The sequence below is a fragment of the Lissotriton helveticus genome, chromosome 12 (genome assembly GCF_964261635.1).
Source record: "Lissotriton helveticus chromosome 12, aLisHel1.1, whole genome shotgun sequence".
In the NCBI taxonomy this organism is placed as follows: Eukaryota; Metazoa; Chordata; class Amphibia; order Caudata; family Salamandridae; genus Lissotriton; species Lissotriton helveticus.
The window spans coordinates 642658444-642730532 of NC_136073.1; positions in this window are offsets into that span (position 1 = coordinate 642658444).

Genomic DNA, 72089 nt, shown 5'->3' on the forward strand with positions numbered 1-72089 from the left:
TGACCCAGGGGTAGTGACTTGTTTTAGTGTTGGGAAGTTGTGCCGAGAATGGCTAAACACCTCAATGCTACAATAGGTGATACAACACTTGTCCCTTCTAGCTGACAACATGGATCTTAGAGATTTCTTCTATGTCTCAAGAAACCGAGTAAGAAACGCTTCTTATATGCCATCTACAATGAACTGTGGAAAGTCTACCAACAGGATTACATGAAATTGATAGAATTAACGTAGAAAAGGCCTTGGCTGTGGTAGACAATGCTATGACCACACTTTTTTCACGTATTTATTCACTGGGCAACATTGTGTCCTCGGCAATCGACATAATGGAACAAGATTTGTCTATTCTACAGCATGGGCAATTGCAATTGCGCTTCAATATGCTTTTAAGCTGAACGCTGCAATCATTGTGTTCAGGCACGTTCCATGGTGATACATTAACAGCACAAGTTTTTCTCGGTTTATAATCTGACCGACAGACAGTTGACTGTGGCACGCAGAGATGAAAAGTACACCATGCTGCTCATTGAAAAATTAGAAAAGTTACCCTTTACAATAGCTGAGTCACAGTCTACTGAGTGGTTAATTCATGGCTATATCTCACTGCCAATCATGACATTTCAGTTCCAACACTGCCTTAGATACAACCAAGCAGGCAGATATGAAGCGTTAGATGAAGGGTACATACAGGAAACCTGGGAGTTACCATATAGATATACGTGCAGGTATAAGGACAATTAAGTTTTCTTAAGTGGTACTGACTGTGGGAAGGCTTAAAGTGGGTCTTTTGTGTGCAAAGAAGTGTCGCTTCATGGAACGTGTAATGTGTCAAAAGCAAACTCATCTTGCTACTTGAAAGGCTCCCCAGCTGCCGCGATTCATCCGGATTTTCAATTACTTTTGAATAGAAGTTATTTAGTGCTGAATGATCGAGGCTGTTGTGGGATGGCACCAGGCATCGCATATCTAGTCACAGAAAACTTCAGGGTCATTTGCTATAAGGAAGCATTCTTTCCCTTGGCTCACACAGTTAGGGAAGCACCACTGTGGCCTCCATTGAATGTTTCCAGTTAAAGTTTGATTCGCTGAGCAGACTGAAAACCATGCTGTTTCAACAAAATGTGGCCTTAACTTCAGCCCGAGAGACTTTTGATTTACAGGTTGCACAGTCTTCAGCAGAGATAGAGGCCCTGGTCCGTACAAACTACTGATCCATTTCGGAAAAATGTTTCATCGTATCTTTAACATGTCTGATATGAGAAGGGTCGTAAACTTATTTAAGCTACTTGGATCAGATCTCTAATCACCTTTCAGAACATCTTCAGAGTAATTCAAGCCTTCATACACTACGTACTTGGAAGCATTTTTGGAGTACTTCCTTTGGTCCTGCTTTCGGTAGTGGGCATTCTGATTTTGATCCTATTGCTTCACAATGAACGTCGCGATCCCTCAAGAATTGGCGAGAACACTGCTGGAACAACGTTGTGGTGAGTGCATGGTGTTTTACCTGACTAGGCCTCGGCTTCGAGAGCTGAGTGAGCATTGGTTCCGGTCTTTCAGACAAGTCTAGCTAGACTATGTCCTGTCTGTGGTCCATTGCTTCTTCTGCAAATTTGGCTGCATGTTAGACCTGTGTCTGACACTTCCATTGGTTGCGCCGCCAGACATAGACATGCTCCTAGAGCCTTTGAAGGCCCACGAGCGCAGTTTTCCCCTGCATATTGGACACAATACAAATAATAGTGGAGGGTCAAAGGGTATGCAATTCACAAGAGACGACTATGTGATGGAAGGAGTGATACTAGTTCACTAGACAGGGTACATCATTCATAGTTATTGAAAAATACCCATCAGTAGCTCTTCCTGGGCGCCCTTTTCATCATGTGGGTTCCTTCTAACCATGAAGGATAGGAAAAGAGTTTAGTCATGAATGACAACATGGGAACCAGTGATGGTATATCTGGGTCGCAGGGGGCTACTGAAAAGCAGTGCGAGGAAAAGTGAAATAGTGCAAAGGTGCAAGGTAGTGATATTTAAAATTAGATGGCTCTGAGGAAAGTACTTATTTATTGGAGACCTCAGAGTCTCTAAGACTTAAAAAGAGCGAAATTGGTAGTTTTAACTAATAGCTACCAACAGGTTGGTCGACATGTTTCAGCAGGAATTACGGATCACACTGGTATCCACTGCATTCTTCAGGACCTGTGTCGCTACTGCTAATGTTGTGTAAAGAAAATATGAAAAAAGGAAAAGGTATCACCTGGGTATTAGTGAAGGATCATTCTCCCAGCTGTGAAGTCCGAAGGAGAACAAACATAGTCGAAAACAAGGGAAAAACATATATAATTAGTATATCTACGGTATCCACAACATTTACATGGTATACCATATCTATAAAGAGAATTTATGAAGCAATCCTCTTGGTAGTGCTTTAATTGCTACATATAACTACAATACCTACATCTGATATGTAGTAGGACTCCCACTTACCATATTGTGCAGGAGAGTACTGCCTCACCTCACCTGGCAAACAGCTCAGGTAATTGAAGCACCGCTCTAGTGGAAAAAGAGAGACATACAGAGACACGTCAGCGAGCAGCTGACTTCACACTTAATCACAACTTGTACTGGTGGTAATGGTAGGTCAAAAAAGCCAAAAAGCCCTGGCTTAGGCTTTGGCCGCAGTTGAACAAATGGCAAGGATCAGACCCTTGATGGCCTGAAAATGTGTTTAATGACAATTAAGACAGTGCAAAGAACAAGCATATCTGTTCCCAAAAAAATGAGGTAAGAGGGTCGCCTGCGCCTCATTTTGTAATTTCTCAAGGCTGTATTTTAAAATACAGCCTCACAAGCAGGGATCCTGTCACGATGTCCACTAGTGGCAGTTCTCTTATGACTTAGTGATACATGCATGAGAAATTACAAAATGAGGCGCAGGCGACCCTCTTACCTCATTTTTTTGGGAACAGATATGCTTGTTCTTTGCACTGTCTTAATTGTCATTAAACACATTTTCAGGCCATCAAGGGTCTGATCCTTGCCATTTGTTCAACTGCGGCCAAAGCCTAAGCCAGGGCTTTTTGGCTTTTTTGACCTACCATTACCACCAGTACAAGTTGTGATTAAGTGTGAAGTCAGCTGCTCGCTGACGTGTCTCTGTATGTCTCTCTTTTTCCACTAGAGCGGTGCTTCAATTACCTGAGCTGTTTGCCAGGTGAGGTGAGGCAGTACTCTCCTGCACAATATGGTAAGTGGGAGTCCTACTACATATCAGATGTAGGTATTGTAGTTATATGTAGCAATTAAAGCACTACCAAGAGGATTGCTTCATAAATTCTCTTTATAGATATGGTATACCATGTAAATGTTGTGGATACCGTAGATATACTAATTATATATGTTTTTCCCTTGTTTTCGACTATGTTTGTTCTCCTTCGGACTTCACAGCTGGGAGAATGATCCTTCACTAATACCCAGGTGATACCTTTTCCTTTTTTCATATTTTCTTTACACAACATTAGCAGTAGCGACACAGGTCCTGAAGAATGCAGTGGATACCAGTGTGATCCGTAATTCCTGCTGAAACATGTCGACCAACCTGTTGGTAGCTATTAGTTAAAACTACCAATTTCGCTCTTTTTAAGTCTTAGAGACTCTGAGGTCTCCAATAAATAAGTACTTTCCTCAGAGCCATCTAATTTTAAATATCACTACCTTGCACCTTTGCACTATTTCACTTTTCCTCGCACTGCTTTTCAGTAGCCCCCTGCGACCCAGATATACCATCACTGGTTCCCATGTTGTCATTCATGACTAAACTCTTTTCCTATCCTTCATGGTTAGAAGGAACCCACATGATGAAAAGGGCGCCCAGGAAGAGCTACTGATGGGTATTTTTCAATAACTATGAATGATGTACCCTGTCTAGTGAACTAGTATCACTCCTTCCATCACATAGTCGTCTCTTGTGAATTGCATACCCTTTGACCCTCCACTATTATTTGTATTGTGTCTAGTTACTTTCGGGGAGTGTAGTGCTGAGTGGTCATTAAAAATTTATCCCTGAGACCCAAACCCATTCTGATTTGTTTGATGCTTTTGTGCGGCTAAGGCCGCGGGTCTTTTGTTTTTTCGTCCCCCCTGTGGTAGATTGACAGATAGGGACTATACGTACCTTCACTTCTTTGTTCTGTGTGTGTTTGTATGGTCATTATATCAATATGGCAACTAACCTTGGCCTTTCCTTCGATGAAGCAGAGATTCAATCTATCCTGGACGAGAATCCTAGCATTCTGGACAATATACCTGTCCCCCCAGTGAGCACTGATGAAGGTTGGGCAAAAATTCTCACTATTAAAAAAAGCCAATCACAGATTTGCGTCCATGGTCTAGTAATGGCTGAGTATCTACGCTGCAATTGCGCTCCTAGTGGACTAATTGTAACCAATGTCCCTAGACTTTTCTTGGACGATAAAGAATTCTTAAATAATTGGTACCTAATCGCGTGGAAATGCACCCGTGACTGGTTGGTGCTCATAATAAAAACAGCTAAAAAGGCGGCTGATAAGATCTTGGTCGAAATTCAGCTACTTGAGGGTCAGATCAGAACTACACTCTCGAGCAAAATTTTCACGAAAAATCTAGATGAAAATAATAAAGCCAATAAAGAATTCAGAGATTCGATCCTGTTCAAGAAATTAGAGAAATGCAAAAAAGATATTGAAAAATTTGCAACTGAAAAGATTTACCCATACACAAGCGACACTTTTGTCCCTCCAACCTATAACAACAAGGGTCATAAAGGTGGGTCGACGTACGGTACTTCAAGCTCCGGCGATGGGTCTAGCGATTCAGACTCATCTAGCCTAGGTAGTAATACCAATAACAAAGGCAGAGGGAGAGGCAACCGTAGAAACTGGAGAGGTCCTGGTCAGAATTATGTCCAACCTCAGTTTCCACCATGGTGGCAACCTAACCCATGGTCCCAGGGGGCCCCTTTTCCTCAACAGATGATGCCCTTCGGTCCTCATCAATTCTACCCTGACTTTAACTCCCCGGCTTTTTTAGGACAGGGCAGGGGGAGACAGAGGGGGCGGAGGAGAGGCCAACAGCAGAACCAAGTACAGTGGAACTTGGCGCCCCAGTCGATGGGTCTACGGAGTGGCAAACAGATACCTCAGGACCAAACACCAGCGTCAACATCAGGGACGACCTCGTGATTAACCTGAGTTCTAGAACACTCTCAGAGATGGAATTGAAAATGCTCAATAGAGGTTTGGGATTTGTGGCTACGAACATGGGTGACCCGTTCCAGACCAACATTGAGATGGGGAAATTTTTCAGGAAAATCCGCTTGCACTTCCTTTTTGCAAAAGAGAATGAAGGTGGGAGTGATCTTACACTGTGTGACCAGAATACTGGTCTGAAACGACCCTCTTCCTTTAATCCACCGACTACCGGATTGCCAGCGAAGGTCTTGGCCTTTGAGGAGGCGGTGGACTGCGATATCACGAATCTATTACAACAAACCAGCAAGCCATTCATCAATTTCCCTAAAAGAGAACGGCTAGCTTTGAAAAAACTAGCAGAGGACCCCTCGGTAGTGATTAAACCTGCCGACAAAGGCGGTGCTATAGTTGTCTTAGATACAACTACATACCGCGAAGAATGCATTCGACAACTCAGTGACGTGAAGGCATATCGGAAACTCACTGAGGACCCTACAGAGAGACTATCATTGGCCATCAAACAACACGTTGAAGAGGCTTTATCGGAGGGATGGATAACATCTAAGGAGGCATTGTATTTACAATTGGCACACCCCATTGTCCCTTACTTCTACGTGCTTCCCAAAGTGCACAAACCACAGCGGCCACCCCCTGGACGCCCAATAATATCTGGCATTGGGTCTCTTCTTGAACCCCTCTCAACTTTTGTAGACCACTTTTTGAGACCTATGGTGCACAAGATGCCCACATATTTACAAGACACTAAGGATGTCCTGAAGATTTTACCTGACGTCGAGTTTGATGCCAACATAGATCTACTGGTATCCTTCGACGTAGAATCTCTCTATACGTCAATCCCACAAAGAGAGACTCTTGATGTGATCGAGACCCTACTAAGAGCAGATGATCTAGATTCCATCACTCCGGTCTCTTTCATTATGACTTTGGCGAATCTTGCGATGACGGAGAATTATTTCCAATTCGAGGACTCCATGTACCTACAGGTCTCTGGGACCAGCATGGGCAGCGTTTTTGCCCCGAGCCTGGCGAACCTTTACGTCCATCGGTTTGAAGAAGATATCATCCTCACCGATACTAACCCCTTTCTCGCCTCGCTCCGCCTTTGGAAACGTTACATCGATGACGTCCTTGTAGTGTGGCGTGGGACTGTGGATGAGCTACAAACTTTCCACAATTGGTTGAATAGCAGGAATGCATTCCTCCGTTTCACTGTTGAGCACAGCAATACACATCTGGCCTTCTTAGACCTCAAGATTAATGTAACTCCGACTGGTCTTCAATCTGAGCTCTTTCGGAAACCAATGGCAAGGAACTCCCTGTTGAGCTACGAGAGTTGCCATCCGAAAGCTCTAAGGGACAACCTGCCCTATGGGCAATTCCTGAGAATTCAGAGGAACTGCTCCACCAAGGAGGGCTTCTTTCATCATGCCAAAATGCTAGAGAACAACTTGCTTGAGAAAAAGTACCCTAAACAATTAATACGACGGTCAAAAAAGAGGGCTTTCAATAACAACCGTGAAAGCCTTCTGGAGCCTACATTTCCAAAAGCCAAAGAATCTCGGATCACCTGTGTCAACACGTTTGGCACCCGTTCCAATCAGATCCAGAAGATCATCAAGAAACATTGGGGTATCTTGAACACGGGTAATGATAATCTGCCCCCGCCTCTATTTGCCTTCAAAAGGGGTAGGAACCTTGAGGACCAACTTGTCCACACTAGACCCAGAGTAGCTACTCCGAGAGCAGTGGGAACACTTTGGGGTATGCCGGCTGTGACAGGCCACCACCCATGTGGGAATTGCGCTGCTTGCCCCCAGACCGCCAAATCTACCACTATTGACATCGGAGGCGGGCGCCTATGGGAACAAAGGCGCTTTACCAATTGTAACAGCCTCAATGTCATTTATTTGATAGTGTGCCCCTGTGAATACAAATACGTGGGTATGACGACCAGGAAGGTCAAGACGCGCATTTCCGAGCATAGGAGTACCATCCGCTGTCGTAAACAGTCCACCAAAATGATTAATCACTTCTTGGAGGTGGGACATGGCCCTGATGAATTTCGATGGACCATTTTAGAACAGCCCCTGATACCCAACCATGTGACAGACATCAGCAAGTTTTTGTTCAAAAAAGAACAAAAATGGGTGTACACTCTCAACTCAGACAAGGACGGGTTGAATGATGACATCCCGTGGATGTCTCTGTGAGATGCACTCCTCTAGCGCATTGGTGTGCTCTCTAGTCATCTAAACATTTATATGGGGTTTGGCACTGATTCTGACCAGTCAACAGGCTACGGTTGCTTTTCTCCATACTTCGCCACTTCCTGTGAGGTCCAATCTAGGATTCACTACAATCTTCCATTCCTTTTGATGGTGTAGCCTCACACGTGATTTAGACGCCCATGTCGGGCATAATCACCCCGTTGCCATCGTCAACTTATATCTAACAGATATTGGAGCCCCTCTGCCTGACCAACAAGTGCTCACTTGCCTTAAATATTTCAGTGGACCTTTATTTTTACCGTTCCACTATTTGGTGCGGTATTGCTTGGCTTATTTTTAATAAATATAGCCTTGTAACATTGGAAGCCATAATAACATGTAGATCTGCCAGTGCGCTTTACCTGAGCTTTGGCAAAACAGCAGTACTTCCAAAAAAAACCAATCTATTGGATGCCCCTGCTTTAAACATATAAATACATGTCTATGTTTCCGGTGCTTAAATAAATTAATAAACATGTGAGCTTTCATAACCTCTAATCTATTTGGGAGCGTCCATCCTCTCATTAGGACTACATATCCCAGAATCCTTGGTGGTCATGTGATGACATTTGACACGCCCAGTTGAGGAAGTAAAACTGCAGTGTTTGTCTCCGCGCGCTACCTCCCCTTACAGCCAGAGGGACGCTGGAAGTACCGACGGACAGGTGAGAGACTCGCTCTTCTTGCCTGTCTGTCAGCAATCCTTGTAGCAGGATGCCACTGTGTGCGCTCGCCACTAGTGTGCGCGCTGTTTATCCATCTAGCGCTGCTGCCTTTGTAGAGATTAAACCCACAGCGCGGTAAGAGCTAATTGACTCGAGCGCTGCTGCCTATGTGAAATTCAAACCCACAGCGCGGCAATAGACATCTGATTTAAGGCGCACTAGGGCTCTACATCGTTTATGGGCATTATTTGTCTGCTCTCTCGCGCTGGGCTGCTGGTTAAAACCCACACGCGAGCAGTGTTTGAAAAGCGGCATTGCGGGTGCTCTGTACCGGCGCTCTGTTTATGTATTTATGTGTTTACACTTTGATTAGCGCGGTAAGAGCTTATTGACTCGAGCGCTGCTGCCTTTGTGAAATTCAAACCCACAGCGCGGCAATAGACATCTGATTTAAGGCGCACTTGGGCTCTACATCGTTTATGGGCATTATTTGTCTGCTGTCTCGCGCTGGGCTGCTGGTTAAAACCCACACGCGAGCAGTGTTTGAAAAGCGCCATTGCGGGTGCTCTGTACCGGCGCTCTGTTTATGTATTTATGTGTTTACACTTTGACTAGATACCGCCCAGACGATGGCATTACTAACTAAATGCGCTTTAGTACAACTGCTGGAGTGTTCATGCTAAAATTAAAATTAAAATACAGCCTCACAAGCAGGGATCCTGTCACGATGTCCACTAGTGGCAGTTCTCTTATGACTTAGTGATACATGCATGAGAAATTACAAAATGAGGCGCAGGCGACCCTCTTACCTCATTTTTTTGGGAACAGATATGCTTGTTCTTTGCACTGTCTTAATTGTCATTAAACACATTTTCAGGCCATCAAGGGTCTGATCCTTGCCATTTGTTCAACTGCGGCCAAAGCCTAAACCAGGGCTTTTTGGCTTTTTTGACCTACCATTACCACCAGTACAAGTTGTGATTAAGTGTGAAGTCAGCTGCTCGCTGACGTGTCTCTGTATGTCTCTCTTTTTCCACTAGAGCGGTGCTTCAATTACCTGAGCTGTTTGCCAGGTGAGGTGAGGCAGTACTCTCCTGCACAATATGGTAAGTGGGAGTCCTACTACATATCAGATGTAGGTATTGTAGTTATATGTAGCAATTAAAGCACTACCAAGAGGATTGCTTCATAAATTCTCTTTATAGATATGGTATACCATGTAAATGTTGTGGATACCGTAGATATACTAATTATATATGTTTTTCCCTTGTTTTCGACTATGTTTGTTCTCCTTCGGACTTCACAGCTGGGAGAATGATCCTTCACTAATACCCAGGTGATACCTTTTCCTTTTTTCATATTTTCTTTACACAACATTAGCAGTAGCGACACAGGTCCTGAAGAATGCAGTGGATACCAGTGTGATCCGTAATTCCTGCTGAAACATGTCGACCAACCTGTTGGTAGCTATTAGTTAAAACTACCAATTTCGCTCTTTTTAAGTCTTAGAGACTCTGAGGTCTCCAATAAATAAGTGCTTTCCTCAGAGCCATCTAATTTTAAATATCACTACCTTGCACCTTTGCACTATTTCACTTTTCCTCGCACTGCTTTTCAGTAGCCCCCTGCGACCCAGATATACCATCACTGGTTCCCATGTTGTCATTCATGACTAAACTCTTTTCCTATCCTTCATGGTTAGAAGGAACCCACATGATGAAAAGGGCGCCCAGGAAGAGCTACTGATGGGTATTTTTCAATAACTATGAATGATGTACCCTGTCTAGTGAACTAGTATCACTCCTTCCATCACATAGTCGTCTCTTGTGAATTGCATACCCTTTGACCCTCCACTATTATTTGTATTGTGTCTAGTTACTTTCGGGGAGTGTAGTGCTGAGTGGTCATTAAAAATTTATCCCTGAGACCCAAACCCATTCTGATTTGTTTGATTCCCCTGCATATTCCCATGTTGCTGACGGTATTCTTGGAGCCTTCACAGGATGCTTCCGCTCCTGTTGTAAGGGATATCGGCTCCTCTCCAGAGGTACAGGGATCGGTATCAAATGTGCAGGCATCTAATTCTTCCCCGGCGGCTGCTAAGGAAACCAGAGATGAACATCTTTGCTCACTTGACATGATACTGGAAGTTCTGGAGGGACTGCCAACTGCAAATACGATGTTCAGCGATGTTGAATCTCCAGCGCAGGATTAATAAACAATCTGGCCTCTCATGTGCTGGGAACGGTTTGGCAACTTTTAAAACTTTTACCAAATTGAAGGTCGAAAACTGACTTTGTTTCAATTTTTTTCACTTCTCAGCTCTAACTGAGCTTCATGGCTTTCAAGATGCTCAGTGCAATAATCACAACATATACAAGTTTAGAGGACCTTTTGAACGCTTTTTCAGGGAAAAATGACTTTTCTTTTATGAACATTTTTCAGGCTTTTAAAGTGATTTTAGTATGTTTTATTGTAAATTAGTTTTATGCCTTTTAATAGCATTAGTTTTATCATTACCTAGCTGACCTTGTTGACCTTTTGATGAGGAGTGGGTGTCATGTCCTTTAGGCTAGTCCTGTCACTCCTATTACATACATTTGTCCCATCCACATGACAATAACGATTCTAAACAGGTGACCTTCTACCTAGTAGCTTGCTCCTGTCTCTTTGACACCAGGCTCTTAGTATTCTATCATAATCCCTGTACCTGACATACATAAACATGTCCCCAGGCACGACAGAATTATTCTGTATAAGGGTCACCACTTCTTTCATACTTGGCCAACAGCCAGCTGTGCATGATCACATTTGTTTAGAAAAGCATTGGTGATTTTTTACAAAACATTATGATTGGTTTCAAAACATCCATGATTGTTTTAAAAACATATAGAGTCTAGAAAAATGAACACTTTACTATAAATGACCCTCACTCCCCCCTACAAATTAGAGGAGAATTCCTTCCAAGCTGACACGGGGTCCTGCATACTGAATCTTCAACACTCAGTGGGCTGTCATCCTCAAAGCAAAGATGGGGTCCTTGATTTTCAACCATCAGGTGAGGGGGCTGGTTCTTTTCTAGGGGTTTCTTGGCTTCAGATAAACATAGCTGCATGCATATACATGCTACACCTACAGATATAGGCTAGGTACATTTAGGCAACTTAATTAGGGCACGCATTTTAGAAATATGCAAGTGCTACTGAACTGCTTATGTTCATCCTATTATCACTATGGTAGACATGTATCTACTATTTACTATATTGGTACTAGCAATCTCTTTCGTATGCTTCTGTCTCCTGATCTTTGCAGCACATATGTTTTACACGAGGCTGTCACTGGACCAATAAATACTTATTGAAGTGTCCTAATCGCTATCCTGTGTATTTTCTGAGCAGGGCCGGACTGGCTACCGGGCATTTTGGTGTGCTGCCGAGCTGGGGGGAGATTTCGTTGATGGGGACCTGCGTGTGCTGAACAAAGTTCGTTTTGCTTTTTTTATTTCAAAAGGCACGCAGGTCCCCATCAACGAAATCAGCCCCCACAGCAGAGTAATTAGCCCCCAGCTTTGCAGCACACAAAAACGCCCGGTAGCCAGTCGGGCCCTGTTTCTGAGAGAAAGCAAGCAACAGTGTCTCAGCGAAAAGTGCTGTACTGTTCTCCTCGATCCCTGAGGAATCAGGGTTGTCATGTTCAATGCTCACCAGAGACAACCTACACCACTGCAGAATACAGGGTGGTGGTAGTAGCACCGTAGAGCTAGCTGGTCCAATGGATGACATATCCTGTGGGGGTGTCCGGAGGCGGTTGGGACACCAAGCCCTCAGTTTAGGTCATCCAAAATGCGCAGGTCCTGGAGGACTCTTAGTAACTACACGACAAGTGTCATCCACGCACACCACCAGCACACTGCCAGCCAAGTGCCATTCACACACAGACACTCCAGCCAAGCGTCATCCATGCACACCACCAGCCAAGCGCCATCCACACACATTGTCAGCCAAGGGATGGTCCACACACACTGCCAGCCAAACGGCCTCTAAGCAGACTGCAAGCCAAGCCACAGTTGACGCACACTGCCAGCCAAGTGCTAGCCCACACACATCACCAGCAAAATGCAAGTGCACACACAGCCAGCCAAACACCAGTACATGCAGACCATCAGCTGAACTTCAGTTCACACACAGACACACAAAAACATTCCCTAGGGTCTAGTGGTTTCCTGGCCCCCCCCTTGGGGCAGATACACCTAAATATACTGCTGATCTGCTCCCTAGCAGGACAGAAACAGCCAAAATGTGTACCCTAAAAAAAGAGGAATGACCTTTGCCTGATGGGCCACTCCCTGACATGCCCATAAACATATCCCTGGAGTCTAGAGGGCTTTCTGCCCCCGGGAGGCAGAAAGACTGCGGCTATTTTTCAGGGGGGTTGGGGGCATTGGCCTGCCAATTCTGGGAAGCACCCATCCCTAAAATACAAACAAGAAATCCTCTGCTGCCTTGTGGGCTTCCTGCCCTCTCAGGGGTGCAAATCGGGAGCTATTTCCCCGATATGCCCCAAGGGGGGACAGAAAGACTGTACACATTTGTTTTTGAGTGTGATGGGGAAATAGGCATGCTCCTTCTGTGCAGTCCCCAACCCTATTCTGGCTAAAGAAATGCTCCCTGGTGCTTAGTGGGCTTTCTGCCCCCCGATGGGAAGGGAAAAATATATCACAACACAGGCATAACAACGCAATTCCATTACAACAAAACTTTTACAATGCAAGATCCATTACAGCGCATGCTATTACAACGCATGCCATTACAACGCAGATGCTATTACAACGCATTCCATTACAACGTAAGTATGGGTAAGTAATTTATTTATTTAAATTAGATTTTTAAAATTAATTTTAATGTGTATTATTTAAATTGTTACCCCAACACTATCCAGCATTTACCCTACATATGCACCCCCGTGGAGTAAAAATAGTAATTATTACTCCTACACTATCCAACACTTACCCTACAGATGCACCCCCCCTGGATTTAGAATAGCACTTATTACTCCAACACTATCCACCACTTACCCAACAGATGCACCCACTGGAATTAGAATAGTAATTATTACTCAAACACTATCCAGCACTTACCCTACAGATGCAACCCCCTGGATTTAGAATAGTAATTATTACTCCAACACTATCCATCACTTACCCTACAGATGGCACCCCCCTGGAGTTAGAATAGTAATTATTACCCCCAACACTATCCAACACTTCCCCTACAGATGCACTCCACTGGAGTTAAAATAGTAAATATTACTCCAACACTATCCAGTACTTACCCTACAGATGTCCCCCCTGGAGTTAGAATAGTAATTAATACTCCTACACTATCCAGCACTTACCCTACAGATGCACCCCCTTGGAGTTAGAATAGTAATTATTACTCCTACACTATTGAAGGACTGGACTTTTTAACAGTACCAGCGGTGCCAGGGAACAACACCTATAACCTTCATGGGATACCTGTTTCGGCGCACAAACTACAGAGACACGGGACACTTCCTTCGGCGTCAAAGATTCAAGGTTTATTACTGCAGGGAACACAGAAGTCACGACAAGTACAACACGTGCAACTTGGGGAGACTGCTTCAAATTGGTTCTGTGGATCGCTCCTTTTATACAGAATTTACTCATAGGACAACATGGTACACAAAAGTTTACAACCTGGTTCCCATAATTATCCCCCAGAGGGGTCGCTTTGGTCACTTTGGTACACATAAGGTCCGGAACATAAGTGCGGAAACATTTGGCGGTTCCCAACTGTAAAAACCCATCTTCCCAACATTAGTGAATTCTAATCGGCAGTAAAACAGATCGAAATAGGGACAAGGACAGGTGCAGAGGAAAATGGAGACAGTGGGGGATTGAAAAGAGTGTGAAAGGGGAGGTATCGGGAAACACGAGATACAGGCATCAAAGGGACGTGCCTAATGAGATGCACGGCTGAGACAATAAACCGGACGGCAAGATGAGCCTCGAGCGGGGCCATCTGCCTTACAGTATCATCCCCCTCATCGTAAAAGATATTTACAAAGTACATGTGTTTTCCACAAATATCCTGAGAGTCCCAGGGTGACGAAGCGGACAGTGTCCGTTCGCTGGCTACTTGAGGGCAAGAGACAAAATGGATGCCGTATCTAAGATGGAACCCGTGGGTACAGATGAAAAACCCGCATATCAAACGAACGGTTTAAGTTAGCACAGCGAAACTGCGCACACTTACTAAACTCGTCATTTGCGGTTCTTAGATACCAGACTTGACCATATTCGTGCGAGTCGAAAACATCACTTAAAATTGTCACGGAACCTCAGACGCTCCTTTTGCCCTCATGTAGGCAAGCACTAGTCGGAATCATATTCGATATTCATCAGACCCTCGAGATGTTGCTGTAGCATAGCTCTGTCCAACCGAGACCCTTTGGTAACAGGTGGCTGTCTTATACACGTTGTCAAAAAACAAAAATAGAATGCCAATACTGATAAACACAATTTCGACCAACAATGTGCTAACCTGAACCTGAAAAAACAATTCAAGGACGGGAATTGCTAGTTAATAGCTTTTTATTTGCAATATTTTTTAGAAAGATCAATTTTTATTTTTTCAAATAATATAAGAAAAACTATTTACAAAGAAGGGACAATTTGAGAAAGAGCAGAACATTTGTCTTCAATCATTCAATATTCCAACCATATCACACGCATACAACACACTTTCATACCATTCAGGGGAAAGACTATAGAGACATAGAAAATATTTTGTTTAAAAAAATATATATATACATTTGCACATTAACTTCACAAAAAGAACAAAAACGCCACAGCCTGCGGGCAAAAATACTACGTCAATAAACAGAACGTTTTTCTGAACACAAGTACATTCGTCTCAAATGGTTATGTAAATAAACTTGTAAAGGTTCTTAGTAATGTACAGACGGATTGGAAAAATTAAATAGCCAAGCCGTTCTTCGCAGGTAAGGTGTGGCCAGGAGCCTACGCGTTTCGAATCCCGATTGTTTTCATAGGATTCTCTTCAGGGCCTTAAGCAGTATCGGTTGGTGGAATGCTCCAGGGCGGAGGGAAGCAGGGAGTTCGTTTCTTAACTCCGTTCTGGTGGTGTTAGAGCAGCGCGGAGGGTGCATTCGGGGTGCAGCTCTCCAGGGGCGGATTAGCCGCGGCTGGCAGTTGGGCGGGAGCCGGATCGCTCGCGCTCCAGAACGGAGTTAAGAAACGAACTCCCTGCTTCCCTCCGCCCTGGAGCATTCCACCAACCGATACTGCTTAAGGCCCTGAAGAGAATCCTATGAAAACAATCGGGATTCGAAACGCGTAGGCTCCTGGCCACACCTTACCTGCGAAGAACGGCTTGGCTATTTAATTTTTCCAATCCGTCTGTACATTACTAAGAACCTTTACAAGTTTATTTACATAACCATTTGAGACGAATGTACTTGTGTTCAGAAAAACGTTCTGTTTATTGACGTAGTATTTTTGCCCGCAGGCTGTGGCGTTTTTGTTCTTTTTGTGAAGTTAATGTGCAAATGTATATATATATTTTTTTAAACAAAATATTTTCTATGTCTCTATAGTCTTTCCCCTGAATGGTATGAAAGTGTGTTGTATGCGTGTGATATGGTTGGAATATTGAATGATTGAAGACAAATGTTCTGCTCTTTCTCAAATTGTCCCTTCTTTGTAAATAGTTTTTCTTATATTATTTGAAAAAATAAAAATTGATCTTTCTAAAAAATATTGCAAATAAAAAGCTATTAACTAGCAATTCCCGTCCTTGAATTGTTTTTTCAGGTTCAGGTTAGCACATTGTTGGTCGAAATTGTGTTTATCAGTATTGGCATTCTATTTTTGTTTTTTGATAATTTGGCTCAGCCTTGCTGATTAGAGCCCACCCGTAGTTGTTTTCTAGTTATACACGTTGTAGCACAGAGGCCACATAAGGCAGGACCGCACTGTACGCAAAGGCAACACGTGAACAGGAACGCTACAACGACTCCAATGATCGTCAGAATCTTCCAACCCCAAGTCGACATCAGGCCCCAAAACCATCCAAGTAGCGTCCAATCCCCTACATCCACGTGTATGGATTCGGAGATCTTATGCAACTTCGAGATGGCTTGATAGACAGTCGGAGCGTTATCAGGAATGAAAATACAGCAGCTCTAATGGATCACCTTACATACCCCACCTCGATCTGCTAAGATCACATCTAAAACCATACGGTTTTGTAACGTCATAAGTCTATCCGCCTGAAGTTCTGTGGTGATATTACCAAGGGCACTGGCAGTAATATTAGCTGTCGATTCTACCACTCGAGTCAACTGTCTCAGGTTCCTACTATTAACCATAGGTCCCCAAAATGGGAGGAAACCCTTGAAAAAGTCTCCTGCCTCTTGACCGGCAGTATCCTCTTCGCTAATTACGCCTCTCACAACTCTAATTTTGTGATAATCTGCATCTACAGTAAATGTCGGAGGCAACAAGTTTGCGATAAAACATGAGCCCATGAAGTCAGAGGGCAACCATGCATACGCACGATCATGACAAATAAAGTATGTACCCTTGGCAGCCAAAAACACAGGGGATGAGACCATTGGCAAAATATAATTTTCAGTGCAAGCACTCTCTCCAAGTCGGGCTTTTGATCTACGGCCGCGACCTATTAAACAAAAATTGCCAGTGTGGGGTACGACCCATATCGGAGGCGAGCTTTTAAGCTGTTTTTCACCAGTGAACACACTATATTCGCCTCTACTTAGGACCCTATAGGCTTGTACCTCTTCTTCAGGGATAAGCGAGGGATCATAGATATTGCTATCTAAATCCTCTATTGCTATAGACAAAGATTTTTGGTACGAGGTAGGACCAGAGTAGGGGGAACGTGGTTCTCGAATGGGGTGGAAACCCAGTGCGCTTCGAAACATTGTTTGAAATGCTCGAGCAGACCCTTGGGAGCTATACGGTAACACCAGATATGGAATTCCCTTATCCGTAGTATGTGGCATCAACCCACACACCCAACAATTAGTAGTGTTAACCACTAACTGATGCTGATGAAGGAGCTGAATAAAGGAATTGTTGCGGAATTCTGCACGTCTAGCCTGCTCGTGTTCAGGTAAAATGTGAAAAGAATGAGGAGAAACAGTGGAGGTGAGTTTAAAGTCAGGGGTAGGAGTAGGTATGATAGAGGGCAAGAAGTAAGACATCGTGTAATATACTCCACCCGCCAATAACGCAGAAACAGTCACAAACAGTACGAATATTTGGAACACAAAACATTTGGTACGTCTGAGTTGCTGTAACTTGAATCTTTGTGCTTGAGCTCTTTCCAAGTCCATCAGCTTTGAAAATGCCATTTCCTATGACCGTCCGCAACGTTTCTTGACGCACTTCGTTCTGTGTAGCAATAGTCAATTCCTAGGAGTTCCCAGGAACCGACGGTCTTTAACCTAGCGTCAAGACCTACTAACCAGGAGGAAGTACACGCGCGGCCCTACGGTCTTTATTTCACATATATATATATATGAAAACAATGTCTCTCAGCTGTGGAAACAAAAATGTAAGGAACAAAGCTCAATGAATATGTACAAAATAATTACAATAGAATGAGTGTTCAAACTGATCATGGAAAACGGGATAATGTATTTGTCAAGGGACAGAACGGTTTTTTTTATTAGTCTTTAGTGCTGGATCTCAAAAAATATCGGGTTTTCCCAGGACGTGTCTGTTCGTTAAACAAAAGATCCGTTGAAGGGACAACGCCCTGTTGATCAGCTGAATGTTCTGGTCTTGAGTCTTCTGATGACAAGTGTTCAATAATGCCTTTTTGCTGCACTGAGGATTCTCCGACAGGTTGTGCGTCGCTGAAAGGTACAAACGCCGGCAATCCTTCGGTTTCAGTTGATGCAATGCCTTTCCTTACCCACGAGTCTGCTGGCAACGGAATGGGGACTTTCTTGGTATGGGTGGCATGCACCCAATTTTTCCGTCCCTCAAGACGAACTGCAGTTCTCGTGGCAAGGAGGACCTGATAGGGTCCAGTGAACCTGGGATCCAAATTGTTCTTGCGCGAAAAATTTCGCGTTACCACCCAATCTCCGGGCTGGAGCTGGTGGCCTGGACCCTCCGTCTGCGTCGGCAATGCTTCGTGAACCTGTTGGTGAATTAACCTCAGTTTAGCAGTCAAGTCATAAAGATAATCGATCAACATTGGATACTCAAGTTCACAAAAGGCACCCGGTCTAGGGACCCCCCAAACATTGGCAGGGCGACCGAACACTATTTCATAGGGACTGAGCCCTACTCGGGAGTGTACAGTTGCCCTTGTTGACAGCAATGCTAAAGGTAAAGCGTCAGGCCACGAAAGACCTGTCGTAGCCTGAATCTTTGCTAGTTTTAGTTTAAGGGTGCCATTGTACCCTTCAACCAAACCAGCTGACTGAGGATGATTGGCACTATGGAATTTCTGTACAATCCCTAACCCGCGACACACACTCTTCATCACGCTCCCAACAAACTCACTTCCGTTGTCTGACCACACAACCCGAGGCATTCCGTAGCGGGAAAAATACTCTTTGAGTAAAATTTTTGCCGTGGATAAAGCCGTATTATCCTTAAGGGGGTAGGCCTCAATCCACCTAGAAAATGCACACACCACAACCAGCACATACTTCAAATTATTACATCTCTCCATGTGGATAAAGTCCAACTGGATAACTTCGAAAGGGTACGCAGGAGGGGCAAAATGGCCAGGTGGAGTGGGAGTGCCCTTACCAGGATTGTGCATCAAACACACCATACAATTCTTAACCAAGCGTTCAGCACATTTCGTAATACCATCATTCTTCCACACAGGAAACAGCAATTTACAGATACCTTTCGCGCTAATATGTGCTAACCCATGTGTCATAGTCACAACAGCCAGCACATATGCATCAGGCAACATCCATCTTTTCTGTTCCGATAAGTCAGTCCAACAACCATTCGCATCCGACTTTCCCGTACTTTCTTTCCACTTCGCCTTTTCAGTCTCGGTGGCCTCATTCTGAATTGCTTTCACACTCTCAATAGTGTTCTCACACATACTTGATTCTGCAGGCCACCTAACCGAACTCGTCACATACATTCGAGTGCTAAGGTTCCGGGCAGTCTCCTTAGCAGTCTCATCCGCAAACGCATTACCACGACCAACATCATCCGTCACCTTACGATGCGCACTACATTTAACAATTGCCACTTGCTTAGGCAACGTAAGTGCATCCAAAAGATCATTTACAAGCTGGCCATGTTGAATCTTCGTACCATGTGACGTAAGGAATCCTCTCTCTCTCCACAGTCGTCCAAAACTATGTGCCACACCAAACGCATACTGGCTATCTGTAAACACATTCACCCGTTTATCTTTAGACAACACACACGCTCTCGTCAAAGCAATTAACTCAGCAGCCTGAGCCGAATTCTGACTTAACCTTGCGCTTTCCACAATCGTTCTCAATGTAACTACAGCATATGCAGTTGTCACATCACCATTCGGTAACTTGAAACAAGAACCATCCACATACAAAGTACCATTGGGATCTGTCAATGGAGTATCTTTTAGGTCAATTCGACTCTTAGTTTCCTCTTCAGTTTTGAGATAGCAGTCATGTACTGCTTCATCACTTGATTCTGTGTCGATCGGCAGCAATGTTGCTGGATTCAACACATTACACCGTTTTATCCGTATATGACTGGCCAGCAACGTCAACTCATATCCAGACAATCTTGCGCTCGTCAGATGTTGAGTTTTCGTTCGGTTCAATAGAGTGTCGACTGCATGCGGAACCATTACCGTGAGCATATTATCCATGACTAGACCTGCGGACTGTCGAATGGACGCCGCAGCTGCCGCTGTTGCCCTTAAGCAACTTGGCAAAGCTCTTGCTACTGGGTCTAAGGTCGAAGAAAAGTAGGCACATGGGCGTTGCTTACCACCAAAAGATTGTGTCAAAACACTCAACGCGCAACCATCCCTCTCGTGAACGTATAGTGTAAACGGCTTACTGTAGTCAGGGGTACCCAACACAGGAGCCGAACACAACGCATCACGCAATTCCGAAAAACTTTTCTGACATTCTTCAGACCAAGGTACTGGGGATGAAACATCTTTGCACGTAAGGGCTATCAATGGTTTAGCTAACAATGAAAAATTTGGAATCCATTGTCTGCAGTAGGACGTAATACCTAAGAAGGCGCGAACATCTCTTTGGGTTTTTGGCACAGTCATTCGGGAAATCGCTGCAATTCTCTCTGGGGTCAACCTTCTCCCTTCTTTTGACAATAAGTGACCTAGATAGGTAACTTCTTGACAACAATACTGTAGCTTTGAAGGCGACACCTTGTGGTGCAAGTCATGTAGATAGTGCAATAATGATACTGTAGCCGTTTTGCAAATGGCCTCCGTATCAGCTGCCACTAAAAGATCGTCAACGTATTGAATCAAAGCTGCACCTTTAGGCAATACAAAGGCATCAAGCTGACCTTTAAGTGCTTGGCTGTAGATTGACGGACTCTCACAGTAGCCCTGTGGAGCGCGTTTTAGCCTAAAACTGCGACCTCCTAATGAAAATCCGAATAGGTCTCTGCTTTCCTCTGCAATCGGGATGCTAAAGAAAGCATTTTTTAAATCGATCACTGTGAACCAGGAGGCAGATGCCGGAATCATTGTTAATAAAGCCGTAATGTCAGGGACCACAGGAAATTGCGGAACCACTATTTTGTTTACCTCTCTCAAATCTATAACAAAACGATATACAGGAGGTTTAGTTGGGTCAGTTCGTTTCAAAATTGGCAATACAGGGCTATTACATACATTTCCACGAGTTTCTTCAACAACACCCTTTCCAATGAGATCATGAATGATTGCTAACAGCGCTCGTTCGCCCTCAAGAGAAATACGATATTGAGGTAAACGCGGTAATCGCGCATTTGGTTTCAATTGAATCACATAGGGTGGAATGTCTAACAGGCCCACGTCATTGGGACCTGTGGCCCATAGAGACGCAGGGAGGGAACTCAATTCCGATGGGAATTTATCAACCGATAAATACATGGGAGAGATCACTCTCCTTCCCAATGTAAGTTCCACTCCTTCGGGGGAACAATACAATGTTGCATATAATCGTTTCAACAAATCCAGGCCCAAAAGATTTTCACCACAACCTGTAGATAGAATCAGTGGAGCGGTTAGCTCACGAGGTCCAATCATAAGAGGCAAAGGATTAGAGACTGGATTACTAACAGGGGCGCCAGAGAATCCAACGGAAACATTCGTTAAGCCAGACAAAGGTGCGCCAGGGAGTTTTGAATGCATGATGGAACTTTTCGTCGCACCAGTGTCTAACAGAAAAGGCTCAACTACACCCGATGTAGTCACTGCAACGTAAGGCCCACTCTGATCGACCGGAACTGACACTACTCCCTCTCTTTGTCGTTGGCTGTCCTAGTAATGGTCATTTACAACAGTCTCGTGCTCTACGTAATAATCATCCACATTATACTGTGCAGATCGAACTGACCCCGCATTTCGCTGGTCAAAGTAATTATTTGCATCTGATTGATTTTGATAACGATCATTCTGATTGTGGAATGAACCACGACCTCTACCACGTGGTGCCTGTTGAGGACCACCACCACGGTTTCCACGTGTCGACACACCATTCAGGCGGTCCCGTAAGGCCAGACAATCATATTTTAGGTGTCCCTCTTTCCTACAATATGCGCACTGATTATACCCAAGTGAAGATCTGGAATCAAAGTTGTCAGAGCGCAGCTGTGTCCTATCGGGTTGTGCTCGTGGTCGATACTGCTGTTGCGAATCATTTTGGTTTGATCGTGGAGGGTATGCTTGCTGCAACAAAACCTTCGTTTTGAGTTCTTTCGTTTTCTTTTCTACACGATCACTTTCTTCCTTTTCCCTATTCTCATAATACTGAGCCGTTGCTAGTATTTGCGCAGGGGTTGAAACTGCCCACGCACTTTCTGAATTCTTCAATATGTTGCTTAGTTCAGGCAGCAAATTTGACACGAATTTGTCAACGAATAACCGCTGGCCTCCCTCAGCGCCCATGTCCTGGCCGCTGTGGTCGACAAACGCTTCCTCAAACCTTGTAAAGAAATCTGAGACACTCTCGTCTTTCTTTTGCTTACAAGCTGATAACTTATCCCAGTTCACCTTCATCGCTGGCATGAGAGTTTTCATGAGCGTAATGATTCTCTGAGGCAAATCCAAAATCAGCTGTTCAGGCTTGGCCCCACCGACTTGTAATGCATCAGCTGCTAGCAGTGCAACCCAATCACCCCCTAATTCAACTGCGTGATCGGCTTGACGAATTTTAGCCCAAACTGGTTGCGGTACAACATTGCCAAAAACATGTCGATGTCGGCAATATTCATAATAGAAGCTTCTATCAGTTGTGATAACTCCTTATAATAACCAGCCGGATTTTTACGCGGATCGGGTAAGGATTGCTTCACTTGCAAAACTTCCGATCGTTTCCATGGAAGATGTATCCACACCCTTCGAAAATGCGGTAAAACCGCAGGGTTAGCTTGCGGATCTCCAGGCACCCACAGTGGCGGGACTTCTCTCATGGGATACTGACCAGGAACCGCTTTCCAGTTCTCAGTGGTATCATCTAATGATACCCGAGAATGTGCTGTGGATCTGAATGCTAATAAGCGTTCCACTGCACGTCGTACATCGTCTCCTATAATCATACCGTTTGAAAAGTGACTCTGAAGTTCAATTATGTCAGACGGTACATCATCTACATCATTATTATACCATTCTTCTCTCAAAAAGTTACACATCTCCTCAAATACGAATCTCTGCGTAGGCTCATTAAACTGAGAAAATGTATCAAAGACTACACGCGGAGTGTAATTAGCAGGATGTCTTATCCACCTATGTGCCATTGTTACTAACGTCTCTTTCTCCCTACCACTAGGGATCTGACTCCGTCTCTGAGGAGTTTCAGATGAATCAGACGAAAATAATGGACCAGAAAGAGGTGAATAAAGAGTAGCAACAGAGTTAGGAACACGCTTACGAACAGAAGGAGAAAGAAAAACAGGGGCAACAACACTAGAGGTGAAGGAAGGCATAGTAGGAACGGACAAGGTAGTTGGAGTAGCAGAAACAACAGTCTGCGAAGGTACAGGTACAGGAGCAGTAGGAACAAGAACAGGTGGTGGAACAAACGTAGGGTTAACAGCGGGCTGGCCCGCAGCCGCAGGAGCAACAAGAGGAACAACAGGAGGAGCTATAGGAGGAGCTACAGGAGCAGTAGCACCCTGTACATAAGGAGGTGGTGATTTCATCAAGTATGATAACAAGGAATCCTCCTTCAAATCTTCTTCTTTCTTTTCTAGATTATTCGGTAAAACTGGGTAACATTTATCTATTTTCATGTGATGCAATCTAGTAGCGATTTCCATATCTTTTTCTTCTTTGTCTTGTCTACATTCTTTTATAGCTTGCATTACAGGAACGAACTCTTGTTTTTATCCTTTTTAAGTTGTTTGATTTCTTTCTGCTTGGCCTCTTTACGCCATATCCGAAAGGAATCAAACATAGCTGGCCTAGCTTTCTTTAAAAATAATTTAACCTCAAGATTATCTAAAATCGAAAGTTCAAAAGTTCCGTGTGGTGGCCATCTAAGGTCACCGTCTTTCTTTGTATAGCGGATCCAGTAATCATTATATATTATAGGACCCACCCCATGTCGACTATAAAGATCATGTATCGGAGTTCCAACTGGAGGTATCGGACATGAGTCCTCCAACCGGGAATCCATTGCGCAACATTTGAAAATACGAAACAAATCACTATGGCTAGGCATCGTGCACACTAACCTAGTATCAAACTTCAAGGATTACCGAAGCAATAAAACCTTGTGTAAGTCAAAACCCTCGGTTTTTGGCAATTGCAACTGTCAAATAATACTAAGGACCAATACTAAGAACCACAAATGCAATGGAACCATGCAATACAACAAAGCCTTAAGGCTATTACAAAGCTCGGAGAGCTATTACCACAAAGCCTGAGGAGGCTATTACAAAGCTCAGTGAGCTATTACCACAAAGCCTTAAAGGCTAACCACAAAGCTTTCGAAAGCTAGAACAACCACTAAGGACTGGGAGCGACCCACAAATACTTAACTCAGAACTTCAATGGCGTCACCAGGAAGGCCCGTCTATCGTCTCGCTTGTACATAAGGTCTACGCCGGGCGTCGAAGACAGGTCGACAGTCAGGGCATCGGTCCGTTGCAGCCGTCAGGAGGCGGGAATCTTCGCAGGGAAAAACTTCGGGCCACTTATTTCGATAACAGGATCGATGAAGCGGGGTGCACCTTCCCTCGGAGATTTCACACGAAGTTCCTCACGATCATCAGGCTTTGGACCGGACCGGTACCGCTGAAGTCGCCCCACGTTGGGCGCCAACTGAAGGACTGGACTTTTTAACAGTACCAGCGGTGCCAGGGAACAACACCTATAACCTTCATGGGATACCTGTTTCGGCGCACAAACTACAGAGACACGGGACACTTCCTTCGGCGTCAAAGATTCAAGGTTTATTACTGCAGGGAACACAGAAGTCACGACAAGTACAACACGTGCAACTTGGGGAGACTGCTTCAAATTGGTTCTGTGGATCGCTCCTTTTATACAGAATTTACTCATAGGACAACATGGTACACAAAAGTTTACAACCTGGTTCCCATAATTATCCCCCAGAGGGGTCGCTTTGGTCACTTTGGTACACATAAGGTCCGGAACATAAGTGCGGAAACATTTGGCGGTTCCCAACTGTAAAAACCCATCTTCCCAACATTAGTGAATTCTAATCGGCAGTAAAACAGATCGAAATAGGGACAAGGACAGGTGCAGAGGAAAATGGAGACAGTGGGGGATTGAAAAGAGTGTGAAAGGGGAGGTATCGGGAAACACGAGATACAGGCATCAAAGGGACGTGCCTATTGAGATGCACGGCTGAGACAATAAACCGGACGGCAAGATGAGCCTCGAGCGGGGCCATCTGCCTTACAGTATCATCCCCCTCATCGTAAAAGATATTTACAAAGTACATGTGTTTTCCACAAATATCCTGAGAGTCCCAGGGTGACGAAGCGGACAGTGTCCGTTCGCTGGCTACTTGAGGGCAAGAGACAAAATGGATGCCGTATCTAAGATGGAACCCGTGGGTACAGATGAAAAACCCGCATATCAAACGAACGGTTTAAGTTAGCACAGCGAAACTGCGCACACTTACTAAACTCGTCATTTGCGGTTCTTAGATACCAGACTTGACCATATTCGTGCGAGTCGAAAACATCACTTAAAATTGTCACGGAACCTCACTATCCAGCATTTACTCAAAAGATGCACCCCCCTGGAGTTAGAATAGTAATTTGTACCCCTACACTATCCAGCACTTACCTCAAACATGCACTCACATGGAGTGTGAATAGTAATTACTACCCCTACACTATCCAGCAGTTACCCTACAGATGCACCTCCCTTTAGTAAGAAGAGAAATGTTTACACCTACACTATCCAGCACTTACCCTAAAAATGTAATTTAAAATTAATTCAAAAAATGCAAATAAAATACGTTAATATATATTTTTTGTAAATAAAAAAAATGTAAGATGTATAAAAGCATTTTAAAATTAAAAATTAAGATTATTACATTTAAAGTAATTATAAGAAATATGAATTAAAAAATTACAATGTTTTTTAAAAAAAATATTTTAATTAGAATTCGGAAAAGTAATTTAAACAGTGACTTACTTTTTTTTAAAAAATTATAAATTAAGTTAATTATAAAAAAATGGAATAAAGATACATTTTCCCATGCTTTCACATTGAAGTGAATGGGAAAAAATGTCTTTTTTATTTCTATAGTGCACTAGGACATTGCTGTGCCTACATTATTCAAGTTCATTTTGAGAGGATCGCGGGAGTGTATACAAGCCGAATGGAGCAGCTAAAAGGTACGAAAATGCTATTATTCAAAATTACACAGTATATAAAGTAGTAGTTACATTTTAATATATAAGCAAAAAAAGAGTATTAAAAAAAAACGACAGTGTGTTTATTTTATTAAAAAATACATTATTTTTATAAACTTTATAATGTATTCAAAATGTTCAGAATGCCTTTCTTTGAATACAATAGACTTTAATAATAATAGTAAGTGAAACATTAGAAAAACATAAATTGTCCGTTTTCATTTTTTTTTGCTCCAGATGACGTTTACGCGTCAACATGATTCTTGAAGGCAGCCATTTTGAGGAGCGTCGTCGGACAGAGCAGAAGCTTGGGAGACCTGCGCTTAGGTAGGAAACTTATAAAACTTAAATACAGTAGAGCATGAGTGACTTTTATTGCAAGGAGAGGCAAGGGAGGTTTTTAGATGTTATTAATGTGTTTAATTTGTTTTATCGTAAGATGTCACCAACCATGTTGATAGTGTATGCCCACGTCGGGTCACATGTTTACATTTAAAAAATGTTTGAATTAAAATAATAGGATTTAGAAAGGATATGAAATAATGTTATTTGTTTTTAATAATGCAAAAAGTATTTGAATTTATAAATGCGGTCAAAGAAAAAGATCAATTTTCGTCATATGGATATTTTTGGGGGCTTCCGGATGGACATTGTGAATTTTTAAAGGATAACTTCAATGCTTTTTTGGATTTTTATATTCTTTTTTTGGATGCAGAATTCAATGGTTTAGATTTAAGAATAAACATTGGAGAAGGTTCTTAATCGGAAAAGTTTTGGATTATAAACATGTTGGAGCAGCAGAAGAAATACTTATGGATTGGCTCTTTGGAAATTGACCTTTTTCTTTTCATTGGATTTCTTTGAAATGCTTTCATTTTGAGCAAACTTTTTTGAATGGACCACCAATTTTTGGAAACGATTTTGTTGTATCGAAAACAAAAGGAGATTATAGAAGACTTACTTTTTGAAAAAAACAGTCTTATGGAAAATGGGTTGCTTTAAACAATGTTTTTTTAATGGGATTTTCGCAAGTGGATTTGTTTTTTGAAAAAAGACGTTCATGGAAAAAAAAATGTTGGATTGGAAAGTTAAAGACAAGAAAAAAGAAAACATCTAAGGTAAGGTTACCGGACTTACTAAATTTAAATGTATGTTAAAAAATACCATTTTTTTCAAGAACAAGAATGTTGGGCAAAACAGGAAAGTAAAAGTGTAGTGTGTATTAGTAATGTAGTACGTGTGCAACATTATCCAGGTAGTCTGAAACCACACACAACAAAAATTGTTGTAAAGTTGCCAATAGTCTGTCTGACATTTCTTTAAATTTTTTGCCAATTCGTGGGTTTAGACTACCTGCTAATGCTTGTGACATGCTCATTTCTTGGAAACTTTTCTCCTTCCTCAAAGTTTCCAAAATAATAATAATAATAATAATAACATTTTTTATTGCACAATTATTTAAAATCATTGCAATATGCAAGAATACAAAAAACGGTAGTAAAAACATTCGAGACTGTTAAAAACTAAAACAGTGAATGGGTAGGAAGGGAAAGTAAAAAGACAAGGAAAGTCAAAAATCGATTACTTGCCGGGAATTAAATTCAGGCATTGCACAGAGGGAAAAGTCATGGAATTAATTTCGGTAATGAATTTGACAAAGCGGGTCGCCATTTGAGGTGAATCCCCCCTCATGCATTCCTCGAGTGCTTCTTGGCATGTCCTGATACCTAGAAGGAGCCAAATTGGTCTCAGCCAGAATATTCTTTGTGGCCGCAATTGATGACAAATGCACAAAATGTGAATTAAGTTTTCCTCTACCCGTTTGCAAAACCGACATTGGGAGGAGGCTCCTATCTTATATCCTTGCCCAAACTTGTATGCTTTCAGCGGAATTAGGCCAAATCAAAATCTCATTAGCTGGTGTTTAATATACGGTTTCATTGCTGATGCAAGATAGGATGGAAGGGTTTTCGGAGCGTATAATTTGGCGGCCCAGGTGCCATGAGAGAGCTTAAGCACCAGTTGTGTGTCCGATTGGTTTGAAAGGATTTTTGCTTGCTTGATTAAGAGATTTCCTTTCATTTCGTTGGGCAGAGAAGAAGACCATATGTCCCCCGCTTCGAGCGATTTGACGCAGAACGTTAGGTATTTATTCCATGATGTAGCGGGGTTGTTGAGGACCAGCCATATACAGCTCTTTAACGTATGAGAATTTGCTTGTTTCGCTTTTAAGCAATATGTAACGAATCTTGCAGCTATAATCCGACGCATGGAGGATAGAGAGAATTCTTTCCGTATTTGGGCATGGGAAGTCGAATTTGGCAGTCGAAAGACCCGGCGGAAACATGATGATTGCGCTCTATCAAGCCAGTTATTCAGTTTGTCCTTGAAGATGATTGCTCCAAAGGCAATTGTGGGCAGAAGTTTTGCATTAATCAATTTTATTAATGGGACAAAATCCTGAGAATGTAGGGCATTCTTTGTTCTCATAAAGACCCCCTCTAGACGGCGAGCCACTGTCAGCATCTCAGTTGTATGCACCGAGCATCTACCTTTGTGGTCAATCCAGACGCCTAAATATTTATATGTAGGGACAGTCTCCAGTTGCTTCCCCTCTATGAACCACAGGAGCTTTTTTGTATTCGTAGGTGAGACTGCCACCGCCTTGGTTTTACCTACGTTTATCTCGAGCATATTGTTTTTACAATACTGGGCGAGAGAATTGAACAGCCTTTGGAGGCCCACCTGAGTTTGGTCTAACAGAATCGTGTCATCCGCATACTGCAGAATTTGGATTTTGCTTTGGCCGATTCCTGGGGGGAAGGCTCCTGATCCGGTTAACCATTCGGGAAGGTCAGCGAGGTACAGATTGAAAAGTAGTGGTGCGAGAGTGCACCCTTGTTTAAGGCCTCTATTTGTGTAAATTTTATTAGAGGTGGTCCATTTTGAAGTTACTCTGACCTTGACCCTTGTGTCCGTATGAAGGGCTATTAGCGCATTTAGTAGTGCCCGCGGAATTCCCCATTTTGACAGTTTTTCCCATAATTTGGGGCGGCTAACACTGTCAAATGCTTTGCGGAAATCAATAAATCCCATGTACAGGGATTTGCCTTTTGCAGCTATGGTAGTCTCCATCAGGTGGACTATCGAAATCAGATTGTCTTCGATGTGGCAGCCTTTTCGGAAGCCAGTTTGGCTGAAGGGGATTAGATTATTCGATTCCACCCATTTTGTAAGTTCTTTCAACAATATGCTTGCATAGGCTTTCCCGTCCACGTCGAGTAGAGCTATCATCCGATAGTTATCGGGATCAGAGCGCGAACCTTTTTCATGGAAAGGTACTAAGAGTGATCCTTGCCACGTATGCGGGATGGTACGTCCCAATATTGCATCTTCAAATAGCGGAGTCAACAGCAAAGCCCATTTTTGTGCAGCGGCTTTAAAGACCTGCGTTGGGATTCCATTGGGGCCTGGAGCACCACCAGAGCGCATTTTCCTTATTACCGCAGCTATTTCTTCTGTTGCTATCTTGATAGGACAGGACGTGTTTTCCTCCTCGACTTGCTGGTCTAGTGTTAGTTGAACGCCCCTACTGCCAATTGGTACGCCCGATATTGTATACAGCTCTTTGACATACTTCTCCCAATCAGCGGGGGAGATATTAGTTGCAGTCGGAGGTTTGGCAGCTTTGGATGCCTCATTCACCCAATTCCAAAATGTCCTTTGATCCTTGGTTTTAATTATCTCGAAGGCTGCCGCCCAGTGAAGCTCTTCTTCCTGTCTTTGTAAGGCGAATCTGGCCTTCCTATAGACTTTTCTAGCCGCTGATATATCGCTCTTCAGAGATTTGTGTTGGCTTTCGCTATATGTATGGGCTCATTGCAACTTATTTAGTTTACTCGTTGAGAGAATTACAGCTTGTTTTTGCTCCAGCAAGGTAGTCGAAACCGGAAGCACCTGCGGAGGGCTACTTGTTATTTTTAATGCCAGCTGGTCTCTGAATTTGCTCAGTCTTGTTTCCCAGGAGGGACCTGCCAGATAGTCAGCCCCATCGTGGCAATGTTCGGAAAGAAGATTATCAATCTCTGTTACAAGTACCTCACAATTCTCCTCGGACCATCTCAGTTTTTTTACCTTCTGAAGGTTTGATTCCCGTCCAATCAAGGGAATTATTGGGCGATGTTGAGGCCAAAGGGCGATGTTACATACTAGGATGGCATGATCGCTGTCTACAGATGGCGTTACCGAGAACTGGCGCACCAGATGAAAGGCGAGAAGAGATATCCAGATGTAATCTAAAGTGTGAGGTACTGGGTTTTTAAGAACCGGCACAGAACCGGTAACCCAGCGGTGCCAGGGAATCAACACCCAGAGACCTCGGGTTCTTCCTGATCCAGACCACAGAAACTCAGAGTCTTCTAGGTGAAGTCAAAGATTAGTTTATTGGCTGCAACCAAGGTAACAAGTGTCCTAGAGGTACAATACGGGTATATTCTCAGGAGACTGCACACTTTTACAAAGTCAGGCTTCTCTTCTTATACACAATTTTGGGCTCCAGGCAAAACATTCTTGGTTGTAAAGTAAATCGTTAACATACTTTTAGTACAAAGAGAAAGCAGAGTCATGATGACATGTCCATATTTCACTTCGTGCTGCCTACAACAAATCATTTGGCAAGGCCCAACATTTCATCAGATATCACTGGACCCCTAATAAAAACGGGCACCTCCCCACCATAAAGTAAGTGAAGCAAAGGAGTGGAGATAGATGTGAGCGAGATATGGCAGGTGTGCGCGCTGAAATGGTTTTATGGTTTGTTGAGCCTAGATGCTATCTTGCTCGGCCACTGGGAGGGGAACTGACCTAACGACTTCGGCCTGGGGCAATGGTTCCAACTTGTACAGGTCATGGAAAAGTCGATTAAGGAGTATGTGTCCTTGTGGAATCGAATTCAACTGGATTAAGGCCTATGAAAAGGGCAACACATTAATGGAAGCCAAGGGTTCAGAATGTAAATGACGATTTCGAGGTGAAATCGTCACTCGAATATGCTGAAAATACATGTACATGATGTACTCGTCATTCTCGGTCTTTTGATACCAAATTCGTCATGTTTCGACGAAGTTTTAATTCTCGAGTCCAAAATAATTATACGAATCCAGATTTTCATAACCTCAATCCCTCCTTTTGCCCTTACATAGGCAATTAATCTATTCTCATGTTAGTCTGAGTCCAGATCGATATTCGTAAAGTCATTGAGATGTTGCTGTAACATCATTCTAGTACTTAGTTCATCCCTGGACACAGGCTTCCTTACATATGATGTAACACAGAGGCCACATATTGCAGGAGCACACTGTATGCATAGACAGAACAGGAAAAGAATGGCTAAGACCATCCCAATGACCATCAGAATTTTCCATCCCCAGGCAGATATCAGTTCCCAGAACCATCCCATTAACGACCAATCTCCTTTATCCACATGAATAGATTCGGAAATCTTATGCAGTTTGGAGATGACCCTGTACACGGTTGGAGCATTATCTGGGATGAAAATGCAACAACTAGATTTGATCAATTTGCATACCCCACCTCGGTCTGCAAGTATAACATCCAAAGCGACCCAGTTCTGAAGGGTCATAAGTCGATCCGACTGGAGCTCAGCGGTTAAGTTACTAAGGGCACCGGCAGTTTCAGTCACGGTGGACTCAACTACCCTTGTTAATTGCCTTATGTTTCTGCTGTTAGCCATGGATCGCCAGAACGGCAGAAAACCCTTTGCAAAGTCTCCAAATTCTTGACCTGCAGTGTCTTCTTTACTCAAGACACCTCTAACTACCCTTGTCCGGTGGTAATCCGCTGCTGCTGTGTAGGTGGGAGGTAACAGGAATGAAACAAAACATGAGCCCGAGAAGTCAGGGGGCAACCATGTATAGGCTCTATCATGGCAGATGAAATAAGTACCCTTAGCGGCTAAAAACGCAGGGGAAGTCTGAGATCCAAAAACATACGTTTCTGTACAGATACTCTTCCCTAGCTGAGCTCTGGGATTCTTGCCAATACCTTGCAGACACAGGTGACCCTGATGGGGTACGTTCCAGATAGGGGAGGATCTTTTGGCTTGCTGTTTCTCACTTAAAGTAGTGCCATATCCGGTCACGTTCCAACCTACATATGCAAGTATCTCATCATCCGGAGTATCTTCATAAGAAGTTACTTCCTTGATCATGTCAACTATACCTTTGACTAGGGCGCTAGTCTTGAGGTTGTCTTTTACAGAACGTAGGGGTTGGACTTCTCGTGCATATATGAACATTGTCCTATATGCCCATACTGAACCATTGTGACTAAATGGCAGGACCAAATAGGGGATACCTTTATCCGTTGTGTGAGGCATGAGACCGCACACCCAACAGTTAGTTGTGTTCATTACAAGTTGGTGTTGGTGTAATAACTGAACAAAGGAGTTATTAATGAACTCTAATCTCCTATTTGATTCGTGGTCAGGCAGAGGGTGGAAAGAATGAGAGGAAACAGTAGGAGGAAGTATGGGTGATGCAGTGGGCGCAAATGTTACATGGAAAGAGAATAAAACATAACTTATCAAAAAGATAATTACGCTGGATAGCATAAAAATACACAATATTATAAAACTTTTCTTTGTCATCGTGTTACACAGTCTCTGCTTAAAGTTCATTGGTTTGGCAGGTCTCTCCACATCAGGAAACTCCATCCTCTCTAAAGTGCTGCCCGCGGTGGGAGGTTGCCTCTGCTAAGGGATGCTTCAGTCAGTCTAGGGCAACTCCCTTGGACTGACCAGAACTAGCGACCTAACGTCGTCAGCTGCACCCAAAAGACTTTAATCAACCGCGGCCCTAGCAGAGGAACCCGGATGGCGGTTCGAAAAACAAAAATAAGCAAGTTACCTAGATGGGAGATCTGCACTTTCAAAAATAGGACTTGGGGAAAAAGAAAATATCTTTTTATTTGTCCATGGATCCTTAGTCTCAAATTGCAAAAGAAAGTATTTTCTTAGTTCGTTTTCCTCGGTCTCAGATTGTACCGTCGTTTCCCAGGTATTGTCTGATCTGGGAACAAAAGGTCAGGCTCCAAAGAGTTCAATCATTCTGATGGTGGCACAGTCTCTTGAAAAATGTTCTCGCTTTCACATTCAGGGTTAGTTTCTTTTGCACGGTCATCGCTGAAAGGTATGACATGTGGCACAGTTGTAAGCTCTGAGTCAGTGACACCCTTCGGGACCCACTGGTCATGTGGCGGAGGTGAAGGGATTCTTTTGCAGTGGACCCCGTGGATCCAGTTGGCCTACCCCTCCACTCGAACGGCTGACCTCGTGGAAAGAAGGACGAGGTGTGGCCCGGTCCACCTGGGCTGGTCGTTCTTTGTCCTTTGAAAGTTTTTCACGAGAATCCAGGATCCAGGGACAATGGAGTGACCTGGAGTCTCAGAGACCGGAGGCAGGGTGTTGTGGACCTGTTGATGCAAAACACGCAATTTAGCCGTCAATTCATACAAGTAATCAAGCAAAATAGGGTGTTCTAGCTCGCTGAACTTTGTGGGTCTAGGCACTCCCCATATGTTGGCTGGCCGGCCAAAGACAATTTCGTAAGGGCTGAGATTCACTCGCGAATGCACAGTCATTCTGGTGGATAGGAGTGCTAAGGGTAGAGCGTCAGGCCATTTAAGACCTGTGCTCGCTTGGATTTTGGCCAATTTAAGTTTTAGCGTGCCATTGTAACATTCTACTAATCCAGCTGATTGGGGGTGATTTGCAGCGTGGAACTTCTGCCTAATGCCTAGCCCTTCACACACTCTTTTCATCACACGACCCACAAATTCACTTCCGTTGTCAGACCAGACCATTCTAGGCATTCCAAACCTGGGGAAGTACTCTTTTACAAGGGCTTTTGCTGTGGACAAGGCAGTATTGTCTTTTAGGGGATAGGCTTCTACCCATCTTGAGAAGGCACAAACAACAACGAGCACGTATTTTAAGTTGTTGCACCTCTCCATATGTATGAAATCTAGCTGCAAAACCTCGAACGGATACGTAGGAGGTGCAAAATGACCAGCTGGAGTTGGGGTTCCCCTACCAGGATTGTGCTTCAGACATACCATGCAATTCTTGACAACATTCTCTGCACACTTGGGAATCCCTGCATTCTTCCATACTGGGGCCAACAACTCGCAAATCCCTTTCACGCTGATATGAGCCATTCCATGAGCCATTGTAACCACTGCAAGCACATATGCATCGGGTAACAACCATCTCTGATGCTCTGTCAATTCAATCCAACAACCATTTGCATCCATTCTTCCTGTACTTTCTTTCCACGTGCTTAACTCTTTCTCTGTGGCCTCAGCTTGGATGGACTTCACACTCTCTATCGTGTCCTCACATATTCCAACATCGCCAGTCCATCTTTCAGGGCCTGCAACATACATTCGGCTCATCACATTCTTTGCTGTTTCTTTAGCGGTCTCATCAGCAAACGCATTTCCACGACCAACATCATCAGTCACCTTCTTGTGAGTACTACATTTCACAATCGCCATCTGCAGAGGCAAGGTCAGTGACTCAAGAAGCTCATTCACCAACTGACCATGCTGAATCTTAGCTCCATGCGAAGTCAGGAATCCACGTTCTCTCCACAATCGTCCAAAACTGTGAGCCACTCCAAACGCATACTGACTATCAGTGTAGACAGTCACTCTCATTCCTTTAGACAATATACATGCTCTCGTTAGTGCAACTAATTCTGCGGCTTGAGCTGAACCATGTGGTATTCGTGCAGTTTCAACGACTGTGTGCAAAGTTGTGACAGCATATGCTGCAGTCGCGTTCCCATTTGGGAGCTTAAAGCATGAACCATCCACCCATAACGTACCATCACATTCAGCAAGAGGAGTGTCAAATAAATCCACTCTCCCTTTTGTCTCTTCCTCTGTTGTGAGGAAACAATCGTGCTGTTCTAAAGCATCTGATTCCTCTGCAATTGGTAACAACGTGGCTAGATTTAAGGTACTGCACCTTTTTATGTGCACATGGCTCGCTAGCAGCGTTAATTCGTAACTGGACAGTCGAGCACTAGTTAAGTGCTGTGTCTTGGTCCTATTTAACAATGTGTCTACTGCATGCGGGACCATCACGATTAGTGTATTATTCATTACTAGACCTGCAGACTGTCGAATAGAAACAGCTGCTGCTGCTGTGGCCCTTAAACAACTTGGCAATGCTTGTGCTACCGGATCCAAAGTTGACGAAAAGTAGGCGCATGGCCGCTGTCTACCTCAGAATAACTGAGTCAGCACAGACAATGCACAGCCTTCCTTCTCGTGGACATACAATTTGAAAGGCTTACTGTAGTTGGGGGTCCCTAACACAGGAGCCGAACATAATGCTGTGCGTAATTAGAGAAAACTTTTCTGACACTCTTCAGACCAAGGAATGGGATTGGGTGTATTTTTACACGTTAATGCCACCAAGGGTTTGGCCAATAACGAAAAATTTGGAATCCACTGTCTACAGTACGATGTAATGCCCAAGAAAGCACGCACTTCTCTCTGTGTTCTTGGCACACTCAATTTCGCTATTGCCTGAATTCTTTCTGGGGTCAGTTTCCTTCCCTCCTTCGATAAGAGGTGACCTAAGTAGGTCACTTCTTGTCAGCAATATTGAAGCTTGGAAAGTGACACCTTGTGATGCAGATCACACAGATGACGCAATAATGTCAATGTGGCCTTTTTACAAATTTTCTCAGTATCTGCAGCAATGAGCAAATCGTCCACATACTGTACAAGAGTGGCACCTTTAGGCAAAACAATCGTGTCAAGCTGTGTTTTCAGAGCTTGACTGTATATTGAGGGGCTTTCACAGTACCCTTGAGGAGCGCGTTTAAAGCGGAAGCTTCGACCTCCTAAACTGAAGGAAAAAATGTCCCAGCTCTCCTTAGCAATTGCGATGCTGAAGAAAGCATTCTTTAGGTCAATCACCGAAAACCATGAAGCAGAAGCTGGAATCATAGTCAATAATGTGGTAATGTCGGGGACAACTGGGAATTGTGGCACAACTATCTTATTTACTTCTCGAAGATCAATCACGAATCTGTACACAGGTGGCTGAGAAGGGTCAGTTCGTTTTGAAACAGGTAGAACAGGACTATTGCAAACATTGCCTCGTGTTTCTTCAATCACATCCTTTTCAATCAATTCGTAAACAATCGCTAGCAAAGCTTTTTCACCCTCATTAGATATTTTGTATTGGGGAATTCGTGGCATTTTGACATTGGCCTTCAATGTTACAACATATGGTGGAATTTCCAAAAGACCTACATCATTAGGACCAGTGGCCCAAAGAATGTCTGGGAGAAGTGATAATTCTGCTGGAAGTGCATCTCTCGACAAATACATGGGAGAAACGACTTTCTTACCTAAAGTAAGTTGTACTCCTGAAGGAGAACAGTACAAAGTTGCATACAATCTTTTTAGCAAATCTAATCCTAGCAAATTTTCACCACAACCTGTTGTCAGAATAAGGGGTGCTTCGAATTCACAAGGACCAACAGAAAGAGATAAAGGGTCAGAAATCGGATTTCTAACTGGGGCGCCAGAAAAACCTACAGAAACGTTCATTTCGCCAGACAAAGGTGCGCCAGGGAGTTTGGAGTGCATAATAGAACTCTTCGTAGCACCAGTATCCAACAGAAAAGGTTCTGACACACCTGATGTAATCACCTCAACGTAAGGTCCACTCTGATCTACTGGAACTGAAACAACTCCCTCTCTTTGTCTATGGCTGTCCTAGCAATCATTATTCTTCCACTGCTCATCTTCTGTGTAATAATCATCAACGTAGTATTGAGCGGTCCTGTCGGATACGTTATTTTGCTGATCAAACCTGTTCGTAGAGTTTTGTGGTGGAAGGGGACGTGTGTCCTGAGGGGCGTTTCCACGCCCTCTACCTCTAGGTGCTTGCTGACTGCCACGACCTCTAACACCAGAAACTCCATTTGCACGTTGTAATAGAATAGGACAATTATACTTGTAATGACCCTCTTGTTTGCAATATAAACACTGGTTGGGGCCTACAGGTACACGGGGTTGAGTATACTCGAATCTTTGCGAGTTCCTCTGATACTGTTGAGGCTGCTGAAAAGTATTTTGGTAGTGATTTTGGCCATTAATATTTTGATTACCACCACCACGTGGCGGATAGGCTTGCTGTAGCAAAACCTTCGTTTTCAGTTCTCTAGTTTTCTTTTCCACTTTATCTTTCTCATCTTTGTCCCTATTCTCGTAATATTGTGCGGTAGCCATTATCTGGGCTGAAGATGAGACTGCCCAAGAACTTTCTGAATCTTTTAATTTTTTACACAATTCTGGAAGCAGATTGTGCACGAATTTATCGACAAACAATCTCTGACCACCTTCTGTGGTCATATCTTGACCGCTGTGGTCAACAAATGTTTCTTCAAATCTGGTGAAGAAGTCTGAGACTGTTTCTTCTTTCTTCTGCTTGCATGCAGACAACTTATCCCAATTTACACGTATTGCAGGCATTATCGTTTTCATGTAATCTACTATTTTACCAGGGAGTTCTGCTATCAAAGGCTCAGGCTTGGCACCACCAACTTGTTGGGCATCTGCAGCAGTAATATTAGCCCATGTATCACCTAATTCCTGGTCATGATCTATATGACGAATTTTACCCCATAAAGGCTGTGGAACAACATTTCCAAATAACATATCGATGTCGGCTAAATTCATTATACATGACCCAGCAGTTTGCGACAACTCTTTATAGTACCCTGCAGGATTTTTACGCGGATCGGGTAATGTTTGTTTGAGTGCTAAAACTTCAGCTCGCTTCCATGGGACATGTACCCATACACGCTGAAAGTGTGGCAGAATAGGTGGGACAGCAGTCGTGTCACCCTCTCTCCATTGTGGGGGAACTTCTCTCATAGGGTATTGTCACGCCTTTTTCCTACTGGATGTATTAGATTCAGATGGTGACCCAGAACTGCTTCCCTTACTCCGATATGATAACAACATTTCAACTGCTTTTTCCACATCTGGACCTACAATCATACCCTCTCCGAACCTAAATCGTACACGACACATCTCTCGTGGGATGCATTCCTGATCATTGTCTTCTAAATCCTCGCAAAGGAAAACACACATCTGTTCGAAAACATATCTCTGTGTCGCTGCTTCCCATTGATGGAAGACTTCCATGACAGACTGTACATAACAAATAACAAATAACATCATATTTTACTGTGTCCATGACCCATTTCCGTGCTAAACTATTCAGTGAATCTCTCTCTTGATAATCAGGTAGTTGACTTCGCAACTGTCTTCTTCCCATGTTAGGGGTCGTAGTAGGCGACCCGAAAAGAGGTAAAAGAAGGTTAGTAACAGTGCTGGCCATTTTCTGCCGAATGGAAGGTGAAACTGAAGGACAAACAGATAGAAAAACGGGGTGAGATAAGGCAGGGGTAGAGATAGCAGAAGAGGTATCAGGGGAAATAGAGGGGGCACTAGGCAAAATCGTAGAGGGAGCATTAGGAGACGTAAAAAGTACAGTAGGCAAAATCGTAGAAAACACAGGTGAAACAGAGGTGGTCGGTGGGCCTGAAGGAGGCTGCACCGAAGAAGTAGGAGCCAGCTGAAGAACAGCTGGTGGGTGCTGTGGAGGAGCAGGAGGCGTAGTTTGCGCAACTAAAGGTTGCGGGGGTGCTGTGGCATTCTGCTCATAGGGGGTGGTGAATTTAGTAAATGCGACATTAATGGGTCTTTTTCACGCTCTTTTGCTGCCTCTTGCTGAAGAGACGGCAAAACGGGATAACACTTATCTATTGCCATTTTACGTTGCATTTGCAACTGCTCATTCATCTGCTCTTCTTCATTATCTTTAAACTGCACAGCAGCTTGTATTACTGATAGTCCCCCTTCTCTCTTATTTTTCTTAGCTAATTTAATTTCTTTTTGTTTGGCTTCTTTACGCCATAAGCGGAAAGAGTCAAACATCGCTGGCCGGGCTTTCTTTTTAAAGAGTTTTACTTCAAGGTTGTCTAAGATTTCGGAATCAAAGCTACCATATTGGGGCCATTTTAGAACACCATCTTTCCTAGTGTATTTAATCCATACTTCGTTGTAGGTGATGGGGCCTACCCCATGTTTTACATATAGCTCGTAAGTCGGAGTTCCAACTGGAGGAACCGGACATGAGTCCTCCAATCGGGAGTCCCTATTACCACCAAGAGAAAACAAATTCCCAAGTCTAAGACTAGGCATCTTCGCTCTCTAGTCTAGTTCCAAACTTCAAAGGATTATCGATTACGATATTTCTCGTGAATACACGAGTCCTTCGGTTTTGGTGCTTGCAAGTACCAATACAAAACTTTGTATCCCAAAGATACCCAAAACTAAGTCCAACTAAGGACTGGGAGACGCTCCACTTATACTTAACTGAAATATCGATGACGTCACCAGAAGACTCGTCTTAGTGTTTCGCTCTACCAAACTTCAAGGGTCCAAATCAGGGCGATAGCCAGGGCAGCAGTCCTTGTAGCCGTCGGGAAGCGGGGAACCTCGCAGCAAAGACCTTCGGACCACGTCGACATGCAGGGGTCGATGAGGTGGTTGGCCGTCCTCCGGAATTTCCACACGAAGCTCCTCACGATCTTCAGGCTGACTGGTACCACTGGAATCGCCCCACGCTGGGCGCCAACTGAGGTACTGGGTTTTTAAGAACCGGCACAGAACCGGTAACCCAGCGGTGCCAGGGAATCAACACCCAGAGACCTCGGGTTCTTCCTGATCCAGACCACAGAAACTCAGAGTCTTCTAGGTGAAGTCAAAGATTAGTTTATTGGCTGCAACCAAGGTAACAAGTGTCCTAGAAGTACAATACGGGTATATTCTCAGGAGACTGCACACTTTTACAAAGTCAGGCTTCTCTTCTTATACACAATTTTGGGCTCCAGGCAAAACATTCTTGGTTGTAAAGTAAATCGTTAACATACTTTTAGTACAAAGAGAAAGCAGAGTCATGATGACATGTCCATATTTCACTTCGTGCTGCCTACAACAAATCATTTGGCAAGGCCCAACATTTCATCAGATATCACTGGACCCCTAATAAAAACGGGCACCTTCCCACCATAAAGTAAGTGAAGCAAAGGAGTGGAGATAGATGTGAGCGAGATATGGCAGGTGTGCGCGCTGAAATGGTTTTATGGTTTGTTGAGCCTAGATGCTATCTTGCTCGGCCACTGGGAGGGGAACTGACCTAACGACTTCGGCCTGGGGCAATGGTTCCAACTTGTACAGGTCATGGAAAAGTCGATTAAGGAGTATGTGTCCTTGTGGAATCGAATTCAACTGGATTAAGGCCTATGAAAAGGGCAACACATTAATGGAAGCCAAGGGTTCAGAATGTAAATGACGATTTCGAGGTGAAATCGTCACTCGAATATGCTGAAAATAGATGTACATGATGTACTCGTCATTCTCGGTCTTTTGATACCAAATTCGTCATGTTTCGACAAAGTTTTAATTCTCGAGTCCAGAATAATTATACGAATCCAGATTTTCATAACCTCAAGTGGCCATGCGGAAAGGGGATATATGGGTATAAGCTGCAGGATTATCGGTGGGAAACCTTCCATTAAGAGCACGCAGACCAGATTGGTTTAGTTTTGTTGCAAGTCTCATTCCGCTAACTTCCTTCCGTTGGTATTGAGACTTTATCTCCGGAATTGCCCACTCTTCATTTCCTAGTGCTATTTGGAAGGATTGGGTTGGGTCCAGGTCCGTTAGGTTGCAGTTGAAGTCTCCCATTATCAACCACAAATCATTTGGGAATAGAGCTTCCAGATCCTCTATTATGGGAATCAAAGTATTTAAAGTTGCCTCCCGGCGAATTTTTACAGGATGTAGATAGATGCAACCGAGGATGATTTTTTGCCTTATTTTCCCCTTATCGTGGCTCTTGATCTCGATACTGAGGAAAATATAATCGCCCTTCCCATTATAGAGTGTCACTAATTTTGCGTCCAGTGTATTCTTTACAGCGATCAACACGCCCCCGGATGCATGGCCACCTACTGCAGAAGGAATAGCAAAGTATTCGACTGTAGTGAAATCTTCCCAGGTGGTATTCTCTAAGGCCCAAGTCTCTTGGATCGCAAAGATGTCGTTTAGCTCCTGGAGGTCCTTAATTGTGCGACACATTTTCTCTTTGGTTAGGCCCCTGATATTCCACGAGCAAATGTTTAAGCATCGAGCTTTGTCATACTTTGGTTTGCTTTCTGGCTGACTTGCCTGTGTACTACCCTAAGGCCTTGGAAATCCAGGACCAATCATGAGATTTGTTTAATTTAAATATGCACTTGCGTGGACCGCCTGCAGCTGTGGTAGTTACTTGAAGTGGGGTGTCCATCCAGGGTGCAGCTTTTAATTCCTGTCTTGGGCCCCGTAGCATCGGCTGTTGCTGCTGTCTTCTCCCTTCCACATTTAAGTCAGAGCCCGTATTGTTCGGCAACGGGGTTTCAAGGTTTTTTTTTAAGAAGGTCGGGTAGTTGAGGGACGTATAGGAACTAACTCGAATGCCCCATTCACTCAGTTGGTTTGAGTTTTTAGCTAATATTGCCGCAGGCTCTGGATTAGTAAAAGTTACCAGAGTTGACTCATTTTTTTGGCCCCAGGCAGGGTCAATAAAAGCCACTATTTCAATGTCTGCTGAGTTGATGTTTTCTAAGCCTGGCAAATTCTGGCAAAGTTTTAGAACATTTCCCCTGTTGAGGAGGTCCCATTGACCCTGCGATTCGTATTCTGGATAGAGTAATACTTTTTTATTCTGTCACTGTAGAAGGCTAGGTTACTGAATATTAGTAGTTGCTTTATGCAGTTGTAGCCGATTGGGGCTACAAATAGGAGGATCTGTTTGGGGCTTTTCATTGACACAATGTTCTGAATTTTCTAGAACAGTTTGCTTTGAAGTCAAGGAGTGGGTACTTATTAACTGAGCGCTTGTAGTGGATTCTTGAGAGGAAGGTGTTTTATTATTAGGTCCGACCTCCTCTTGTGCGGCCCTTTTGTTGGTTTGACTTTCATCTTCTCTTAATGTTGGTGTTTCTGTGTTAGAGACTCTTTTTATTTGCCCCAGGCCTTTAGCAGTGGGCATGTTTATTCCGCTGGTAACAGCTGAAGAGTTTTTAATGGCAGGTTTAATGGACTTTTCACTTTGAGTCGGATGATTGCTACAAGGCATTTTCATATTGCTGTTATGTTTAGGTGCTTTTTCCTCCTTTAGGTCTATTATTTTCTGTGTAGGATTTTGAATTGGTTTTGATTTTTCAACAATGCCTTTGTGGAGGTCCGATGATTCGTCTAGCTCCTCCACCTGGTTTGAAGAGAGATTCCTCCTATTTGTTCCGAGCCATTGTAATAGTGCCATGTTCTTTTTATTAGCTTTATTTAGTTTCTTCAGTTTTTTCTTATTTTTTCTCGACATCGTTGTTCCTTCCTTCAGGGCTTGCTTGGGCTCACTTAAAAGCATGGAAGAGTTTATTGTAGCAAGAGGTTGATCAGGAGGGAGACTTATTGCGGTATTTAATTGTTGCTGATACTGGTTTGAGCTATTGTTATTATTACTGGGGCTAGCTAAGATGTTAAGAGTTGATCTAGATTTCAGTGGTGTTTCATGGATTTGGGGATTGGACACGGGGCTAGTTTTCTGTTGAATTGAAGTGCATGCTTTCTGCGGTTTATTTTGTGGCCTTGTCCTTAAATCTTCAATTAGCTCGGACATTATATCAGGCAGAGTCTCGAGTTTTTTTATCAGAGGCTCACAGATGCAATTGGTATGCGTATTGTTTAAATGTGGGGTGATGTTTGCTAGCAGTTCCTGGTTTAAGTGTGCTGCGAAGGTGTGATTTTCACCCACGTTATTTTGGACACTTTGGATCAGTGAGTTTAACTGTTCAAGTTTTTTGTCAATGCCCATTATAGAATCTGCTAGGATTTGGAGGATAGCTATCTGCGTCTCGAGTTTATCAGCATGCATATGGGCAGCAATAGCCATAGAATTCAGGGCCTGATTAGTGGCTGCAAGCAGCATTTCAGCTTTAGATGTTCCTGGGCTTGCTTGAGGAGACCTTTGTATAGTATTTGCCGACTGGAAATTTTTTCCATTGGGGTGCTTGTAGGAAGGCGGCGAGTTGAGAAGTGAGTTTGTGGGATCTTTTTGAGAGTTTTTATTAGAATCGTAGTTGAAACACTTGTCTTTGTCTTTATTTACAATTTTACTGTTGGTGGGGTTTGCAGACAAAACTTTAGGCAGTGCCTCAGGTGAATCGATATTGCTAAAGGGCATGAATTGGGGGTCTCCATTTGGAATTGGGGTAGATGTATGAGATAGGAAGAGAGGACTACATTTTTGGGTGTAGTCATTCGGCACGCCCTCTGTCATGTTTATCGTTTTTTCATGTGGTAGCACTTCTTGCTAAAATAGTATTTTTGGTGATTGATTCAAGGAGCAAGACGATGAAATCCAGATTATTGAATCGGTTGAATCGGCTGAGGAGGGCGCCGTTGTTTTAACATTGACTTTCTTTTTCCCCGCTGGGCAGATGTAGTTTCTTTCTCAGGGATATTTGCGATGGCGAGGCTATTAGCATGCGATGTAACAAAGACAACAGACGATGACGTGGGTGATGGCGCAGGTGATAACGCAAGTGGTGATTTAGTTATACTTGACTGCGCCCAATGTTAGTCTGGGATAAGGGGGGGAATGGGTAATAATGGGGAAGAGAGGGGAAGGCTGTCCTGCACATTCACTAGTTTGGTCCCGGGGACTAAGGCAGTGGCTTGACGATGAATAGTTATTTCTGAGTAGAGAGACATTAGGTTAGAAGGATCAGACGAGTTTATAAATTGCTGCTGTAGTTTCATGGTCTTATTGCGTGCTAATTGGGGTGTTGCGCTGTTTCCTTGGCCAATCTTGTAGAAATGATCTCGAATATCAGTCATTCTGGTAGTTTTCACTTTTGATGTGTGCGGAAGGCGGGCCGTTAGCGCCGTTTGCGCAAAGCCTCTGCTGGGGTTGTTTTTGTCCTTTTTATCCTCGAGGATTCCCACTGGAGCGCTAGGAAGAATTTCTGAAGCCTCTTGAATTTGTTCTGCTTGCTTTGGGCAGAATCGAGATGGAGATTGGCGACTGCAACCTGTCGCCTGAGGATACAGCAGTTTTGATTTCTGGCGCTTGGCAGACTTGTGAGGACGGTGTGTTGGTTGCAGTAGAAGGGAGCTCCTAGTGCGCATTTTAGTCGGTGCGTGATTGAATTATATATAGGCGTCAGTCAGTCCAGCAGGATGGCTTCAAATGCGAGAGTCGGTGACAGCTTAAAACTTGACAGCTTAAAAAAAAAAAAATAATAATTCCGGTTTAAGAGCAGGACCCCTCCGATGGGGGGGGGGTCAGGCGTTTCACCCAGCGGCTACTACCTTTATTAGAGAGTCAGCTAGAGAATACCAAAAGCTGATGCGAGAGTGAGCGGATCACACAGGGGGAGGCCACCGGCGAGATCAGACCTAGTCGGAACAGCCTGGCCTCCTACCCCCGGGCTCTTACTTTACAGCTGCCTCTAACGGCAGCTGAGCTCACTATCTCTCACCAGTGCACCAGCGCCCCAAGGAGACTTTTACCGGCGCGCAGCTTGTCAATGTGGTTAGCTGTCACAAGTCCCAAGTCGCAAATCGCAGGTGCAATTCGCCAGTGCAAGTTTAAGTTTAAGTGCGTGGAGAAGTGCAGGTCGCCAAATCTGTCAGGGTTCTTCGGCTCTTGGCTTGCAGGCTCTATCACCATATCCTTGCATTGCTTTCGCTGGTTCAGTCAGCTGGTACCGCGACTAACCTCTGTTAGTGAGCTCGGCACTTCCAGCTTTGCTTCCAGTGGTAGCGGTAGTGGGTGAAATGAAGGGGGAGCGCAGTGGCAACAACGCTAGTACAGCCTGCAGTGCCTGTCCCCTTGATTATGGCTCCCCTTGATTATGGCTCCTCACAAAACGCCGCGACCCTAGTAATCCATAGTAATCCGGACTATACTGGGTCCCGCAGCCTCGGACAGTGACGGCAGCAAGCAGTAGTTGGGGCAGTAGTTAGAGTCCGCTTTTGCCGCTTTTGCCGCTCTTTTAATACAATTGTTGCTTCTCCCCCGCTCCGCTTTCTCTCTCACCCGGGGGGACAGCAGCGGGAGCAGCAACGGCCGCGTCCGGTAGCGGCTCTGTTTTTTCCCCGCTTTATCTATCGCCCGGGGGGGCAGCAGGAGCAGCGGGAGCGGCAGCAGAGGCAGCAGCGAAAAGCAGCAGCGGGAGCACCAACGGCCGCGTCCGATGGCGGCGGCGGTTCTGGCGGTTCTGGCGTCCTCTCACAGATTCACGGCTCACAGGCGCCCTCTAGCAGTAGATTGGCATGAGCACAGACCCACATTAGAAAATGGTATGTGCTGCTGATATCCAAAATAATGATAAAAGTTTGGGGGAGCTTTTCCAATTGTATGATTAAAGAAGTTGTGCCATCCCTCTATGGCATTGTTTGTCCTTGATCCTCCTTCTAAGCAGCTCGAGTAGCAGTTCCACCACTCCACATGGAAACGTGGCTTCCTCCTGTGAACCGACCTGCTTAGATGCCCAATCCATGTGTCTTCAAAATAATTTGGTAATGGTGCCAAATTTTCCTCGTTTGTGGTATAAAAGTCAGATTCGGTAATTGCAGTGTAGTACTCGTCTACACAATCAAGAGGAACAAAGCAAAGGGCAGTTAGTTTTTTTAATTCGAATTGCAGTTTGCTATCTGATACGTAATCCACAACTAAGGATGTTTTTTGTATTTTACGCCAAAATGCCTGGGAAAAGTGGAAAAAACATCCTTGAATTTGGGTATCCACGTACGTTTTGGAAATACCATTAATCATTGCAAATTCAAAATCAATAATAATTTTCCTAGGACTTTTGTTGGATGTTTTGAATTTTAACACTGTTAAAAGTTCAGTGTAGGGGGCGTGGACTAGCTAGTGAGCATGGCAGTTGTCTAGAGCCTGAGCTCCGGCCAGCCTGATAAAATCCTTTACCGTTATCCTGGCCCTGGGCATCAGAAGGGGGTCCCGGCTACAGCAACCGGCAGCGGATACACTGAGCTACGATCGGTAGCAGTTTCACCTCAGAGGCGGCTGGGGAAACGGAGCTGCGGCCCGGTGACGCGGCGAGTCCCGAAAGGTCCGGCGCGGCCTGGTCAGCAGGGGCTCGAGTTTGGGGCTGCCCGATCCGGACACTGCTTCTGTGCCGACGCCGGGGAGGCGTGTATTGCGGCGCCCCTGCCTGCGGCAGGTAGCGATCACCAGCGGATGGTCTTGTGTGGCGGCCCCGACACGGGAGACCTGACAAGGCGACGCAGCAGATCCTGAGGGGACCGGCGAGGCCTATACCGCCGGGACCTCGATTTTGGCACAGCCCGGCACGGGTTTTGTTTTGTTTTGTTTTTTCCAGTTTTATATAGTGCGAACTAGACCCGAACTGAATCAGGTATCAGAGCGCTTTACATAGCACCAGTTACGTTACATGAGGACACGCATTCATTTTAGGCACGGGGAGATTAAGTGATTTGCCCAGAATCACAGGAGTTTTTTGGCGTCGTTGATAGTAATTCGATCCTCAGGCTTGTACCCATTGCTTGCCGAGTAGTTCTTGCAGCGGCCGCATGCGAAGTCGACAATTGGGGACTAATGGAATGCAGGATGATATCATTCCAAGCAATGATTTGAAGATTCTTACTGAAGTGAACCTTTTTGCTTTTGTTCGTGCTGTCAGCTTCATTATTTTTTGCGTGCGCTCTTCCGAGGGGTAGGCTTTTGCTTTTTGAGTTTGTAATTTGGTTCCTAGAAACTGGAGCGACTGCGCTGGAACGAGGGAAGACTTTTCCATGTTGATCTCCAGTCCCAAACTTGAGAATAAAACCATGCAGCATTCTTGTCATGCTTCCTTGAACGATGCACCTTTTATGAGACAGTCGTCCAGATACGGATATATCTGGTGGCCTTGCTGTCTCAAGTGCCTACGATCGGCGCCATACATTTTGGGAATACACTTGGCGTGGATCTGAGGCCGAAGGGTAACACCTTGAATTGGTAGTTGCGCCCGCCACCGTGAATAGTAGATACTGCCTGTGTTTGATGTGAATTGAAATGTGAAAATAGGAATCTAACAGATCTATGGAAAATGGTCTGGGGTTGGATGTGTTTACTACAATGGTGGGAAGCACGTTGTGTTCTTTAAATACCCCTCACACACCAAAAGGGCCCTTGGTGTCATGCTTCATCATAGGACTCTTCACATCCCGCTACTAACCGGCGGGTACGCGGGAGCACTGATGTAATCACTGTGTAGTGTAGCTCCTATTTTCCCAATAGGCTCTGCGCATTGGAATAGTACCTACGATAGTAAAGGCCTAGACCAGACGTTAACTAGGTCTACTACTGTCGATACTAGACTTAATTTTTGGGTTTGCCAGCTAAGCTCAGAGTTCGCTAGACACTTTCTCGAATGTTCAAGGAAGGATTAACTCCCCTGATTAGACAAGAAGGGATTTAGTTTCTGACAACCATAGAACATGACAACTTTGCTCTCCCCTAATCAAGAGTCAATCTCAAGAGTCGTGTGAGCACAAGGCAATTATTTTACTCAGTCAGTACGTGCATTCTTAGTCTCATCAGAATGTAGAGAAAAGGAAGAGACGGGCGTGTTCAATAAAAGATGTTATTTATTGATCAGTCTCTTTTCTCGTACAAGAGAAATGGATCGATATTATTGCAATACTTATAGTTAAGTAAAAGTGCATACATTAAAAGCAATAGTATAAAATAATACTGTAAAAACATTGATATGGTTTCTGAGCCATATGATGCTTTAAAATGATTAAAATATATTTACATACACATATACATTTGACTAAACGTACTCAACTGGTGTTTCTAAATACGCCTACCCCGTGTACCTGACCTAAGTCTAATGCGTGGGCGGGAATAGAAAGTTACAGTTTAAGTTAAGTTTGTTTTTGCCAAGTGAATAACTAAAGAATTCTCTAGGAGGGGTTATTCAGTTCTGTACCTGGAATTTAGGATGAATGAGGAATGGTATCTCTTTCTCTGCTCTCGATATTCCAGGCTGCCTGCGAGGGCTGCCCAGAAACGCCGGTGCTGGGTCTCTCGGCTTGAGATAGCAGCGCGTCTCTCAGCGCGTCAGGAAGGCGGGGCTGCTGCCTGCGGGGTCTGCTTCTGCTCTCGGCTTCGGCAAGTATGGCTGCTCCGTCTTGTCACCACGCGTGTGTTTGCATAGGGCAAGGTCGGCAATATTTATACCTTAAAGGTGCCGGGATTGACGTAAGGATGGACATAGGTACGTCAATAAAGATGTCATACGACTTGCTCGTTAGCACATTCTTTACTAAAGTTCTCTGTGAAATCAAAACAATGGCCGCACGGATTATCCAGGTTGTCATAGGTTTGATTTGTTATGAGAACGTCGTATGCCTTATCAGGGGCTGGAGGAATGTCGCTTGTCTAATTAGATCTCAAGCGTTATGACCTAATCAGATAACACGTTCCTGTGCCGTAGTGTGACTGCGTCAGATAACGGTATCTGCATCATGGGGGATTTCTTGCCTCATGGGCTGACTGTTAGTTAACTAGCTAGGTAGTTTAACCAGAATAGGGTCAGGAATAGGGGGATCGATTCAGAACCTATAGAAATACACGACACCCACTCCACGCTAACTATGGTCATATCTACTAATCTATGCATAGTATAACATAGTACAACATACTATAGAGTATAGTGTATACCTTACCACCCCAAAATACATAAATGCATTTTGAAATTTTCAAATATACTGAAAAATTGCAGTCATATATATTGTATGCACTTAAGCTATGAATTAAATGCAAAAGTAAGCACGCATTGTTATGCATTATTGCTTGTTGGTATATGAGAAATACACATGAAATGGCTCTTAATATGGCTATACAGAAAAAAAGTCGAAACCATTTCATCACATAAAATATATTGTGAACATACCATCGGGCAGCTAAAGTCTATATAAAGTCTATAAAGTATCTAAAAAATAGAAATCTTAGTTCTCTAGGAATAGTTTCTTACTTTAAGCAGAAGATCAGTGTCCCGGAAAAAAATATATAGAAAAATATTTTAAGGGGCTTTCTAAAAAAATTGCTGTCCGTGAACTGGATTGTAATTGTTCATGTGACTTTATTTTGAAAGTTGAAGGCCGGATTCAGGGAACGCCGTGTGCGAGTTTACTCAAAAGTCTCTATTTCTGTTCCGGAGAGAACATCATATCATTCAGGCTTTCGAAAAAACTGTCAACAGCTTCATGGGAAAGTTCCACTAAGTCGGAAATAGGGGTAACCGTGCATTCATGCGCATGATTGTCTGCATTGACATTCTGATTTGCATTGCTGACAGAAGGTCGTACCTGTTCGATGCTGCTTTCATCTTGAACTTCACTACCCTTCAATCGCAGTGGTGAAGATTCCAGGAATGCCGTCATCAGAATTGGCAGCCTTTGAGGGCAGCACAAAGCGTGAACCTTGGTAGGAACCAGCAGTGTATCTGCATCCACCGGCGCATCCGATTGTAGCGTCAGACAGGTGTCTAACACGCATTCTTCTCCGCATAGCAGACACCTTAGTACAGGTAAAACACACCTTTGCCACATTGGTCGAAATGATAGAAACCAAGTCATGTTCAGGTCTCTAAGCCGGGAGAGTCCCAGGATTTTTGATATCCGGTCCCGGTATCCAATGGCTAGGATCGTTTCTTCCATTGTCGTGAGAGTTTGTTCTGTGACATGGGTTGCCATAACGAAAAATAAGGACTAGGAATAGGATTCCTGCAATTAGTCCCAGGATCAAGGGAAGTCCGCCAAACATCGAATGGACGAAATCTGGAAAAATACCCAGTATGGCTTTGAATGGTGTTAATGCCATCGAAAATACTGTCTTAAATACCTTTGAGACCCCAGTGGTATCAGAAATATTTAAGATTTCGCTCAGGATTTCCGCGAAATGTACGGGGGAATTAGTTGATAATAATGTATGTATCTCTGCAGTCGTCCTTGCGACTTGTAGATCATACGTTTCTTTAGATGACGTGAGCCTTGTAGGCGTCTGAAGAAGCACTGTTTTCATTCTGCTTAAAGTGTCTATTCGAATAGAAGTAATTTTCAAACCGGGCCATGCCCTTGCCTCCCTGTCTGGAAAGGAGCTGGGGAACAAAGAACGTCCACAGCACTTGACCTTCGCCGTCGTAGTGACGAGATAAGGAGTCCCGGGCATAAGACTACAACATCTGCGGTCTACAATAAGAATGTAACTCCCATTATAGAGTCTTTGAAAGAATGGTTCTATTTCAGTTGCAGGTGCGCCTTGCTGGTGACATGAAAGGTTGTATGAATTCCCTTCACAGGCTCCGTGCAAACTAATACCGTTACACAGAAGCGTGCCGCTTAGTGACATAGCACAATTGTTGCCACTAAGAAACACTTTCTGTCCTTTGTTACTGACACATGCATGTGAATAGGGCAGGTTCCAAGTTGTTTTAAGGTACCCCTTTCCCAATTTCTCGTACATGCCAGCCTGTATATATTTTTGGCAGTATTGAAACCTGAAGGTTGAGATTGGAATATTTATGATTCCGTGGATTATCCATTCACTGACAGGTCGTTCTGACATTGTCAACGGTAATCTTTCTAGTTTTTCAATGCTCAAGATTGTATAATCAGCACCCTTCTGCGCCATACCGATTTGTCTATCAGTAAGGTTAAAGATTTGGAATAGTGACGTTGTGTTGATTAGACGCCAAGGCACATAGCCTGAACGCAGATTTTGTAACGTCCAGCCAAGCTGTACAATAGAACGCAATTGTGACTGACCATGTTGTAATAACAGTAAGTCTTGCGATAATATATCGATTGCTGAAGACACAATGCTGTCCAATGAAAAAATTCTGGAGGACAGAGTCATTAACCCATTGTCCACTACAGAAAGTGATTTTTCCAAATTAATACGATCAATTTCACGTATTCTCTCTGCTGTTTCAATTTGAGTAACCTTCCAGGCCTCATTGTATGCTGCATATACAGAGGCTGCTATGAAACGCTTTTGACGCTGTTTGCGTGGTCCCATTATGAAATCACGCAAGTCAGCACCATCAGTAAGTAAAGTTAGGTGTTGCTTAATTTCAGGCAGTGTGGAAGACTGTAGCCATTGAAGGCATAATTTGCCCACACTGTAGGTTGTTATTATCCCTGGGTGATGTCTTTGGGGATATCTAGGGTCTGGCCTGGTCATTTTGAAACCCTGTGTTTTATTCAGGAATCTATCTTGACAGTTATTTGTATCTGTGGGCCAGATCAACCATTGTTTCCAATCAGGATGTGTTCTGTTTTGGTTAAGTATATGGTTTATGTCTATTTCTTCATCTGTATCAGAGTTATTGCTAAACATTGTTGGCTTTGGAATAGACGGGTTATTTAAATCTTTGATTTTGGCTAAGCCAAGACAGGTGGTTTGTTGAACAGTGTCATTTAAAAATATCATTTGTTCTGGGATCATGCAGGCTCTAAACAAAGCTTCTATACCCTGTACTTGCCATTCTTTTGTACCCCAAACACTTTTCAAATCAACATTTTTGTCCCAATAATCGAATCCAAAGGTATTCATTTTTTCAAAGAATGAATCAGAATAAATCAATTTTGTGTTGGTTATCATGGTTTTGGTCCCTGTCTTGTTTGACAATTTATAATAAAATGTTTCAGCATTACTAGTGTTAAAACCTTGAAAGTATGAATATTTGTCATAAACGGTTCTAGAGCTCCCTTTTGGAGGTGTAGCACAATGTTCCCATTGATTATAATTTAAAACATTTCTAGGTTGTGCAGATTTATGCAAGAAATGGTTACCATAGTGGTTATAGCAATACATACTATCATAATTTGTAGAACCTTGCAAATAATTATGTTTTGTAAATTTAGCAGACATTACTAAGTCAGACATCATATTGTTTATACTTTCAAAGTCCCAATCATCAGCAAATGAGTTTGGTTTTGCAAAGTCACTCAAAGAGATCTTAATTTGGTGTGGATATTTCAGGATCTCGACCGGACCATAAATTTCATAGTCAGTGTTGTCCCAGGCTACCCCACCAGGTATTGGAATTGCTGTGAAGTTGGCTGAAGAAAGTTCTGAAGAAAGTTCTCGTTTCTCGACGTGTGAAGATGTGTGTGGTTTGAGGACCAAGTTGATGTTCTGACTTGCTGTGTCCATTTTAGCATATTTTCCCTCAATGAAGCGTCCCAAAGTAAATACCATGATGAGCCAAAGTATGAGGATAAATGCACCAAAACCCACCCAAAATTCAATCCATGGAGAAATCAGATATGTTTCTTTTAGTTGTTTCAAAAGTTCCTTCGCTTTGTCTTTAAAGGATTTTGATGATGGCTGTGTCTTTTGTTCGCTGAAGCCTTCAGAGGAATCATCGAAGTTGATGAAGTAACCGGATGCAGTTCTGTCAATTGTTCCAATTGGTTCAGGATTTTTGATTTTTGCATTTTCACTTGGTACTTCAGTATAGATTGGTATGTCTCTGCTAAATGTCTTTATTTGGGTTTTCAGAGGTCTTAGTTCTATTGCATTGTTGCATAGTCCTTGTTGTTCTTCTGTAGGCGTTTCGAATGTGATGAGCCTCTTTGTTAGGACCTCTGTACTGGTAGCAAACCTTAGTGTTCTGCTACTTATTGGGAGTCCACTTGGCCTACTGTTTGTTATCGGCCACATGTTGTGGTTTTACCAGGTCGATGGATACAACTCGGTTCTCCTTTTTTCCAGCAAGTGGCGGTAGTACAACTGATCTTGTCCCGTTGACAGACAAGACAGGAACTGCTTTTCTGTAAGAAGGCCCAAATTCCTTCTTTACCGCGATCTTCTCCCTGACTAGATCCCCAACTTTTGGAATCCAGACAGGTCTTGCTGGGACAGGTGGTGATTCTTCAGTGGTTGTTGGCTGTTGTTTCAACTGTATGTTGCTCAGGTCTTTTCTTGTTTTGTTTAAGTCCTGCAAAATAGCCAAACGGTCTTTGACATCAAAGCTTTTTTCTATTACCACTGAAGTCTGACTATCAAGGTCAGAGATCAACATCCTAGTTCCGAATAATAATTCGTACGGACTGAATCCCTTCAGAGAATTTCTTGGCAAGTTATTTAGACTACGTTGGACACTTATTAGATGTTTGACCCACCCAGCTCCCGAACCTAATATCCTTTCTATTATAGATTGCTTTCTGTCTTGGTTTTTTCTTTACACCATCCCATACCCTCAGGAAGGAAGTGAGAAGATTCCCGCTGGGCTGTGCTCATTTGGCCATTCTTTCCCCCCCCAGGCTGGATTGCCTGAGAAAAAGAAAAAAATGGTCGAACGTAGCATGCTCTTAGCGTATATGCCATTTAGACTCGCAAATCTTGTATAACAGTCCGGACGTCAGCTGAGTGCTGTGGATCTACATTATAAGTGGGAACTAGCCTGTATATGTTAATCGCAAGCCATTCTTTTTAGTGGTGATGTTATCTGCAGTCAGATTCCACCGTATTTTATTTTTTCTCTCCCCACTACGATTTCTGTTGCAGTTTGGGCAGTTTTTTACAAAGATGGTAAGATGGAGGCTCATGCCTGGCCACCAGTACCGTGATTGTAAATCTTCCAGAGAATCTTTTAGTTTGAGGTGTTCAAGACCCTCACCCATATGTGCGTCTGCGATTAACAAGCTTCTCCTGTCCATGTTTGGAATCACTCTATCCCCCACTCCAGGGATTCGAGCAAAAGGGACGGAGTTTGCATCGATTATGTATGTATAATTGAGTGGATAGTTGATCGGTAATGCTGAGCAGTCGCCTTTTGATGACGTTTTCACCGCCAGCAATGTTTCACCGTCAATGTATTTTAATGTACGCTTTTTTCGATCTACGGGAGCCGATTTAGTGGCTGCCGCTGCGGCTGTCTCAGCCAATGAATTCCCCACAACGTGAACGCCATCACGTTGATGACTCAGTGAGTGAGTCACGTGAGTCTTTGGTAGTTCTTTCTTCAAAAGAGCTACTTGTTCCCAGAGAAGTCTCTGCTTTATTGGTGCATCTGTGTCATCTTTGTAACCGTTCTGAATCCATGTCTGCAAATCCTTGTTATATGCTTTGACGCAGAAATATGAATCTGACACTATAAGTGTCGGGAATTCGCGATCCGCATTATCTAGCGCCATTTTCAAAGCTATTATTTCAGTTTGCAGTTCTGAATTAGTTTCTACTGAGTGTGATTTTGTTAATAGAGGTCTTAGTTTACCTCCGCGCCACACTTCTTTTGTAATCTCACATGTGGGATTGTATGCATGTTCTCCCCAAACGGAGGGTTGAGCATGTCCGTCTGTATAGATTACACAGGCGTAATGTCGTAGAGGCAGAATGTCGATTGGCAGAGGATACGTCTTTTCATATTTTAGATTTTCCAATTCTTCTAGTTCTGGATCAAAGTAGTAGTATACTTTGTCCGTTGTGATTGAATTCACCCATTGTATCCATTCCGGATTCAATGTTGTTGTTGGTAAATTACACGGTGTTGTTAGTGCCTCGAAGGCTGATTCAGCTGTTCTGACTGTGATATGTCTACCGTCAGCTATGTCTTTTTCTCTAGCTATTGCGGTTTGAACTGCTTGAACAATTTTTCCTTTGTTGCTGAATCTCTGTTCAGCTTTTGTGTACAAGTGTGATTTGAATGCAATTGGTACCTTTTCTCCCTCATTAGAGGTCAGGTATGTGAATCCGCATCTCCCTGGGATGACTCGGATCACAAGGTTGCGTGTATTATCACGTGTTTCTAATTTTGTCTTAATTAGCATGTCTGTTTGTAAGGATCTCAAAATGTCTGTGTGTGTTTGAGTCCAACTGGATCTTTTAAAATCTGGTTTAATTAGATCGTAAAGGGGTTTGACCCTTTCTGCGTAATTTGCAATGTAAGTTCTTCCGAAATTTAGGAAGCCTAGAATTGACTGTAGGTTTTTTAGTGTTTTAGGAGCTTGGATTACGGCACATTTCTCTAGGAAATTGTCTGCCAGGCTTTTGCCTTCACTTGATAACTCATATCCTAAGAATAGGACTGTCAGATGGGCAATTCTGGACTTTTTGAAGTTGAATTTGTAACCCTCTGCAGCGAAACCAAGTATTATGGTGTTCACTCTTTTCAAGTGAGTCTCCAAGTCATCATCTGTTAAGTAAATGTCATCGACATAAGATAATGCTTCATCATCATATTGTTGTAGTAATTCTGTTACTCTCGCTGAGAATACCCCCGGGCTATTCTTGTACCCCTGGGCTAACCGACAGAATTGTTTTTGAGTGCCATTTACTGAGAAAGCTGTTAAATATCTGCTCTCTGGTGCTATGTTTTGACAAAAGAATCCGTTGGAGATGTCCAAGGTAGTTTTGTATTTTTTGCGCACTATGTTATTCATTAGTGCAGCACTGTGTGAATTTTGCACTGCAAAGGTTTTGCAACATGTGTTAAGGTGTCGGTAATCCAAAACTAGACGATATGAATTGTCTGGTTTGGAGACCGGAAACAAAGGATTGTTCATTTGTGAGGTGCAAGTTTCAATCACCCCCTGGTATTCTAGCTGATCTAGTATTTCATTTACTTGTTTTTTAGCTTCTTGCTTAATTGGGTACTGCCTTTGTGCAGTTGGTTGTGATTTTAGCTGGATTTTGTGAGGAGGAGAATCCTCATCCCATCCTACATGATTTTTGTATAAAGCAGGTGCTAAGGCCACTGCCCACTTTCTAGCAAGTGTGTATTTTTTATGAATCGGGATTTGATTCGAGAAGGCAGGCATAATTACTTCTTCGCCATGAGGGCACTCCCTGACAAACTCTGGTGGCCAGTCTTTTTCAGCTAAAAGGATGTCATAACCCTTTGAGAGGTTATCCCAAAATAGTCCCCTTATTTTCCTAGTCTTATCTCCCTCTATTCGTAATGTTATCTCGTATATTTTGTGGGGCTTGCTAACTCTGGTATCTGCAGTTTCCACTTGAAGGTATTCATTCGTGTCCACTGTCTCCAGATGATTCATAAGGACTTTGCGAGCTATGCTCACCTCTGCTGCGCTGTCTAGCATTGTCTGAGCCCACTCTCCGTTTTTCAGTTGTGTCCTCAGTATTCTCGGCATTGTTAACTACCTTGATACTGGCTACCTTCTTTTTTGGAATTTGTAATTTCTTTTTCAGTTGAGCAGGTTCCTTGTCTTTGGACTTGGCGTGCTCTTCTGATCGTCCTCTTCTTTCCGATTTCTGCGAGGAATTCTGAAAAGATTGAGAGGGACGTGTATCAATGTCTTGATATCTATCAGGTTTTTTAATATTATCCCTATTTCTAAGGTTATATCTATTCCCAGAGGGTTCACTCTGGGGTGACCTTTGTCTCGGGTTTGGAGATTTCTCTCTTCGCCTAGGAGACCTTCCTCTGGACTGGAATTTCTTTTCTTTAGGATTGGATTGTTTGTTCCCATCCCAGTTCTTTTTTGGTGAATTATTATTATTATTAAAAAACATTTTTTCTGGACTTGTAGTCAGTTGCGGTTTTACTGGTATTCCACCTAGACTATCTCTGCCTAGTTCTTCATAGGATTTTTCTATGATTCTGGCAATTTCAGCTGGTTGGTCTGCTATATCTGTCTCTTTTAACCTCTGGCGGATCGCCACGTTTGCTGCTTCACCTTTTATGTTGGCTAGTAATATAGCCGAGACCTGCTTGAAGTCTTTTAGTAATTTCATACCAAGAGTTAAAGCAGGTTCTGGACCGTATTCATCTTGAATTTGTTTTAGCACATCTGGTATCACCGAAATGGATGGAACACCGTGCGTTTTTGTGTAGATGGAAGCAAAGACTGTACCCCAAGTTTCACAGTCCTCAATGTGTGGTGCGATTCCCATTGGGAGACATATAGTCAGAATCCTGTGTTTTTCTAATGGGGTGGTGTCAGGAAACACCGCCTCTATTTGGGTAATTTTCTGTGCCAACCAGAATGGTATTTGTTCCCGTTTTGCTGGGACTTTACCTAGGCAGGATTGGATGTTCTGTGGTGTAATTTTATTTGTGTTCCCCTGGTGAGGGGTCAGCTGTGGAAGTTTAATCGCTGGCTGAATTGTTGAAGTCCGCATTACATACTGAACTAATTGTCTGTGAATTTTTAGTAGTTGTTTTAGCTGTATTAACAGCTCTGCTGCAGGCATTCTTTAGATGTCTGGATGTGGTGTGTATCCGGCTAGGACCGGCCACGTTGCTCCTGGTCTTCCTAAAGGACCGAGCCTTGTAATGTGATTGTTATGTATTAGGGCGCCATCAAATAAGAGCAAATGCTCTTGGAATTTGAGTGGTACTTCCACCTCCTCGAAAGGAGTGTACTCATTAGGAGGTTCCTCTACTTTGTAATAGTGGAAGTACTTTGTTACAGCATTAGCTGCTGGAAAATGTATCCATGTATAGTATACCTCTGTCTGCCGATATTCGTGTGCCTCGATTACGAATATGACTGTGCCACCTCTAGGTGTCAGTCCATTTTCTATAAGTTTTAAGGTTATAGATCTTCTTTTTGCGACCTGGATGAGTATTATATCCGGGTCTGCTGTTTGCATGGTAGCATCAGCATCTGCTATTTCAGTAGCTAATCTAGTAACCTCTCGTTCTTCATCGCTGTCCATTTTGCTGACAGGATGGTATTATGTTTATTTGCAGATCAGGTTTCTTTATGGAAACAGAGATTAGATGCACAATATTCTGGAACTGTTTATCCTTCAACGTTGACTTGACCAAAAACCATACATAGGAGTTCCCTCCTGCGAGGTTTTGGAGGATATTATAACCTTTCACCCACTCCAGACGTCTTTGGAGTATTTGGGAAAAGGGGTCTGAGTGAGAAAGCACGACTGAGTTACTCTAAATGTCTTACGTTAGTTTTATCGCCCTTTCCAAACGCGTTGGGCGCCATGTAGTGTAGCTCCTATTTTCCCAATAGGCTCTGCGCATTGGAATAGTACCTACGATAGTAAAGGCCTAGACCAGACGTTAACTAGGTCTACTACTGTCGATACTAGACTTAATTTTTGGGTTTGCCAGCTAAGCTCAGAGTTCGCTAGAAACTTTCTCGAATGTTCAAGGAAGGATTAACTCCCCTGATTAGACAAGAAGGGATTTAGTTTCTGACAACCATAGAACATGACAACTTTGCTCTCCCCTAATCAAGAGTCAATCTCAAGAGTCGTGTGAGCACAAGGCAATTATTTTACTCAGTCAGTACGTGCATTCTTAGTCTCATCAGAATGTAGAGAAAAGGAAGAGACAGGCGTGTTCAATAAAAGATGTTATTTATTGATCAGTCTCTTTTCTCGTACAAGAGAAATGGATCGATATTATTGCAATACTTATAGTTAAGTAAAGTGCATACATTAAAAGCAATAGTATAAAATAATACTGTAAAAACATTGATATGGTTTCTGAGCCATATGATGCTTTAAAATGATTAAAATATATTTACATACACATATACATTTGACTAAACGTACTCAACTGGTGTTTCTAAATACGCCTACCCCGTGTACCTGACCTAAGTCTAATGCGTGGGCGGGAATAGAAAGTTACAGTTTAAGTTAAGTTTGTTTTTGCCAAGTGAATAACTAAAGAATTCTCTAGGAGGGGTTATTCAGTTCTGTACCTGGAATTTAGGATGAATGAGGAATGGTATCTCTTTCTCTGCTCTCGATATTCCAGGCTGCCTGCGAGGGCTGCCCAGAAACGCCGGTGCTGGGTCTCTCGGCTTGAGATAGCAGCGCGTCTCTCAGCGCGTCAGGAAGGCGGGGCTGCTGCCTGCGGGGTCTGCTTCTGCTCTCGGCTTCGGCAAGTATGGCTGCTCCGTCTTGTCACCACGCGTGTGTTTGCATAGGGCAAGGTCGGCAATATTTATACCTTAAAGGTGCCGGGATTGACGTAAGGATGGACATAGGTACGTCAATAAAGATGTCATACGACTTGCTCGTTAGCACATTCTTTACTAAAGTTCTCTGTGAAATCAAAAAAATGGCCGCACGGATTATCCAGGTTGTCATAGGTTTGATTTGTTATGAGAACGTCGTATGCCTTATCAGGGGCTGGAGGAATGTCGCTTGTCTAATTAGATCTCAAGCGTTATGACCTAATCAGATAACACGTTCCTGTGCCGTAGTGTGACTGCGTCAGATAACGGTATCTGCATCATGGGGGATTTCTTGCCTCATGGGCTGACTGTTAGTTAACTAGCTAGGTAGTTTAACCAGAATAGGGTCAGGAATAGGGGGATCGATTCAGAACCTATAGAAATACACGACAGTGTGAGAGGGTTGTGAGTGGTAGGTGTGGTGTTTTTCAATAGTAAATAATCATAAGATGCAGAGTAAGTCTCCAGTGTGCTTTATTCGCCTCATCCAGTACAGTCACAGGATGTAACTGACTCAGAACCTTTTTACCTTACATTCTAAGAATACAGAACACTCGTGTACATGAAATATTCTGGGGAGAGAAAACAGCATCTTAAAGGGAAAGATACATATAAAGCCAACATTACACATCTCCCTTCTCTAGGGTGAATCTGCGGGGGCCGAGGTGGGAGAGTCTTGGCGCCCATTCTTTCGGGAGGGTCCGGGTGACTGGCGAGCCCCCCCTGCGCCTCATTGCTCCCTCGCCGACTGCGGCGGCACCTCGCCAGGAGCGGCCGAGGTGAAAGAGGCCCGCCATTTTGAGTCCCCAGGCGCCGGTGGATGTGGCGCTTGGGCCGGACAACAGCTACAGAGGGCGGATGCGGCTGGGCTGGAGTGGTGAGGACAGCTGAACAGTCCTGCACTTCCCGGACAGGTGGATCTGGCCTGCGCGGTGTAGAGGAGACCCCCGTGGTGGTACAGGCGGGACTCCGGAGGACCGAGAGGTGAGCTGCCCCGGCTGCCGTGCGTGGGGTGAGTGCTCGGGGGTCACCTCGGGCCCCGGTGGGGAGGACTTGTGGTGCCCGGAGGGGACTGCGGCTGGTTGGGGTGCCCCTGGTGGGGAGTTTGGGCCCGGCGCTACACAGTCGCGACGAGACCGGGAGAGAGTGCCGGTGGCTTGGTGTGTGGCCCTTGCTCTTGGAAACCCACGGGGCTCCCTTGCTAGCTGCAGCTAGACGCCTACATACCTAGCCCACGTAGGGAGCGGGACGCATACCTGCCTACGGGGATCCTGACCCTCGAGACACCCTAGAGGGCCATGAGGCGAGGTGGAGCCGGAGGGGGCCAGGGCAAACGGGGGCCCATGGACAAGTATACAGAATCGGCGGGCTCGGGGGGCTCTCAGTCGTTGGCGCCCCACAACGTAGCGCTCCTCAGTGCAATCACGCAGTCGAGGGACATGTTGGACGCCAAAATAGGCGCTGTTGGGGCTGATGTGACCCTGCTGAGACAAGACTTGTGAAACGCTGTTGAAAGAATCACTGGAGCAGAGACCCGCATCTCGGTAGTGGAGGATGATGTCACGGTCCTGCAAAAGAAGGTGGCAGCCATGGAAAAGATTCAGAAGGGCCTGGCAATGAGAGTGGAGGATGCGGAAGGGCGCGCTCGAAGGAATAACCTTCGCTTTGTTGGATTTCTGGAGGGCTGCGAAGGGGACAAAGTAGAATCCTTCCTATCCAAGTGGCTGGAGGACTGGATCCCGGCGGATGCACTGTCTCGATGCTTTGTTGTTGAAAGGGCCCACCGGGCGCTGTTGCAGAAACCTCCGGTGGGAGCGCGCCCGAGGTCGATCATCGCAAAATTCTTGAATTACTCAGATCAGGACACCATCCTGCGGCAGGCACGGGTTCAGGGCGCGCTCTCGTATGAGAACTCAAACATCCTCATATTCCCAGACTACACGAAGATGGTGCAACAGCAGCGTAAGTCATTCCAGGCGGCCGACTCCGGGACCTCAAGCTCCAATATGCCCTGCTCTACCCGGCGCGGTTGCGGGTCATCTTTCAGTCCCGCACCCTGTACTTTGACACTCCGGAGGAAGTCTTCCAGTGGACGGATGAAACGGCGAAGGTCCGCGTCAACACTGCCAGGGATGTGGAATCGGACTCCTCCACCAGCAGCGCTGCAAGGGGGGGCTTCAGGCGCCAGAGCCGGCGTCGCAGAGGATCGCGCTCGGCCAGGGGCTCGGGCGCCAGCTCGGCTGCCCGGCAAGAGGGCTCCACACAGGAACAGCAGCCAGATGCCCCCTGACTGTGATGGGACCCAGGTCTTGTTTATTTGCAGATATCATATGAAGATGCTCAGGTGCTCTGTTACGATGGGCTGGGACCTTGCCCCAGCTAGAAGGAGAGGGAGGGGGTGACAACCTAGTTTTTATGGGTTGCCACAAGGGGATTCATTGGAGGAGGCGGTTCTGGTTTTCCCGTTGGAGATCAGACCGCGGTCCGGCCGCGACAGGTGCTTCCATGTTTGGGAGGTACGGGGAGGGGGCTGGATGGGGAAAGTTGGGGGTTGGGACTGGGTGTTTGGGGAGTCGGGTTGAGCACGATTGGACACTGAATCCTGGAACGAGGGGGGGGAGAAGGGTGGGGGAAGGGGGAGGGAGGGGGGTCAATTCCTCTACACAGTGTTGGTGCGCTTGTCTATCCTGATATGTGCTTGCCTCCTGGGTCCATCCCACGGCCTATTTGTGGATCTGCAACTAGATGGCGGTTGAGAGTCAGGACTATAGGGCACCCGGGGCCTGCATGCGGGTGGTGAGCTGGAGTGTGCGGGGCTTGCTGGACAGAATCAAGAGAGGAGCGGTGCTCCGGCTTGGGAAAAGGGAGGGAGCTGATGTTTTATTGTTGCAAGAGACGCACTTATTGGACACCAAAGTGCTTAGTCTGAGAAGATATGGGTATGACCAGGTCTATCATGCAGGGTTTACGCGGGGCTCCAGGGGAGTTGCCATCTTGGTGCATCGAAGGCTGTCCTTTGTTTATGACTCGCAGTGGACTGACCCGCAGGGTAGATACCTATTTGTTAAAGGCACGATAGGTGCGGAAGCGTGGGTGATTGGAAGTGTGTATGCTCCCCCTCCGCTGCAATGGGTGTTGATTGAACGGCTCTACATGGTGTGGTCTGAAATCCCTGAGAGTTTAGCGGTGATAGGGGGTGACTGGAATGATGTCATGCAGTGCCGGTTGGACAGGTACAGGCCAGGGGGTGGATCACGTGCCGATACACCTACTAAGCTGAGTGATGTGGCCAGAGGACTGGGATGGGTGGACACTTGGCGCTGCTTGCACACACATAGTCGGGAATATACCTATGTATCCGCGGTGCATAAATCCTTCTCCAGGCTAGATTATGTGTTTGTTCCTCACGCCTTGGTAGGGAGAGTGGAATCTGCGATCATTTTACCCCGGGGGTTGTCGGACCACTCTCCAGTGGCGGTGACCCTCACACTGGGGACGGAGAGACGACCATTCCGATGGCGCCTCTCAGCTTGGAACTTACAGCAGGTAGACTACCAGGAGCACATGGGGAGGCCATTGCCCATTATTGGGACGAGAACTCGGGCTCGGTGGCGGATGCCCAGATAGTTTGGGAGGCCCTCAAGCCCACACTGTGTGGTGTAGACATCGCCTGGTGCTCTGCGGCCCACAAGAAACGAAGGGAGGGATTGACTCAGGCTGCAGCGAAAGTTGAGGATCTAGAGTCCCGATGCGGCGTGGCTAGCGATAGTGGAGGTGTGCAACAGCTGCTTCTCGCTCAACAGTCCTATGCCTCTCTACTACTTGATGAGGCGCGTCAGGTATGGCTGGCGACGAGGAGCAGGATCTATCAATGGGGAGATAAATCGAGCACAATGCTGCACAGACTTTGCCAGAACACATTTCACCCGCAGGTGCTGCCGAGCCTCACGGATGACACTGGGGCGCAGATTTCAGCCCCGAGGTTGCTGGCCGACAGCTTCGCCAGATATTATGCGGCTCAATATGCCCCGCGAGACTGTCTCTCCTTACATGATATTGACAAATTCCTTGCCGACCTCCCACCGCGGGCACTGCCTGAAGAGGTGAGGGACCGACTTGAATTGCTGCTGTCGGCCGAGGAACTTGGTACGGCTCAAGGGGAACTTAACGCAGGCAAGGCCCCGGGACCTAACGGGTTCCCGAGCGAGTTCTTTAAGAAATACTATCTCCAATTGGGACCACACTACGGGAAAGCCCTGGAGGCGGCAAGAGAGAGCGGGCTTTTGCCCATGGATTGGAGACAAGCAGAAATTGTGGTATTCTGCAAGCCGGGTAGACCGCCTGATAAGCATGAGTCATATCGCCCGATATCTCTGTTGAATATCAAGGGCAAGATACTAGCCAAGGCCCTTGCGAATCGACTCCTCCCGTGTATAACAGACCTGATACACCCGGACCAGGCGGGGTTCATGCCCCATAGGGCAACACGGCACAACATTAGCAGCGATTGGCAGCGCCAAGATCCCGGCAGCGTTGCTCTTAGCGAATATTGATAGCGCTTTTGATTCCCTTAGCTGGACCTACCTCTTTGCTCTACTCTCACGGCTTAACCTTGGCCCGCATTTTCTATCATATGTGAAGCTCCTATATACGGGCCTGACGGCCTCGGTGAGGGTAGCGGGTACCACGTCAGTGGCCTTCCCACTCGGTGGGGCACTAGGCAGGGCTGCCCCCTCTCGCCCTACCTCTTTGCACTTGCCATAGAGCAGCTGGCGGCTTGGGTCAGGATGGATGCTCAAATACGAGAATTGGAGTGGGAGTCGGGGCCGTCTGACAGAATCGCCCTGTATGCAGACGATGTCCCTGATATTTCTCACAGATGTGAACAAATCGGGACCTAGAGCCCCGGAGATTATGAGGATCTTTGGGGAGATGTCAGGACTGTTCTTAAACCCGCGGAAATCCACTATATGGACGCTGGGAGATCGACTGGAATTGGGTCAGTGGGCATCGCCCCTGCAAATACCAGTTGGAGGTCTTAAATACCTGGGGGTGTTTCTGACGGTTTCGCCGTACATCTCCTGGGAACATAATGTGGTGCCGGTGTGGGACCGAGTTCAGTCTGATATGAAATCCTGGGCCCGAATCCCGCTTAATATATATGGTCGGTCGGCGATTTTCAAGATGGTCGCCCTCTCGAGACTTCTGTACCAACTACAGAATCACCCGTTCCCTATCTCGCCGCGCTGGTTCCAGCAGGTGAACTCATCGTTGGGCCAGTTTTTCTGGGCGGGAGGTGCGGTGCGCATGGCCCTCCGTACCTGCTTTCTTTCCTCGTACTGTGGAGGGTTGGCAACATCAGATATCTTATCATACTACCAGGCGTCTCACCTCCTTATCCTTAATGAGTGGTGGTACGGAGACAGAGGGGACCCGGCATACGCCCTTGAGCGGTACTGGATGGAACCGCACTCTCTTCACACTATCCTATACTCGGCGCGATTGCGGAAGGGACTGCCGTGTGTTACACAGGTGGTCTTTCGGATTTGGCGACAGGCACTGCGCCGCATGGGGTGGTGGGGTAAACTAACTGAAGAGACCCCGCTTTGGCGAAATGGCCAATTCCCGGCATTGGCGTCCCTGCAGGGCTTCCGGGAGTGGGATTCTATTGGAATCTTGAACCTGGGACACGTGATGCGGGGCACGACCCTTAAATCCTCTCCGAAATTTAGTCAGGAATATTGCATGCCCCGGACACAGTTTTTTAGGTACCTGCAGTTTCGTCATGCTATTACGCCCTCGTTGGAGGGCCTAGACTCTCTGCCCGAATTTAGCCAGTTAGAAGCCAAGGTGTTCATGCGAGAGCTAGAAGACAAAAAGATCTCACATATCTATCAGACCCTAGTTATCCACTGTTTGTCATCCTTGCAACATCTGCGGGAGGTTTGGACCGGGGAGGTTGGGGACCTGGAGGAAGAAGATTGGCAGGAAGCTCTCGAGGCCCCAAAGGGAGCAGCTATTGCAGTACGCCTACGATTTATTCAATTCAAATACCTGCATAGGGCCTATTACACCAGAGAGAGACTGTGGAAGGCAGGGTTGATTGCGTCCCCTGAATGCCTGAGGTGTGGTCAAGCGGTTGGCTTGTTCCTACACACGGTGTGGAACTGTGACAGATTGAAGCAATGGTGGACTGGTGTTTGGGACTGCCTGTCGGAGGTGCTGGGCTGGGAACTTCCATGCACCCCCCGTTTGGGGCTTCTTCATGTCCTAGATGGTGTGGGGGCAATGTTTATAAGAGACATTTGCTGTTGTTGGGCCTTACAGTTGCGAAGAGGGACATAGCTATGGCCTGGAAGGACCCTAGGGCTCCCAGAGTGGCAGTATGGAAGCAGGGCCTTGACTTTTGCATGGGATTGGAGCGGCCCGTATATGAAGCCAGAGGATGCCCCAAGAAGCACTACAAAATATGGAAACGGTGGGCGGATTACCGGGGGATCTGGCTGGAACCACCGGTGATGCTTAGAGATAATGTGGGGCCAGAGTGATGTTGCCGGGGGCGTTATGGCACACGGAGTTTTCAACATGTTATTATTGTATTTCTTGCTTTTGACAGGGTACGAAGACAAGGAGACACTGTGTGGGGGGGGACTTGGGGGGAGGGGTGGGGGTTACAGTAGGGGGAGAGGGGTCGAAGGGGGGTGGTGCAGGGGTTTGGGGCTATGTTTATATGTCTATGGATCGTAATTGATGACGTACTGACTTGAGTGCAGGGCTTGGAGTGCTGCGATTGTATGTTGATCCTTCAATAAAAAGAGTTGTTAAAAAAAAAAGTTCAGTGTAAGTTGTGGTTTGTTTATCAGGTAGCAAACTGTATACTAAGGGGACTACTGTATTGTTAATTTTAGCATGAATGGTGTATATTTGGGTGAATGGATGGGGCGTGCTTTTAAACGTACCATCCATCATCCAAATATCACTATTCTCCAACTTACTAGATTACGTGGTGTGCTAAAGATGAGGATTCTTTTCAGAGGGTTTTTGTTGTCATGCAGTAAAAAAGGTTCATTAGAAATAGAAAGAGAGAGTTCAGGAGGAATAAGTATGTCAGAGAAGGTTTGTGGTGTAACTCTTTGTGGGTTACTTTCCTGTTTTGTGCGTTGTATAATACGTCTCAGATTGGGTATAATGGGCCTACTGCTGCCAACATGAGTTGTGACATGTTGTGCAACCTCCCCACTGGAGGTGCTTGCAATTTCTTTCATTTCATTAATTGTTTCTCTAACCTCAATCTCCATTGCAGAGGCAGAGGGGTTATGGTCTGTGGTTTTTAGAACAGAGTCACCCAGAGTAATCGCTCTGCCTGTGCAATGGGTTAAGTAGTATTGCACACACCTCCAGTGACACCTTGGTTCTGTTAGTCTCTACTTGCAATAAATGTACCCAGCATGCTTGAGGAGCCTGTTTCCCTTGTTTGAGGTTATATAATTTGCTCTATTATTTGAAGACATTATCTGAAATGATAAGAAAAAGATGAAAAAAATTTATGATATTAACTATATTTTCAGATTACTTGAGCATTTTTCGTCTAATTTAAAAGACTCGTTTAAGAACATTTTTGATTGTGTCACATTTTTTTTGCGAAAAGTATTTCTATGTTTCATTTTCTCACTTGTATTTCTTGCATTTTAAATAATTGTAAAATCTATTTATCTGCCTGTGGGAATTTCTTTTAAAGATATTGGCAATTGTTTTAGTTGCAAATACCTTTTGAATTGGTTTGTTTTGGTTTGGCAGTGATCCTTAAATATGTTTTCAATGGAGAATTTTTTTTCTGGAAGAGAAAAGTAGATAGATCAGAATTATTTATATGGATTATTAGGTGTGTTGCACGTTTTGGGGAAAAAATATTGTTCATTTTCTTTATTATTTAGGATATAAACTCACCTTTCAATTTAATGTTGACTGTTGCAGCAGGTGTTTCTGGTTTTTGGATGGTCTTTACAAGCTGGTTTAAAATGGAATTAGTGTTCTCTATTGGCTGACTGTTGTTATCTGTGGTGAAGATAATAATATGGCCTTTTTTATTACAAACGTATAGTGATATTGTTTCAAAGAAAAACTAGTTGCATTTCTTGTTATATGACAAAATACAATGTTTAGAATATGCCATCATGTAAGCAGAACATAAAAAACTATATGTAAGTTGATACATTCTAATCTTTAAATTTCTTAACGTTGCATGTAGCCTCATGAAAATCATAAGCCTCCATCATCAACACGCTGTCACGTATTTATGTTTGAGGAAAGCACTTCTATAATTAGTATTCTCACCTCTAATATACTTTTGGTTTTATTTGCATATGTTGTGTATTCTTTGGATTACTAAGTGGTACCTCTTTCTGCATCCTGAAACTTCTATTTGGCACATTAAAATACTAACTATGTTTAGATAATTATTTAGCCACAATTGTCTTTTAATTTTTGGATGGAACCACTTTCACCTTTGTTCTGGAAGTTACTATACTGTGGAAAAAAAGTTATCAAATTGCATTGTTTTTTAGTACTAATTACCTTTTATAATGTTTTGACTTCTTGTGTCATTTGATTTCTGGATTTTCGTTCTCTGCTTATTTTTGCACTGAAGAATCCTCTTTAGATCTGGTCGAGTAAAAAAATGTATATTAGAAATATTTCCATGGTTTAAATATGGTTTGGTTGCTTTGGAGATAGTAATTCTTATTTTTTTACGACTTATTTTTTCGAAAATGTCCCCACCTTAAAAAGTTGCTGAGAAGATTGAAGGTGCAGATAATGAATTTTGGATGCCTTTTGGAACGTGGAACAGTTCTGAAGTTGTGTTTTCAATTGTCTGTGTGCTGGTATCTATATAAATACAATTGGTTTGATTTTAATTTAAATTAATTAATAGTTTTATCAATATTGCAATATACTGGTAATACATTGCTTTTAAATGATTTTTTACCACAACAATATGCATCTTTTCAGCAAAAGAAGGCTGTTTCTCACTGTTGAATATTTATTATTAACCCCACTCTGTAGTCTGATTTTTAAATACAATGTTAGCTTCATAGCATAATAGCTATACTCTATATTCACATATTTTTGTAGTTTTTTTTTTCACTCACTAATTGATTTAGCACCACTTACCTTTTTTTTCTCTCACCTAGGTAGACGTCAGAGCTATCTAAATATTGTATAGCACACCATAATATATGTTTTTGCATAAACAAGATCAACATTCAATGGTTATACTTATTTTCTTAATGCGAATTACCTCACCATTATGCATCTTAACACCATTGGATGGCTTATTTAAGTATCGCACATTATTTTAAACAATATTTTCTAATTTGGAATTCCTAATTTTATTGTTATACCTTTTAATATTGTATAATATTATTTGACTTACTTTGGAGTTTAGGAAGCCCAAAAAATTATTTTTCTCTGTTCTCCAAACTCTGTCAAAAGATATTGATAAACTGTAAAATAATGAACAATTATCAAAATAATGTTTTGTTGATTTTTAAATATTAGCAAGATATTCACTAGTAATTTAATTTACTTACTTGCTTTTTTTGAGAGGCTGTTATGTGATGTCACAGTCACAGTATCTCCGTGAGAGGTAGCCAAATAAGCGTGTGCTCTTGCTGGTAGTCAGTTGATCACTGTTTTCAAAGTGGTGGTCAGCTTCTTTTTATATCTTTTTTTGGGTGCCACCATTATTTTTACAAAAACATGTATTCTGTTCATGTTTTTTTTCTTATTTATATCATGTGAAAACTTATATTTTAATTTGCGTTTACTTTTATGCCTGTTACTTTGGATTGTGTCTGTATTCAACTCCATTTTGTGTGATAGCGGGTCATTTTAATGTCATTGAAACGGTTGTAGGACTACTGGATGAGCTTAGCTCTCTTAAAATGGTGTCGGCTTGTTTTCTTTTCTGCACTCTGCATTTCTGAGTATTTTTTTTCTTTTTTTTCTTAATAATTGATATATTATGTTAATTTGAAATGTTTTGTAATATTTATGTATTTATTATTTTTATTTTTGTTTTTTTATTTATTTTTTTGTAATTTTAATACTCGGGTAATACTTGAGTATTAAAATTAATACCCAAGTATTAATTTCTTAACCAAGTACTTTTATATCATATGTGTGTACAGTTTCTGCCCACATTTTAATACACTTCCCCACCCAAAACCCCTATTTTCACAGCATCCCGTGCCAGGAGGAATTGCGTAGTATTGTCTTGCGTGTAATGGCTCTTTTAATGCATTTTATATATTTGCGTTGTAATGGTTTGCGTTGTTAAAACATTAGTTGTAAAAGAGTATGCGTTGTAAAATATCAGTTGTAAAAGCATGCGTTGTGATTGTATGCTTTGTAACGTCATACATCCGGGGGAAGAAACATGTGGCTATTTTTCTCGGGGTAGGGGCATTGGCATGTCCATTCTGGGCAGCCTCCAACCATACTCTAGCTAAAAAAAATACTGCCTGGTGCCCAGTGGGTTTTTTGTCCCCTGTGGGGCAGAAAGATTGCCTATTTTTTGTGGGTAGGGGCATTGGCAGCTCCACCCCAAAACTACTGAAAAAAATAGTCCCTGGCTTCCTAGTGGGTTTCTGCCTCCCCCCGGGACAGATCAGGGTATTATTGGAAAGGGAAGAACTTCGCCTTTCCAATGATACCTCTCCCCTGTGTTTCTGTGCTTGGGGGGCTGAGATAGCCCCACGAGCACCAAAGCAATGAAACTGAAATGAGCTTATCTGCTCGTTTAACTTTCACTTTCAATGTAATTATGTCAGCGCACCATGCGGGCGATCGTCATTACAAAAAAAAAAAGGCCTTGGAAGGCTGGCGAAGCTCTTTCCCAGTGCCAGAGGCTAAATAACTGAAAAGGAAATCCCACTGCTGAGGGATTTCTGGGTGGTGTGCCGAGGAGGTTATGATTATGTGCTCTGAATACCAGCACCACAGCGAGGACGTAACTGTTATGTACTCAACATAGAAGGGGTTAAAATACAACACAAAAGGTGTGGCCAGGATGGTGGACAGGTAAGACGTGTCTCCCTGTCCCTCTAACCCCACTGCTGAATGGGCCTTGCTTCTTGCCTATCCCTTCATATAGCGGGCAGCCTAAGGTGCTCACTCCAGCTTTGGAGATTGCTGGGCACCCACCAATACTTCCAAATTTGCAATGTGACCCTCCGGAGTGTAACCGGAGCCCACGGTAGCTGCACGGTGTGTGGCCTCGCACCCAGAAAATAGCGATGTCCCCATCGTGGCAGTCCGGAAGGCAGCCGCACTGTACATCCTCAAGCTTCCACACCTGCACTGAAAGTTGGATGACTACGGGGACTGTACCCATGAGGCACAGGGTCAAGACTGATTTGCATATAGCTGTGTCTGAACTGAGGTGGCGAAGTGAGCTAAAGAACAATGATTGATTCAGCCCAGATTTGTGACTGGGGTGAGTGTCTGAAAAGTTGCAGCGCTCCGTCCATCATCTCCTTGTGTTTGCTTTGGACGACTACAAGGGGCATGCAGCTGTGCCTCCTCATGCATGTCTAAGGGTCTGAGACTATCTCCTGCTTTGCCTGCCTTGGTGCCAGGAGATCGCACAATGAGATGAGGCCTGTATAAAAATGGCTTTGCTGTGGGTATGATGAAAGAGGGCTCACCAGGGGCATCTGTGAAGGGCCCAGCCTGGTGTGGCTGACCGGGAGCTGAGAGTGACTCCCCATGACCACAGGAGGGCCCAGAGCCTGGCAGAAGGGGGCTCTGGATAGCACCACACTCTCAAGGACTTAAAGCCTGGGCCCCGCTACTCCAATGCTAGAACACACCTGGGCCCTTCTCGCCTCCCACGGACATACCATGGATCACTGCCGCTTCCTGGGCAGCTTGGGCGTGACAATCGGCTGTAACCCTGCAGGTGGAATTGTGAGTACCTGGGGCTCTGGGGACACCGTCAGCCAGTAGACAGGGCATTAAGTCAAGGTTCTTGGACTCAGACAACATTCGGGGTCTGCTGGGCCACAGAGATGGCAGTGCTGTGGATTAAGTGAAGGAGGAAGAGGCTGACTCATTTGGGCAATTTTGAGGCTTCAGAGGAAGGCCTGTGTACTCTGTAATGCCTTTTAGCGCTGGCCAAACAATTCTTAGGAGATGCAGGGACAACAGGGCTAGAGTCGTGCCCTGGAGGTCAGAGTGGGACTGCACTAGTGTGTGGTCATTGCAGGAGAACCCCTAAGAATACTATGATCGCTACTGGTGAGGCCAATGTGGGAAAGGCTTATCACCCTTAACGTGAAGGGGCTTAACAATCCGACCATGCTTCGGGACATCCTGTCATACCTAGAGGGGCAGACCTGTGTCTCCGCATCTGCTGTCCAACAATTGGCATCAGATGCAATCATATGCCTTCCCGCAACAGTTTTACACTTCTACACCCTCTAAAACAACAGCAAGGTGGCCATCTTAGTCTCCTCTCGTTCTGGGGTAGGGTGGATCCCAAACTAGTCGAGACCAAGGGACGCCTCCTAATGCACTCCATGAGCATAGGGGACTACAGTAGGAAGCTGGCCCTTTATATACTATA